Source organism: Panonychus citri, unplaced genomic scaffold (genome assembly GCF_014898815.1).
Source record: "Panonychus citri isolate SS breed McGregor unplaced genomic scaffold, ASM1489881v1 Contig00103, whole genome shotgun sequence".
NCBI classification, from domain to species: domain Eukaryota; kingdom Metazoa; phylum Arthropoda; class Arachnida; order Trombidiformes; family Tetranychidae; genus Panonychus; species Panonychus citri.
Window position 1 is genome coordinate 1 of NW_026515508.1, and position 71662 is coordinate 71662.

General features: G+C 32.1%; 11 protein-coding genes, 1 long non-coding RNA gene and 2 pseudogenes across 13 annotated transcripts; 5 read left to right on the forward strand and 9 right to left on the reverse strand.

The window, feature by feature from the left end:
• Window positions 1-4989: 4989 nt before the first annotated feature.
• Window positions 4990-5988, reverse strand: LOC128388833 (uncharacterized). The gene is made up of 2 exons (XM_053348293.1): window positions 5538-5988; window positions 4990-5226 (listed from the first exon to the last, which is right to left on the reverse strand). Exons 1-2 carry the CDS (start codon window positions 5873-5875, stop codon window positions 5121-5123), a joined length of 444 nt encoding a protein of 147 aa, XP_053204268.1. The 5' UTR covers window positions 5876-5988; the 3' UTR covers window positions 4990-5120.
• Window positions 5989-6658: 670 nt separating this feature from the next.
• Window positions 6659-7707, reverse strand: LOC128388834 (uncharacterized). Its single transcript, XR_008325343.1, has 3 exons — window positions 7573-7707; window positions 7266-7447; window positions 6659-7176 (listed from the first exon to the last, which is right to left on the reverse strand). It is a non-coding gene; the product is annotated as an uncharacterized LOC128388834 (long non-coding RNA).
• A 1478-nt stretch (window positions 7708-9185) lies between these two features.
• Window positions 9186-12713, reverse strand: LOC128388832 (4-galactosyl-N-acetylglucosaminide 3-alpha-L-fucosyltransferase FUT6-like). Its single transcript, XM_053348292.1, has 2 exons — window positions 12024-12713; window positions 9186-11881 (listed from the first exon to the last, which is right to left on the reverse strand). The coding sequence occupies exon 2, from the start codon at window positions 11669-11671 to the stop codon at window positions 10355-10357; it is 1317 nt and encodes a 438-aa protein (XP_053204267.1). The 5' UTR covers window positions 11672-11881; window positions 12024-12713; the 3' UTR covers window positions 9186-10354.
• Window positions 12714-13506: 793 nt separating this feature from the next.
• On the forward strand, window positions 13507-14327 carry LOC128388845 (MPN domain-containing protein-like). Its single transcript, XM_053348303.1, has 2 exons — window positions 13507-13791; window positions 13881-14327. The coding sequence occupies exons 1-2, from the start codon at window positions 13687-13689 to the stop codon at window positions 14103-14105; spliced, it is 330 nt and encodes a 109-aa protein (XP_053204278.1). The 5' UTR covers window positions 13507-13686; the 3' UTR covers window positions 14106-14327.
• A 109-nt stretch (window positions 14328-14436) lies between these two features.
• Window positions 14437-16206, reverse strand: LOC128388844 (glycoprotein 3-alpha-L-fucosyltransferase A-like; annotated as a pseudogene).
• Window positions 16207-17344: 1138 nt separating this feature from the next.
• LOC128388846 (4-galactosyl-N-acetylglucosaminide 3-alpha-L-fucosyltransferase FUT6-like) lies at window positions 17345-19202 on the reverse strand. Its single transcript, XM_053348304.1, has one exon. It carries the CDS (start codon window positions 18985-18987, stop codon window positions 17743-17745), a length of 1245 nt encoding a protein of 414 aa, XP_053204279.1. The 5' UTR covers window positions 18988-19202; the 3' UTR covers window positions 17345-17742.
• A 505-nt stretch (window positions 19203-19707) lies between these two features.
• LOC128388828 (4-galactosyl-N-acetylglucosaminide 3-alpha-L-fucosyltransferase FUT6-like) lies at window positions 19708-21381 on the reverse strand (annotated as a pseudogene).
• Window positions 21382-21785: 404 nt separating this feature from the next.
• Window positions 21786-23302, reverse strand: LOC128388829 (4-galactosyl-N-acetylglucosaminide 3-alpha-L-fucosyltransferase FUT5-like). Its single transcript, XM_053348286.1, is given in 4 exon segments — window positions 21786-22375; window positions 22378-22680; window positions 22683-22894; window positions 22896-23302. Coding segments are annotated over 4 exon segments (1212 nt in total). The 5' UTR covers window positions 23282-23302; the 3' UTR covers window positions 21786-22064.
• Window positions 23303-24775: 1473 nt separating this feature from the next.
• LOC128388838 (putative uncharacterized protein DDB_G0277255) lies at window positions 24776-29866 on the reverse strand. Its single transcript, XM_053348297.1, is given in 3 exon segments — window positions 24776-26012; window positions 27388-28541; window positions 28544-29866. Coding segments are annotated over 3 exon segments (2073 nt in total). The 5' UTR covers window positions 29199-29866; the 3' UTR covers window positions 24776-25748.
• Window positions 29867-30691: 825 nt separating this feature from the next.
• LOC128388836 (glycoprotein 3-alpha-L-fucosyltransferase A-like) lies at window positions 30692-33963 on the forward strand. The gene is given in 3 exon segments (XM_053348296.1): window positions 30692-31426; window positions 31429-33295; window positions 33393-33963. Coding segments are annotated over 2 exon segments (1155 nt in total). The 5' UTR covers window positions 30692-30954; the 3' UTR covers window positions 32112-33295; window positions 33393-33963.
• A 4-nt stretch (window positions 33964-33967) lies between these two features.
• Window positions 33968-37135, reverse strand: LOC128388835 (MPN domain-containing protein-like). Of its 2 annotated transcripts, none has more exons than XM_053348294.1 (4): window positions 36964-37135; window positions 36032-36585; window positions 34561-35943; window positions 33968-34459 (listed from the first exon to the last, which is right to left on the reverse strand). In XM_053348294.1, the coding sequence occupies exons 3-4, from the start codon at window positions 35770-35772 to the stop codon at window positions 34235-34237; spliced, it is 1437 nt and encodes a 478-aa protein (XP_053204269.1). In that variant the 5' UTR covers window positions 35773-35943; window positions 36032-36585; window positions 36964-37135; the 3' UTR covers window positions 33968-34234. The 2 variants fall into 2 exon arrangements, with proteins under 2 accessions (XP_053204269.1, XP_053204270.1); XM_053348295.1 differs by lacking the exon at window positions 36964-37135 and adding an exon at window positions 36734-36849.
• Window positions 37136-40149: 3014 nt separating this feature from the next.
• Window positions 40150-42528, forward strand: LOC128388830 (uncharacterized protein DDB_G0271670-like). Its single transcript, XM_053348287.1, has one exon. The coding sequence runs from the start codon at window positions 40816-40818 to the stop codon at window positions 42301-42303; it is 1488 nt and encodes a 495-aa protein (XP_053204262.1). The 5' UTR covers window positions 40150-40815; the 3' UTR covers window positions 42304-42528.
• Window positions 42529-43529: 1001 nt separating this feature from the next.
• Window positions 43530-44432, forward strand: LOC128388843 (ganglioside GM2 activator-like). The gene is made up of 4 exons (XM_053348302.1): window positions 43530-43541; window positions 43588-43689; window positions 43770-43943; window positions 44024-44432. Exons 1-4 carry the CDS (start codon window positions 43530-43532, stop codon window positions 44363-44365), a joined length of 630 nt encoding a protein of 209 aa, XP_053204277.1. The 3' UTR covers window positions 44366-44432.
• A 15014-nt stretch (window positions 44433-59446) lies between these two features.
• LOC128388826 (uncharacterized) lies at window positions 59447-61313 on the forward strand. Its single transcript, XM_053348285.1, has 2 exons — window positions 59447-61098; window positions 61166-61313. Exon 1 carries the CDS (start codon window positions 59492-59494, stop codon window positions 60929-60931), a length of 1440 nt encoding a protein of 479 aa, XP_053204260.1. The 5' UTR covers window positions 59447-59491; the 3' UTR covers window positions 60932-61098; window positions 61166-61313.
• Window positions 61314-71662: the final 10349 nt, after the last annotated feature.

The window sequence follows — 71662 nt, forward strand, 5'->3', positions numbered from 1 at the left end:
AATTAGTTGAATATATAATTCCAATAAGATTGCTAATCATTGGTGGTAAATGAAAGAAATTAAATCAAATTCATTGATTCATTTGATATTTTTTCCTGATAATACAATGTAAAGTTAATCAATTGGATTTGTAACTTTTTTTTTCAATCCAACATGTAAATCAAATTTACTTGAAAGGTGATAGTCTATATTATACAAAGTTACAATTCCCATTAAAATGAATTAGTATCAATGAAGTGTTGATTATCTTGATGAAATTATCACCTGAATGTAACATGAATCTGGTAAATAACTGAATTGAGTTGAATTCACATTAAGATAAAGTTTAACCATTGGAAACAATTAGCAATCATATTATTGTAATAGTGGTTTTTTTACTTCTATCTTACTCTTTGCTACATTTCATCAGGTAACCTATTCCCCTATTCAGCTGAAAACCATCTCATTATAATGAACGTTAATATAATTACAATGGTTGCTCATTATTAACTGTCTACTACTTTTTTGCTTAATTCTATGAGGAATTGATATGTAACATTAAGTAAGTGGAAACGAAAAAGTGAGAGGAAAAATAACAGTGTGTAGCTGAAACCATTCCTAAGACATTTATTGAATTAGTGTGATGGTGGAGATGATGACCAATGGCTATTGGTGGGTGGATGATTTAAGTGAGAGAAACTATTTGCATCTCTATGATGTAAAGGTAAGGTCTCCATGGCTATCAAGATGCTCAATATTGACTTTAAATGTTATTTTTCACATGAGCCCAGCAATAGGTCAGCTTGATAATCTGTGATTTAATCGGTATTATCTACACTGTACTAGATGAACTGTTTAACTTTTATGAATTGGAATATTAAATATTCGTTCTCATAAATTATCATCGATCTCTCTCTCTCTCTCTTTCTTTCTGTTGAAAAATTAACATGATAAATTCATATGATAAATGAGCTTAACGATTATTATTAATATTAATTAGTTTACTAGATTATTATTATTTCATATCTTACACTATTAGTTTGATTGAGATTGAGATTAAAAGTTGTTATGGTTCAAAGTTAACTCTCGAAAATAGTAATTATGCTGATTAAGATCAATAACCTCTTTGTATCTATTAATATTATGAGTGATTCACAGAAAACGAAACAAATTCTAATTTGCTATTAACATAGATTTTTAATTTAATTTTTATCTTGATCTTGTTTTCTCTATTGAACAAGGACAACGAATACAACGTTTATTCACTGTAAATGAATGCTAAGAAATAATGATGCGACTGTTTAAATACTCATGTTGACGGTGATGATAACTCTATGGTCGGTTGGAAGCTTATACACTATCATTATGTTGATGATCTATTCATAGTGATAACATTAGTACATAGAATAGAACTCGAAATGACCTTTAGGAGACCTTGAAAGTCCGAAGAAGCCTTAATAAGTATTTGTCCTTGAATAATCTTAAAATATGACAATTATGTATCACCCAAACTTCCATAACTCGAATCTGAAGTCTAAATACTTGAAGACAAAAAATCATCCCTAACCGAGTTATCCAAGATAAATGTTGGAACTCTTTCTTTGTTATATAAACCTTTATCAGTTAATTTAATCATCTAGTTCCCTTAAGATTAATAAGTTTAATAAGTTCACCAAGTTTTATAAAAGTGTATCCTGAACATGAGTTTAATCTACGATCCAATTGAGACCCGTGACATATACGCGAATTATAATCTGGACCCTGATCATAAATTATTCATAGAAAACTTCATGAATCGTGTTGCTCGGGCTATCGGTGATCTATAAGACCAAGAAATTGATTCAACTCAACCTTCATTACCACCCTAACCACCACCAACACCATCACCAGCAAGTTTAATGGATGATTTTTTCAGAAAAGATAGAAATTATCATGAGCAAAAAAAATATTATCATAGAACTGAAAAAATTCCATTGTCTTCAGCTTTTCGAACCTTCTTGCGTAAGTTGGCCATTAAAGTGTTGGAAAGTGTAGGTTCGAGGTTTTTGATTGTTTTTTTGGTCCTTTTTATCAATTCTGATTCTGATTTTGCTTTGAAACCACCAGCATAAACTCGCGATTTCAAAATGGCCCAGAACTTTTCGATCGGACGAAGCTGTGGACAGTTGGGTGGGTTTGAAATTCGTGGTACGAATTCAATTTTCAACTTTTTGAGTCGCTCTTGAGTTACTCTAGCATAGTGAGATGTTGAAGTCAGGCCAGAATAAAACCTTATCTTCATGATGATATTTATTGATGAAACTTTTTAAGCGAGGCAAACATTCATTCATATATATATATTAGAATTAACTGCTCCTTTAACTACATGGAAATATGGACGAGATAATCCCTTTGAACTTATTGCTAACCATAACAGAACTTTTTTGGGAATTTCGACATCAATCGGTCGTCATCTCAAACAAATAGGAAAAGTGCGAAAGTTAGACCAATGAATACCTCACAAACTCTCTGAACACAATAAAAAGTGCAGCTTGTATTTCACTGCTCGAAAGGTCCAGGAAAGTTTAAAGAAAATCCTGGAGGGCTCCTATCATTAAAAACATTCATTTTCATATTTAAAACTTTGAAAAAACTCGAATTTCGCGCCAATAAATTTATCTAAGAATTCAAAAAAAAAATTCTACCTAGAAACTTTGATCTGGAGTGTGAGTTTGTGCTGGAAGAGGACATAATATAACTACTGTCATTTGATGACTGTCCATCATGAAATTTAACGCCAAGCTACCAACAAACACGGAGAAGTCAAAGATTTACATTAAACTATTGAATATCGATTTCCTCTGCAGGGCGATTAAGTTAAATTAACAGATTTGTTTTCAGAATTACTTGAGAACGGAGAGTCGTTGACAAGATCAGATCACAGATATGGACTTGAGAGACCATCCGAATTTGTTTGACATCAAGTTCGAAACTGACCTTTCGGTAGGCCAAAAGGGCGTGAATGACTCGGCTCTGGTAAAATTTGGGTGAATTATTTTGCTCTTTTTAAAGCCAGAAAAAATTAAATAAAATTTTCGTTCACAAAGCGAAATTCGGATGGACTTATGGTAGTTTGGGCGATACCCAATTATCATATTAAAATTTTTCAAAAGTTTTTTCAATTCTCATTACTTGATTTTCAATGTGATTGAAAGTCCGATAATCATGTAAACAAAATTTAATCCGGTAAAATATTTCAAGCCTGAAAGTTTGAATATAATTTTGGAGGATATAGAAATCATTAACTTTCATAAAGTATTTGAAAATTTATTCCAATACTGAATCAACATTGTGAATTTAGATTATCATGTTAATCAGATATGAAAAGGACGGTAAGGTAAAAGTGATTTCAAGTTTATCATGAAACTTGACAAGAAAATATTAAGATGGTGAGATAAGATGGTAAACCATACGGAAAAAGAGCATTATTATTACAACTATTATTATTCTAAGAACTTTTTCTTTTGTTCTAACGTTTTGAGTTCGATAAAAATGGGAAGCATAATTTTCAGTTTTCGTCTCTTTTGAACCAACAAGAATGTGAATACACTTGAAATACTTTTCCATATGATGATATAATTATCATGATGAAAGAATATATAATATCAAGGAAAAGAATAGAGAAGGAAGAAGCAAAAAATTTTGAGATTTCGAAAATTTCTATAGGAAAATGAAAGATAAACAATTCCTAAAGAAACAAACGACGAAACCAAGTTGAATACGTCATTACGAAAATATTGAAACTCTCTGAATCTCGATAAATAAAGAGAGCATCCTCTCTTTCCCACCTCTCCCCATGTAGCTCTTAAAGGTCTCAGATCATCATCAGAACTTTTCCCCTTCGACTATTATTACATAAGCCAAAGTTTCAATTCTATATCATATATTCATCTCGTTATAGGTTTTGTTTACAAACGATTCTGACATTCAGAGTCTGAAGTTCATGGTGGCTATTCATAACTTTCACAAGCAACATTTTCTCACCAATTCAATTAACTTTATTCTATTTCTAATATCACATTTACAGTGGTAAAGTTTTTCTTTCGTTCGTCCTAAAAATTACTTGGTCAAGTCCGTCAAAAATTGGCCCATTTACATAAGTCATTCCAGTCCTTGATTCCTGATATTGATTCAGAAATTTTCACGTTCTCTAGTCAATGTCCATCGCTGTAGTTCATCTTCAGCATACCTGTGTGATTGATGAACGCTACATTTGATGTTATCAATCATCAGATTGATGCAATTTTAATTGTATTAAACTTGGATACAGGTGAGAAATCATATTGAGAATGAGTTAAACTATCATCAAGATCAAATTGTTTGTAGTCAACACGATGAACTTTTAAGAAAACAAGAAAGTCTTCAATCAACAATCAATATTGATTGTGAGGAATGAGAAAAAAACATTGGACAGATTTCACTTTGATACCTTTTGAAATGTTGAAAGTGGTCAATGAATGGTTTGTTTTTTGTATCGACGAAAGTTTTTTACCTCGATTTTTAGCAGATTGATCAATTGGAAAGTAAATTGTGATGTATGTTAGTATGTGTGTGTGTATGGACAACATCATGAAAAGGTTATCATGATAAAAAAATTGGAACAAAAAGAAAACATGAAAAAGGTTGTAAGAACAAAGAGAAAGAGAAAAGAAAAAGTAACTTTCCTTTTCCGCTCCAAGTAATTTCACACCTCCATCTATTAAACCCTTCTCATCTCAGTATTTACCTGTTCAATCTCATGATTTTCCATGAATTCTTTTTCCAAAATCAAAGAAAGTTCGATATTCCAACAGAGTCTCTTTTTCTTTTTCTCTCTTATGTTCGACAATTAAACTTGATGATTGAATTAAGAATAGATTTCCTTTCGGTTTTCGACATTTCTTTTCTTTGAGTTCGATAACTTTATCATTTTATATTTCGATTTTATTTCATTTGATCAACCGAATAGAAAGAGATAGACAAATTCGTGTGTTAAGTTTACAATCGAAACAGGGAAAAGATTTTTATTAGTTATTTTTATCAATACAGTGAAATGAAATTTCGCATTTTAATCATAACAGTGATCCAGGATTTGGATAAACTGTTGATTCTTAATTGTGCCGTTAATCTGTGTGATCTAAATATCTTATCATGGGAAATTCATTGAGATTCCTTGATAGCAAATATTCAGACAAAAGAGGCCGAGGTTTGTAAGCACTTCGTCCAAATCTAGAAAGAAAATGATGAGGTAAAAACGAGTTGAAAATATTAGAACTTTTTCGAGTTAAGAATTTTATTAACATTATCGAAACCTGTCAAATCAGAGGAAATTTCATGAAGAAAAAAAACTCAGAGAAAGATAAGAAACTTTTCCTTCTTATATAATCATGATTCTAAGTAACTTTTTCTTCGAGGAGGAAAATTGTTACAGTTTAATAATAATTCGATAATTAATATTATCTTGCTAATCAATCAAAGTTTTCATTAGTAAACTTGTAATTAGTCTCAACTGAATAGAGATTAAGTTTAATGATTCTTACCTTGGTCTCCCTGCAATGGCCACATACCTGTCCAGCTCTTTGAGGAAATGCTGAAGAGCATCGGAAGCTGGTTGAACATCACCTGATCCTGATGAGATATCAGCTGATAAAGATGATGATGATAAGGAAGATGGAGATCGAAATTTCTCTTCCAAAAGGCTTGGGTCCATTTCCTTGTTTTTCGAGTCAATTCGAGCTTCCGATAAAGGTAAACTTATCATGAGAAAACACATGGACATCGAAATGACCATTATCATTGTTGAACATGAGGAAATTGAACAAAACTTTTTTGATGAATTTTTAACAACGAAAACTTTTCCTAATAACCAACTATTCATATTTGATTATCTTAATGTCCACTCACTTTAACTGTAATCAACTTATTAATGGTCAATGTCTAAAATTTAATCTCAATATAAAAGGTTGATGGTTCAAACTGATTCCAATTTCCTTCGAATCAGAATAATTTATAGTCGAGAAAAAAAACGGTTTTTTTATTCGAATTATCAAATTGATCATCTTCATCATGTTGTTTTTAATTTTCTTATACAAAAAGATGAGTATGAGAGAGAAAAGAATATGATTCGACTTTTCTTCTTGTCATTCACAGAAAAGTTAATTCATTATTAGACTCAATTGATGATTTAGAAAAGAAAATCGTTTGGAATAATCTCAGATGAACAACATGATAACATTATCCTCATGTTGTCCATCATGATGATAATATAAAATCTCATTGTTCAATATGAATTCTTGTTTATTATTGTTACATGAACTTTTTTTCTTTAAAATTTGTTTATGTAACAAAAGATAGAATTTTATTTCATGAGAATGAGAGAGAAAGAGAGAGAGAAAGTTTCCTGATGATGATGATGATGAAAGATATCGAAATAAATATGAGGATATTATAAGATGGAAATGATTGGTTAAGGTTAGATCTTAATTCAGTTTTAATTTAATTTCAATTCAATTCAATATCTGGAATCTCATGAAACCTATCATGGAAATATCAACCTTATGATTATCAATCTAAGTTCTGAATGAATAACATGAAATTTAAAAGTTTTTCTTATGTAACCTAATCAATTTGATGGACAAATGTTCACCAGTATATGAATTATTTTTAATATATAAATAATATATAAATTATCATGAAATTTATTATATTTTCTTGCAATAAACACATTTAGGTTACATAACATTACCATGAAAATTAACATGGAAACAATAATTGACTCATTTAGTTTAATTATTGTTCAGTTAATTTGTTATTAAAAAGTTTTTTTTTCTATGAAGTGATGAAAATGATAACGATATTATCTGAGTCGATTAATTTAGAAGATGAAAACTCAGTGTTTTGGGAATTATTTACTAGGAATCCTAATCAAGTCGTGAAATATGAATATCAATCAATCAGATGAGATTCAATTTCTTTTTCAATGAGCTAAGAACGATTAATTTGTGGCATCATCAGGACATGGAACAGATTACTGGGTGAACATGGGGCTGAGCGACAATTTGTGGCATCATGTAGCTTGCATGGTGTTGAACCATAGCGGGTGGAGCTGAAACGGCTACGGCGTGTTCATGGAAGATCATTGAGTTTCGTTTCTTCATCATTAGTTTTTCGGAGGAAAATCTGATTGGATCATTTTCCAAATTAAACAAACAGAGAAAGGGAAGGTCAAAGGTTGAAACGTTGCATCAGAATTTTTGTTCACTACTTACGGAATTGGGATTGGAATTGGAATCGGGATCATTTTCTTCTTGGGTTTCATGAGAAGTGCCAATGCTGCGAGTCCCTTGAGTTTCATCATCTTCCGGCGACCAGCTGATCCAGATTCTGGGGCAACAATCAGTAAGACGATCACCAAAGTTGATAAACAAATGAAAATAGTTGGTGACCTCATCTAATGTCAATAACAATCAAGGAAAGACAAATGATTAGATTAATATCACAACGAGTACACAATTGACAACAATCAAGAAAACACTGAAAAATTGATGTTTACGAAAAAAAAGTCCAACTGATTACCTTTGATTAATTGATTTCTCACAATCAAACAGTTTGATAAAGAAGATAAATTATTTTTTCAAGTCTCTTAGAACTGATGAAAACACTGATTAGTTGATTGTCCAACTAAATCATCGTTTTTTATATATATACCTTTCCAACTGATCAAAAGTCACCTCCTATCAATTAAACTATGGTCCAGTTGATAAACTCCTCCATTGATGAGAAAGTTAATCAGTTAAACTTGTTTAAATTGAATGAATAAAACTTTCACTTCAACAATTAATCAAAAATATTGACCAACAATTAATCAATTAATCGGTTGTGGTCAAACATTTACAAACTTATTTTCATAAGGAAGAAATTATAATCAAAACTAATCAAGATCAATTTAATCAACCATATTGATCTGCATCCATTTATCATAAATTTAATGCTTTCACTAATTGTTAGAACTGTTAATTGATCATCTTATTGATTAGTCACTAATTTAGGTCAAAATTGTTTATTCGTTACATCAATTAACCCGAAACAATTTACTTCTTAAATTTGTTGTATCTCTTTTCTGGTCAACCATTTTGTTGGAGAAAACTTTAGCAAACCAATTGAAATAATTGAAATTTCACCGAAAAAAAAACAAAATAAATCAATTCGGTTAATCAGTTAATTAAAATTTTCACTTTCAATTTCGTTAGTGATTAGATATTAGGATCGATTTTTTCTGGTTCGATTAGTTCGATAGCCGAAAATCGATTTGGAAATAAAGATCGAAGGAAATCGATTAGAATTTTTTTTTCTATTGTTAATTTTTTGGTGTTTGTTTACAAATGTGGTGGTGATATAAGTGTTTACAGTTTTTGATTTCTTTTGCCCTTAAGGTGATTGTTTATTTTGATTGATATTTAGAGATCGAGTCACGATCAAGTTTATGTCTTTTTCGATGTTGTTCAATTTTTTAAGGTCCACAACAAATAAGCAAGGAAACACTTCAAGCGAAAATGTAAACAACGTTAAGAGGTTGAAAAAAGATCCTCTGGAAATGGTCGCTGAGATTGATGGTGAGGCCGATCAACTGGAATCTGAGGTGGAAAAGTTTGACGGAGAATATCAAGGTAAAGAGTATAGATACCTGGATGAAATGCTAACAAGGTGCATGTTGAAATTGGATAATATCGATTCAAATGGACGGGAAGATGTGAGAAGCGCTCGAAAGACAACATTGAATCGGCTTGATAAATGTACACAATCATTGGAAATCAAGGCGACCAGTAAATCAAAACAATCAGGGAACAATAAAGAGGACGAAGACGAAGAAGAAGATGAAGAAGAAAACAAAGAAACCAAAGATTAATTGGAAAATATCCATGACCAATTGATTGTTACAATCAAAATCTCTCCATCTCCTCAATGTATTTCCTATCAGAAAAGCTCGTAACCCCCTGAGGGTTAATTTATTAGCCATTTGCACAGAAAAAAAAAATCCTTCGGACTTTGGTTACTCGAATTGATGGAGAGAATTGATGAAATTTCCTCTACCTTTCATTTTATCATATTCTGTAATATCAAAAGAAAAGAAAAGAAAAAAAATTCTAAAAGAAAAAACGTTTTCTCTCTTTAAAGTCAAACAATTAAGATTGTTACATAGGACAATCAACCAGCCGATTTTATTGACAGTGATTAACTTTTTTTTCTTCTTTATAATCAACAGAAAAAAATAACACATTAAATTGCAAACAATTACAAAGTTTCTAACGCTCAAATACACTAGATTCAATTGGAATTAAATTTTGACAAATTCTTTTTCCAAGTTATCAAGTTGATTCTCCAAAAATTATCATTATTATTTCACGAGCTCTTCAGTTAATTGCTTTAAATTATTGACCAGGTTTAAGTTTAAATTGTAAGTAAATTTGTCAACCAGTTATGTTAATTGTTGATCGTTTCGATGGGAACCAAAGTATTTGGATAATTGCAGTCATTTGATTGGGTTTTTTATCGTCCCATCAGAAAATCGGGTTGTAATTGTTGTTCATTTGGGTTCAACTGATTGTATTGTTTGAAATTTTCTCATCAATATTCAGAATATATACTTCAGAATAATTAGAAAATTAGAAAGAGAGACAGAAAAGGAGTAGATTCAAGGATCACTTTGATTAGTTGATTGTTGGACAGACTTGTTACAAGTTAATTTGTAATAGTTTCGCTGATTATTCAAGGTTTTCATGGTAAATTATTGGATGAAATGTGGGGCGATTTAACCTTTTACCATCTGATTGTTTAGGCTTGACCTTAATCCGATTCATTTTGTCCAATTTTTTTGCGATTCTCGTGTATCTAAAATACACTCATAATCAGTAGATTGACCAGTAATAATAAAATACTATTTTTCTTTTAGTTTCCATATAGATTCTTCCTTGGATTAGAGATTGCAGTTGGATTAAGGGAGATTTAACAACTTTCCGTGATAATCAACAGGCCACGAATTTACTGGAACTTGAAATTGAATTGCTAACTCGTATTATGTCAGCCAATTGGTTCACATGTTTCCAGATTTAATCTAAATTGTTGATCTGACAAGAAACTCTTGATTATGTTGACATATACTTGATATGTATTTGGTAAGTATAATTGGAATGAGTTATACAAAAAATGACCAAATGAGGATGAAGATGCTGCCGGTGACAATGATGAGATAATGGTGGTTATGATCAATTAACTAGAAATAATTTAGATCTTGATTGTTTTCTGAAAACCTTTTCTCTTCTACGTCTTTTTCTTTATGAATTCAAGTTCAATCGCATGACTATGACCAGAATTTGAATCGATTTATCGGAGTCCATGATTTACATGATCCTTCATTGAACCACCAACTAACCAAATCTTTATGTCGACGGTTACATAATACATTTGATCGTCTTAATTGATGGTGATCTTTGGTTGATGATGAAAATGAAAATCCACTTTGGGTTGATTGTTTCAATCTGGAGCATATTTGGCAAAAAAGTGTTCGATAATCGTTATTGTTAATCGTGAAGCGAGATTTCCACTCAAAATATGAATTGTATCTTTTCTCATCGGCAGATAGACTTCGTAATAACATTGCCAAGTATCGAGGTGATTTAAATGAAAGAGCATCGATATACGAATGATTTGGTAAAACTGATGAATAATTGGCTCCACCAAGAACAATAGGAATGACTGTGTAATTAAGAAGATTGATTATCTTCTCGGTATAATAATCGGAACAAATTGAATTCTCGAAAGACAAGTAGTATCGATACTTTTTCTCAATATACTGGTAACAATATGATCCTTTTGAACTTGGACATTTAAATGAACCACAAGCACCATAAATGTCAACATCAATGTAACGAGCTAACTCTTTAGCATATTCATCTCTTCCCGATGAGGCTCCACAATTGGAAACCATCCAGGCCACATTACGACTTTTCTTTGAAAAGGGAATACTAACTGATTTGTGAGATTCATGAGATTGATTCTTTGGTATAATGGTTCCATATGGAGTTGGAAAATCTGAATCAGCTCGGTAACTGGACCAACAATCAATGTAATTAGAGAAAGCGGTTAAACTAGATCGTCTATAAGTGTTCATTGGAGATTCCATATGATGCCAGATCCACGTTTGACCTTCAAATTTATATTTAGGCAAATCTTTGAGATTAGTATTCCGCCAATAGAAAATTACAACTTTCGCTTGAGCCAAGAGACTTCGATTTCGGGTAACAATACAATCACAGTCTAAAGGTGAATTAGTTGCTCCCCACCATGAATCACTATCAAAGGCAGCGGTCCAAAGGAGGATAATCGGTGGAGCGGGAGGATAAATGATTGCTGGAGATGCTGGTGAAAGTGATGATGTTGAATAGGCGGCAAGTTGAGAGGGTGTTTGTTGGTTTAAACCATTGAGAAGAAATTTGTTTGAAACATCCAAGACTCGGACTGATGGATCAGCTGGATTGATGAAAAAATAGGTGAAATAGAGGCAAAAGAGGAGACCAACAATAACCAGAGTCCATTTTTTACGTCTTTGTGATGAATTAAGTGAATTTTGGGTTAACTGGTTAGTTCGTTTATTGTGTAATAATTGAACTTCATCCATTTGCGAGATAGTAAAGCTTTCGATTGGAAAAAGAAACAACCAAGGAGGAGAGAGAGAGAGAGAGATAGACTTTGACTTGGATAGATGATGAAAAAAAATGAAGAGATTAGTTGATAATCTGGTAGATTATGTGGACATGAGAAAAACAGATCAAAACTCGTTGTGATTACCACGATTGTTTAGAAAGTGAATGAGATTCGGATAGTTTATCTAAAGAGAAGGGATAACAAAAAGAGACAATTTGTTAGATATGATACATGAACGAGATTCCAAATTAATTGCAATTCGAATACACAGTTGATCTTGTTGACTATAAATCAAAAAGAATCACATGTTCAGATGTTTTTCTTACTTATTAGAATATAAATAATTGATGATGATTGAATTTTCTTCTTGTATCTCAACTGGTTTAAGTATCGGTGGCTTGTTGTTGATAAAAATCTTGTGTCATTACAGAATAAAAGTAACCATTGATCATTTTCTTCTGACAATTTAATCTAATCACTGTAATCATCGTCAGATTTTACGAATTCAATCAAATAAATGACACACATATAAACGGTTAATTGGAGTTAATTAGAAATTTGTGTTGAGGTAGAATTTTGGATAGAATTAAACAAAAGAAAATGATGAGAGAAATATACACAATGAGAAGGCAATTATACACAATAGAAAATCGGCGACTCAGAAAAGAATAGAATGATTGGTCATTCTGGAGAGAAGAAGAAGAAGAAGAAAATACTGATGATGATAGAAGAAGATGAAAAGAAAGAGGTTGATTAAATCACATTGGTAATTAGAAAATCAATTGATATAAAAACAGAGAAAAAGAGAGATACAGAAAGTGGAATTACAGATCAGCAACTATTGAGAAAAAATGACTTTTTGTTGACAATTTTTTTCTCTTTTTTCTTTTCTCTTCTTTTCAACCAACAGGTCAAAATGGACACACGATGTTGATTAAATTGCGAACAATTAACAAATAATTACAAATAATTACAAAGAAGAAGAAAAATGAAACATATTAAGTAGAGATGAAGATGAAAGAAAATCAAATGTAAACAAAAGGAAAAAGAGAGTAACCAGTTTTTGGAAAATAGAAAAAATGATTTTCTCTTTCTTTTGGTTTTCTTTCTTTCTTTCACTTTCTTCACTTTCTTTTTTCTTCTTTCTTTTTGCTACACAATCAACATTGGGAAACCTTTCGATTACACCAATTAACCAACACACTGATTCGCAACAATTAACTAAATCATTTAGGAGGTTTTACCTTTTCTTTCTGGTTAAAGGTTAATGTCTTGATCTCTTTTTCTGGTTTGATTGTTTTCATTTTGTTCTGATTGACAATTAATCAGAAATCATCTTCTAATTATCTGATTGATTGTTTGGTTATCTTATTTGTGATCTATTCGTGTATCGATTTTAACTGTTTCCTGTCAATTTAATCTTTTATATCAAATGGATTCAGCTAATTGTTGTTCTGGTTGTAAATCATATTCATATTATTAGAAGATATCAATTACTTCCTGATTTAGTTTCAATTGTTTTCCATCAGATAAGTTAATTGTTGTTCATCAATTTTGACACATTATTGATTATTGTTTTTCTCTGTGATTATTTGATTAACTACATTTCTTTTTAATGTTTAATTGTCCAAATATTATAATAGATTAGGTTAATGAACTTGTTGGAAAAGTTGAACTGAATCATTTTGTTTTCATTATATTAATAAATATTATTGTTGTTAATCCGATCGCATTGATTGCTGAGTAGATTAAAAAATTATAATTATAACTTGTAAATAGTGAAACTAGATCTTGATTGATTAGTGAGCTTTTTCAATTCAAGTTCAAATTGAACTGCTCAATGACCAGAATTGATTTATCGGTTTATATTTAACAATAATTATTTTCTTCTTTCAACTTACAACTTACATTCCCTGTATTGGATTAATTTGTTCACCTTACGATGAAGATAATCCAAGATTAACCTCAAGGTATCAAGCTTTTTGGGTTATGCCTCCAAATGAATTTAAACCCCTTGAATATGGGCGACCCATGCAGATGACTTACAGTGTGACCAGAGATTCATTTCTAACACAAGATTTACTATTAGACATGGTTAGTATACTTTGGATAAAAATTTTTAAACAAAAATTATTTTCTTCTAATTATTTTTTTCTTTTATTTATTAACTTTTTCTTGTTCAGCGTCTACTTGCTCATTATTATATTGATGGTCCAGACGCGATTAAATTTTCCGATAATTACTCAACTAAAGAGAAAACTTTTTGGCACAAACTTCAGGCCTCTTTAAAGCCATTTTTACCCCGAGATCTCACCACTACCGTTAATCAAACTCCAGCTCAGACACAAGTCCAACAACAAGCACTTTCCCATTTCTGGGCTTTTCTCAAAGGACTTTTACTCCCTTGAAGTAATTTCCACTTCGCCACAATTAACAAAATCGTCCAATTCCCATGACAAAACAACAATCTCCTTTTATCTCTAACAAGAATACAATTGATATTTATTCATAATTTTCATTAATCGACAAACTCCACACCAAACCAGATTAAAGAGCGATGGATAAAACTTGATCTCAGCAATAATGTCTAACCAATTGACAAAGGGAAATTCTTACATTGTAAAAAGAAAAACAACAAATAGTGAACCAAATTAATAAATAGTAATAACATTTAGCTCTTAAATACGTAATTCACTTCAACTTCAACAGGTAAATCGGATAAACTAGATCGTCTAAAAGTGTTCATTGGAAATGCCAGATAATGCAAGATCCACGTTTGACCTTCAAATTTATATTTAGGTAAATCTGAGAGATTAGTATATCGCCGATAGAAAGTTACTGCAGCAGTAAGATCTTACAAATGATTATAATTAGAAATATTTAATCATCAAAATAGATTAGGCTGCTGGACTTGTTGGAAACGTTTAAATAGATCACTGAGTTTTCCTTAAATTGTTTTTGTTGTTGAGAATACATTTGTACTGATTAATTGGTGGATCAACAAGTTATAATCATAACTTGTAAATTGTGAATCCTTGATTATTTAGTGAAAATTTTTAACTTCGTCAATTCAAACTCAAATTTAACTGTTCAACGGCCGGAATTTGAATCTATTTCGTGGACTCCATGATGTACAACCTTCCTTGAACCACCAACCAACAAAATCTTTATATTGACGGTTACATGATACATTTGATTGTCTTAATTGTAGATCTTTGGTTGATGATGAAAATGAAAATCCACTTTGGGTTGATTGTTTCAATCTGGAGCATATTTGGCAAAGAACTATCCGATAATCGTTATTGTCGATCGTATACCGAGATTTCCACTCAAAATAGGAATTGTATCTTTTCTCATCGTTAGATAGACTTCGTAATAACATTGCAAGTATCGAGGTGATTTAAATGAAAGCGCATCGATGTACGAATGATTTGGTAAAACTGATGAATAATTGGCTCCACCAAGAACAATGGGAATGATTGTGTAATTAAGAAGATTGATTATCTTCTCGGTATAATAATCGGTACAGATTGAATTCTCGAAAGACAAGTAGTATCGATATTTTTCTCAAAATATTCGTAACAATATGATCCCTCGGAACGTGGACATTTGTATGGACCACATTCACCATAAATGTCAACATCAATGTAACGAGCTAACTCTTTGACATATTCATCTCTTCCTGATTCGGCCCTACAACGTGAAACCATCCAGACTACATTACGACTTTTCTGAGAAAAGGTAACATTAGTTTTGTCTGATTCAAAAGATTCATTCTTTGGTAAAATAAATCCATATGGTGTTGGAAAGTCTGAATCAGCTCGATAACTGGACCAACAATCAACGTAATTAGAGAAGCGGTTAATTCAGATAGTCTATGTGTGTTAGCTGGAGACTCTAGATGATGCAAGATCCACGTTTGACCTTCAAATTTATACTTAGGCAAATCTGAGAGATTAGTATGTCGCCAATAGAAAATAACAACTTTCGCCTGTGCAAAGAGACTTCGATTTCGGTGACAATACAATCACAGTCTAAAGGTAAATTGGTTGATTCGTTCCATGAACCACAGTTAAAGGTAACGGTCCATATTAGGATAATCGGTGGTGAAAGAGGATAAATGGTTGTTGAAAATGCAAGTGAGACTCGGATTGATCGAGCAAATGATCGATTGATGAAGAAATAGGTAAAATAAAGGCAGAAGATGAGACCGATAATAACCAGAGTCCATTTCTTACGTCTTTGTGATGAGTGTGAATTTCGGTTTAACCGGTTAATTCGATTATTATATAGTAACTGGACTTCGTCCATTTGCAAGTTCGTAAAGCTTTCGATTGGAAAACGACCAAAGGAGAGAGAGAATAAAAAAGATGACTGTGGATCCAAAAAATGAAGAAATTAGTTAGTAACCTGTTGGATTGGGTGGACTCGAAAAATAGATCAAAACTCTTTGCGATTAGAAGGTGAATGTGAATTAGATTCGAACAATTTAACTTACGAGAAGGGAAAACGAAAAGAGAGACAATTTGTTAGGTTTAATTAAACTAAAGATTTTTAATTACAACTTTTTACCTTTTTTTCTCTTTTTTTCCTCTTCCGTTTTCGTCTACACCTCAATTTACACACCGGTCTCATTATTTGGTTGTTGATTGTACATACACGATACTCATAATTACAGTAAACAATTACTGGTGCATCGATATTAATCCAATGTAATGTATTAATATTTAGCTAATTGTTGTTCATCAATTTTGACACACTATTTGATTATTGTTTGGTTATTGTCTTTGATTATTTGATCAACTATCGGGTGAGCGAAAATGAGTGAGTATCTCAAGAATGGTAGGTTCTAGAATAAAGTTCAAAGCGTCATTGAAAGCGCCATCGATCAAATATTAATGAGTAATTTTTTCAAAACTTTCGAAGTTCAAATACAACTGTGGTTCTTATTTAAAGGCCAAAATCGCGATTTTCTACATGAGAAATTTATAATGGGGAAGTTATCGAGCCGTCAACCGTTCGCTTTTCAGGCCACTCGATTTCTCGAGAACCGTACGTCCTAAGAAAAAAAGCCGAACATTTTTGGACTCAGCGTAAAACTCACTTTCTCAAAATGTACAGAAACGTAGGTCTAAAACCTAAGGTTCGTGAGTTACTCACTCATCTTTGGTCACCCGATATTATTTCTTATCAATGGTTATAATTATAAATGTTTAATCGTCCAAGTAGATTAGATAAATTAACTTGTTGGGAAAGTTTAATAATTTTGTTTTCTTTTAACTGTTGTTAACAATTATTGCGATTTTTATATCAAGATTTAAGAAAAACTATTAATAGTAATCGTACAGAAATGCTAAAAGTATTAGCAGAAAGAACACAAAAATCGTCAACAACACGTCCGAATAGAACCAATGTAAAAGGGGGTCAGGTCAAGAGTCATTAGTTAATGAAGAAGAAAGTTAAATTAAAATAATTAAATTACAAAAAAGCCAGAAAAGACATTCGTTCACATTCATGAATTCAATTTCTCAAAATTTCATAGACAAAGCGATCTTGTTGATCGCATGATTTTCCTTGGATAATAAACTCGATAATTATTTGTCTCAAACTTATATTTCATAGTTTTATAATTTTTATTAATTCCTCGTTAGAAATTTTGAATTTATCTGAACTAGAAGTCGAGTTATAATCAACTGATTATTGTCTTTAAACTTTTGGAGAGGACTGTATGTGAGCTCAGGTGAATCTTTGGAACTATTTTATTTGTTTTTTCTTTTTCCTTGTTCACTTGACCATCTATTTTTAGACGATTGCCGGAATCGATTAATTTGGATTCCTCGATGTCAACCATGAGTTCAGTTTAGTGCTGAAGGTTGGAATAAATCAATTTGGTACTTATAATTTGTAATTATAATTGAGATTAATTACAAACAAAAGCCATGATGGTGGTTATGATCAATTAACTAGAAATAATTTAGATCTTGATTGTTTTCTGAAAGTCGTTTCTATGACTTTTTCCTTGTGAATTCAAGTTCAATCGCATGACTATGACCAGAACTTGAATTGATTTATTGGAGTCCATGATTTACATGAGGTTTCATTATACCACCAACTAAACAAATCTTTATCTGGATGGTTACATAATACATTTGATCGTCTTAATTGATGGTGATCTTTGGTTGATGATGAAAATGAAAATCCACTTTGGGTTGATTGTTTCAATCTGGAGCATATTTGGCAAAAAAGTGTTCGATAATCGTTATTGTTAATCGTGAAGCGAGATTTCCACTCAAAATAGGAATTGTATCTTTTCTCATCGGCAGATAGACTTCGTAATAACATTGCCAAGTATCGAGGTGATTTAAATGAAAGAGCATCGATATACGAATGATTTGGTAAAACTGATGAATAATTGGCTCCACCAAGAACAATCGGAATGATTGTGTAATTAAGAAGATTGATTATCTTCTCGGTATAATAATCGGTACAGATTGAATTCTCGAAAGACAAGTAGTATCGATACTTTTTCTCAAAATATTCGTAACAATGTGATCCCTCGGAACGTGGACATTTGAATGGACCACAATCACCATAAATGTCAACATCGATGTAACGAGCTAACTCTTTGACATATTCATCTCTTCCCGATGGGGCTCCACAATTAGAAACCATCCAGGCCACATTACGACTTTTATTTACAAAGAAAGCATTAGGAGCATTAACTTGGTTCGATTTTTCAGATTTATGAGATTCATTATTTGGTAAAATAAATCCATATGGTGTTGGAAAGTCTGAATCAGTTCGATAACTGGACCAACAATCAACGTAATTAGAGAACGCGGTTAATTCAGATCGTCTATGTGTGTGTATTGGAGATTCCATATGATGCCAGATCCACGTTTGACCTTCAAATTTATATTTAGGCAAATCTGAGAGATCAGTATTCCTCCAATAGAAAAGCACAACTTTCGCTTGAGGTAAGAGACTTCGATTTCGAGTGACAATACAATCACAGTCTAAAGGTAAATTGGTTGATTCGTTCCATGAACCACAGTTAAAGGTAACGGTCCATATTAGGATAATCGGTGGTGACAGAGGATAAATGATAGTTGAAAAAGCAGGTGAGACTTGGATTGAACGAGAAAATAAATTGATAAAAAAATACGTAAAACTGAGGCAAAAGAGTAGACCGATAATAACAAGAATCCATTTTTTACGTCTTTTTGATGAGTATAAATTTCGGGTTAACTGTTTAAATTGATTATTGTATAGTAATTGAACTTCAACCATTTACGTTATACTAAAGACTTCGGTTCGAAAAAGAAATGATAATGGGAGAGAGAAAGAGAATAGACTTGGAGATGATGAGAAAAAAATGAAGAGATTAGTTGATAATCTGGTATATTAAGTGGACTCGAAAATAGATCAAAACTCTTTGCGATTAGAAGGTGAATATTAATGAGATTCGAACAATTTAACTTACGAGAAGGGAAAACGAAAAGAGAGACAATTTGTTAGGTTTAATTAAACTAAAGATCTTTAATTACAACTTTTTACCTTTTTTTCTCTTTTTTTCCTCTTCCGTTTTCGTCTACACCTCAATTTACACACCGGTCTCATTATTTGGTTGTTGATTGTACATACACGATACTCATAATTACAGTAAACAATTACCGGTGCATCGATATTAATCCAATGTAATAAGTGTAAGTTAGTTGTTCATCTATTTTGATTATCTTTGCTTTTGACTTTGATTATTTGATTAACTATTTCTTATTAATGGCTAAAATCATAGATTTTTAATTGTTCAAATAGATTAAGTTAAGATTTTAGTTTAACTAAATCTTTTGTTGATAATCATATCCATTTTATTCAAAGATATCAATGACTTCCTATTTCTATCAGAAAAGTTAATTGTTGTTCATTAATTTTGACACATTATTGATTATTGTTTTTCTCTGTGATTATTTGATTAACTACATTTCTTTTTAATGTTTAATTGTCCAAATATTATAATAGATTAGGTTAATGAACTTGTTGGAAAAGTTAAACTGAATCATGCTGTTTCCATTATAAATATTATTGTTGTTAATCCGATCGCATTGATTGCTCAGTGGATTAAAAAATTATAATTATAACTTGTAAATAGTGAAACTAGATCTTGATTGATTAGTGAGCTTTTTCAATTCAAGTTCAAATTGAACTTCTCAATGACCAGAGCTTGAATTGATTTATCGGAGTCCATGATTTACACGAGGTTTCATTATACCACCAATAAGCCAAATCTTTATCTGGGTGGTTACATAATACATTTGATTGTTTTAATTGTAGATCTTTGGTTGATGGTGAGGACACAAATCCACTTTGTGTTAATTGTTTTAATCTGGAGCATATTTTGCAGGAAAGTGTTCGATAATCGTTAGTTTTGACTGTGAATCGAGATTTCCATTCAAAATAGGAATTGTATCTTTTCTCGTCGTTAGATAGACTCAGTAAAAGCATTGCTAAATCTCGAGGTGATTTAAATGAAAGCGCATCGATATACGAATGATTTGGTAAAACGTATGAATAATTACCTCCACCAAGAACTATGGGAATGATTGTGTAATTAAGAAGATTGATTATCTTCTCGGTATAATAATCGGTACAAATTGAATTCTCGAAAGATAAGTAGTATCGATACTTTTTCTCAATATACTGGTAACAATATGATCCCTTGGAACGTGGACATTTGTATGGACCACAATCACCATAAATGTCAACATCAATGTAACGAGCTAACTCTTTGACATATTCATCTCTTCCCGATGGGGCTCCGCAATTAGAAACCATCCAGGCCACGTTACGACTTTTATTTACAAAGAAAGCATTAGGAGCATTAACTTGGTTCGATTTTTCAGATTTATGAGATTCATTATTTGGTAAAATAAATCCATATGGTGTTGGAAAGTCTGAATCAGCTCGATAACTGGACCAACAATCAACGTAATTAGAGAAAGCGGTTAATTCAGATCGTCTATGTGTGTATTGGAGATTCCATATGATGCCAGATCCACGTTTGACCTTTAAATTTATATTTAGGTAAATCTGTGATATTAGTGTTTCGCCAATAGAAAAGCACAACTTTCGCTTGAGGTAAGAGACTTCGATTTCGAGTGACAATACAATCACAGTCTAAAGGTAAATTGGTTGATTCGTTCCATGAACCACAGTTAAAGGTAACGGTCCATATTAAGATAATCGGTGATGAAAAAGGATAAATGGTTGTTGGTGAGACTCTGATTGAACGAGAAGATAGATTGATAACAAAATAGGTAAAACTGAGGCAAAAGAGTAGACCGATAATAAACAGAGTCCATTTTTTACGTCTTTTTGATGAATTAAGTGAATTTCGGTTTAGCTGATTAGTTCGTTTATTGTGTAATAATTGAACCTCATCCATTTGCGAGATAGTAAAGCTTTCGATCGGAAAAAGTAATGGCCAGGGGAGAGAGAGAGAGAATAGACTTTGACTTGGAGATGATGAAAAAAAGATGATCTTCGATCCAAAGAATGAAAAATTAGTTGATAATCTGGTGGTGGTAATATTATGTGGACATGAGAAAAACAGATCAGTTGCAATTATCACGATTGTTTAGAGAGGGAATATGAATAAGACTTGGATAATTAGAGATAGAAAAATAGATAATTCTTTAGGTTTAATTAAACTAAAGATCTTCCATTACAGCTTTCTCTCTCTCTCTCTTTCTTTCCTCTTCCTTTTTCGTTGTCATCACAGTTTACACACCGGTCTCATGATTGGCGAGATTCCTAATTACAGTAAACAGCCACTGGTGAATCGATTGAAATCTAAAAAAAGGTATTCGGCTAATTATTGTTCTCGACGTTAATCATATTCATATCATTGTTTATTAGTAGAGATCAATTTCTTCCTGAATCAGACATTGCAACGTTTCCGATTTTATTTATTGTAAAAAAGATCAATTGAAAATTCGATTGAAAAACAACCTTTTTTTTCAATGGGTCATTTCATTAACTGAATTTATCGATCGATCTGAGAGCTGATTCACAAGAACAAAAAATTTCATGACGATAATACTGTTTAATAACAAAAATTTTTACAACTTCAGAATACATGATAATCGAATTCAAGACAATGGATCCATTTGGAGATGGAAGCGATTAGATTTTGATTTGAAACCACTTTTACATGTAATTGTCTTCTTAATGAGAAAGTTACTGACTTGTGAGAAAATCTGTAACAATTATACTGTTGAAATAGTGGAACTAGATCTTGATTGTTTAGTGAAAATCTTTGCTTAATGTTTTGCCAGTTCAAGTCGAAATTGAACTGTTCAGTTACTTGACTATAACCAGAATTTGAATCGATTCCATGGACTCCATGACTTACACCATCCTTCATTGTACCACCAATTATCCAAGTCTTTATGTCGACGATTACATAATACATTTGATGATAAAAATTCATTTTGAGTTAACTGTTTCAATTTGGGACATATTTGGCAAGAAAGTGTTCGGTAATCGTTATTGTTGACTGTGAATCGAGATTTCCACTCAAAATATGAATTATATCTTCTCTCATCTGCAGATAAACTCAGTAATAACATCGCCAAGTCTCGAGGTGATTTAAATGAAAGCGCATCAATATACGAATGATTGGTAAAACGTATGAATAATTACCTCCACCAAGAACAATCGGAATGATTGTGTAATTAAGAAGATTGAGTAGTTTCTCTGTAAAATAATCGTTACAAATTGAATTCTCGAAAGACAAGTAGTATCGATACTTTTTCTCAAAATATTCGTAACAATGTGATCCCTCGGAACGTGGACATTTGAATGGACCACATTCACCATAAATGTCAACATCAATGTAACGAGCTAACTCTTCAACATATTCATGCCTTCCCGAAGGAGCATGACAATGTGAAACCATCCAGACCACATTACGACTTTTCTTTGAAAAGGAACACTAACTTCATCTGATTGATGAGATTCATTTTTTGGTGAAAAAAAACCATATGGAGTTGGAAAATCAGAATTAGCTCGATAACTGGACCAACAATCAACGTAATCAGAGAAAACAGGTAATTCAGAGCGTCTACGTGTGTGTATCGGTGATTCCATAGTATGCCAGATCCACGTTTGACCTTCAAATTTATATTCAGGCAAATCTGAGATTAGTATTACGCCAATAGAAAATAACAACTTTCGCTTGAGGTAAGAGACTTCGATTTCGAGTGACAATACAATCACAGTCTAAAGGCACATCCGTTGTTCCTATCCATGAATCGAAAGGAGGAGTCCATAGGATGATAATCGGTGGAGAAGGAGGATAAACGAGCGGAGGAAATGCAGTTGGAATTGACACTCGGACTAATGGATGAGCTGATCCATGCGATTTATTTCCTGGATTGACGAGAAAATAGCCCAAATAGAGGCAAAAAAGGAGACCAACAATGAACAAAATCCACTTTTTACGTCTTTGTAATGAGAATGAATGACAAGAATTTCGAGTCAACTTATTAATTCGTTTATTGTGTAATAATTGAACTTCATCCATTTGCGACCTACTAAATATTTAGTTTGTAAAAAGAAATGACCAGAGAGAGAGAGAGAGAGAGAGAGAGAGAGAGAGAGAGAGAGAGAGAGAATAGACTTGGAGTTGATGAGAAAAAAATGAATAAATTGATAGCCGTTAGATTAAGTGGACTCGAACAAGAGCAAAACTCGTTGCGATTAGAAGGTGAATATGAGATGAGATTCAGATAATTCATTCAAAGAAAAGGGAAAATGAAAAGAGACAATTCGTTTGGTTTAATTAAACTAAAGATCTTTAATTAAAACTTTCTCTTTCTTTTTCTCTTTCCTCTTCCTTTTCTGTTGTCATCACAATTTACACACCGGTCTCATTATTTGGTTGTTGACTGTACATAAACGATACTCCAAATTACAGTAAACAATTACTGGTGCATCGATGTTAATCCAATGTAATGTATTTAGCTAATTGTTGTTCTCATTGATAATCATATTCATTTTGTTAAAAGATATCAATGACTTCCTTATTTAGTTTCTATCAGATAAGTTAATTGTTGTTCATCCATTTTGATTATCTTTGTTTTTGTTTTTGTCTTTGATTATTTGATTAACTACATTTCTTATTAGTGGTTAGAATTATAGATTTTTAATTGTTCAAATAGATTAAGTTAGGATTTTAGTTTAACTTAATCATTTGTTTCCATTTAATTGTTGTTAATCCGATCGTATTGATTTGTCAGCTGATTAACAGTAACTAATCAATGGATTTAAAAATTATCAATAGTCTTAATCAGTTTCGATATTGATTGTTGACAAAGAAAATATTCAATTACTTGAATGTAAACAATCAGTTGATCAACTAATTAACTTAATTGATTCAATTTGTTGGCTACGAATTAATTTCTATCCTTTAATTGTCATGTTTCCTCATCACAATCAACTAATTTGTATCAACCATGTATCATTATTATTATTGTTGCTTTTATTATCATTACATTGTAACAATTAAATCAATCATGACCAATTAATGTAATTAAAGTTAACACATGATTGATAAATAATAATTGTAATCATTATATTGCCTTTGAATTTAAACAGTTAACAATTAACTAGTCAATTCTTGATTCACCAATGTCAATGTCTTATCCCAACGATTCAAGGTTAGATTACAATTAATCAGTCATTAATTAATAAAATCAACACACAGAGAGAGATTATCTAACAATTAAAATACTCACAGTTAAGATAATTGTAATTACTACAGATGGGTAATCCTTTTAATTACCTTGATTATCATCAAGTTGATTAACTAAATTAAAGATTTGAGAAAACAAACTTTTTTTTTCAACAAATTAGTCTTAATTGTAATTAAGTATAATAAACATTAACTAATTAATTACATTAATCATTTCTTTTTTTCGTTAATTGTTTAATCAAACGGAGGAAGAGGGAAAAAATTAAATGAGTAAACACATTGAAGACCTTTAGAGGTTAATAAAAAAACCAATTACAATCATAATTAAGTGGTAACAATTAATATCGTAATAATTTACTAGTCAAATATGTATACACACAAACATATGTATATACAGTTTTAGTAGTGTAATTAACTAAATTGTCTAATCAATTTTGATCATTGTTATAACTATTATAATAACTAAATTAGATGTTCGATTGTAACTCTGATCAGCTTTGTTGTTAATTGTTACAATTGATTCCTCGTGTATTCTGAATGTTGACAATCAATTTGTATCTTTTGATTTCATATCTTCCTTTGGCTTTGTTTTTGTATAGTAAATGAAGTGGGAAAATTTTCAATGATAAATTATCATGAAAATGAATGAAAACAATCAGTTAATTGTAGTTATCTCTGTGTCATTGGAATTGATTTAGTTCGATGTATCTTTATGATCACTACCATCGATATATATATAATAGATTAATATGTGTGTTTGGAAAGTTCCGTTAGAATTATTTTCCCCTCCGGTGAGTTGATGTTGTGTCACTAAATTGTGGCTGTTGATGTTTATCCTCTTAATTGTGGTTCATTCTAGTATCCAAGATGATGAAAGTGGAAGTGACGATGAGAATGGTGACAATAATGATGACAATAATCGAGGAATATTATATATATATATATTATTGAGAGGATCGGGAGGAAGAGCATTTTCTAAATGGACTCAGGTCTCGTTTTTTACCAATCAAAGTTCAGTAATCCCGCCTGGCGGATGTTGATTATTTACAAATGCATTTAAGAGACGAAGGATGAGAGAGAAGGAGGTGGAAGAGGAAGTGGAAGAAAAATAAATGTCAGAAATGGATATAAATAAATGGATAGATAATGAATGAGGTTGGTGAACGTAAATGAAAATTAAATTGATAATAACAAGATAAAGATATTAATCAGGATGATTGAACTATGTTCATTAGGTTTGTCTATTTCATGTGTAGATTTGGTGTTGGATGATGTTGATGATAATGATGATGATGATTTACAGATTAACAACACCGAATCCATCTTCCTCTTCATTGGGATCACCATCGTCTAAGTACTTGCAGGATGAACCACAACAACAGTTACAACAAAGGATACATGGTGATGCGATTAGGAATAAGGGTGAGGCCAAAAGTAATAGTAAACCAAATCCAGCGAAAATAGCGATAACTTGAGTTCGATGCCAAATTACCGAAGGTCGGGAATGACCTAGCTTATTTTTACAAGGTCCTTTATCATAATGACGAAGTAAAAAATCATCCTGTAGATAAATGATAGAGAAAAATGAAAACAAAGATATTAATAAACTACGTCAGTAAGTTATTACTATTATGATAATAATTATCGTTATAAATTAACAAGGTTATGGATGATGAATAAAAAAAAACATCAACTACTCATTATTCAGTTGATTATCATGATCACCCTTTTCAAATGAATACTAATTCACTCTTTGGAAACTGTTAATAAAAGGAAAACTAATTCTCGGTTGATAGTTATGATTAAACTAATTGTCACACAGTTGAAGGAATAGCAAAAAGAAAATAATTTCAATCATGTAGATATAACTTTCTATTAATAGATTCGTCACCATTAGTAACGGATTTCCGGAGATTCATCATGATTGACCATTGATATTATCTATTGATGTCTTTTTTTGTGATATAATCATAATGTTTAAGGTTAATTGATTACAATTATAACTGTGATCATAATTGGAATTAATTAGTTTTTAAGTAAAAAAAAGGAGCTTAAATTTTTTAATGCAACTTAATTGTTATATCGGTGATGATTTTCTGATACAATTCATCTGATTGTTTCAAAATTTTGAATTTTCATCATCTTAATCAATCAAATTTTATCTTTTTCTTTATATCGATAATATAACCTACGATATCTATCATATGAATGAAATTTTCTCTCATTTGATTTTATGTAATAATAAGATTGGCCTGAAGACTCAATGGGATATCCACTTGAAGAGAAGGAAAAAAAAAGATTATTGATTGGAATCGACTGATAATGATGATGGAAGAGGAGAATAGACAGTTAGGTGGAAAAACAATTGTTTCGTGAGAAGAAAAAAATACTCAGTACATGATGAAAGGAAGAGAGAGAGAGAGAGAGAGAGAGAGAGAGAGAGAGAGAGAGAGTAAGGGTAAATTATCAATTTTCTAAATATAAAACAATGACTTTTTTATGGTTAATGGAGTTTTTTTTACTTCCTTTTTAATATTCAAAATTAGCTTTTGATCAACGAATCTAATTGCTGTTGATTAAAAGAGGCGAGAAAAGAAAATGTTGAAAAAATATCCAGATTGAAGATTGAGGTGATAATCTTATCATACTAATGATGATGATGAATGATGTAACATCATCAACAACGTTAATCATCAATGAGTCCAGTAGTTAAAATAGTTAATGGGTTAATCTGATGTTTCAATGTTGTGATGATGATGTTTTTCACAAGTAGAAAAACAATAGAGTTATTTGTTTCCACTTGGAGATGATTATCGATTTGATGTGAAAATTAATCATTTTAGTAACGCACATAGACATTCACATATGATTGGGATAATTTAGTTGATTGTTTTGTGAGAGAGGGAAGCAAAAAGTGACAAAAATAAAACACTAACCTCGAGTGATTGAAGGCAAAACCAGCAGAAAACGTGTTTACATTTACGGCACATCATTTGAGCGCATCCATCGTCTCTCTCAATCCAAACGGAGCATCGAGGGCAGCGTTTAATGTTATTGAGACGGTTTGGTGAGCCACTTTGATTGTTCAATAAAAGGGCAAGGTCATCATCTTCTCCTGAAGGCCAACATGAGGTTCCAGGGTGAAAGGGTTTTCGGCATAGGTTACAATAGGTTTCATTGCACTTTTGACAATAAAATGAGGCCTTGTCCAGTTCCGGTGAAACGTTTAGCGACATCTTTGTGGACTGAGTTGACTTTGATGAGGTAAATGATGATGATGAGGGCAGAGAAACAGTTTGACATTTTGTTATGGTGCAAATGTTAACACAGTTTGGCTTTGGACACCAGGTTCGATTGGGATCTTCATCTACTTCCTGGTATAATTTGTACTTTTTGTACAGATTAAATGTCTCCTCTGGTACCAATAATTGTATCTCTTGGGGAGTGAAACGATTTGGAGACATTGTTTTTATGAGAGATGTCATTAAACGATGATGATGATTAGGACCAGATGATGAGGAAATGTTATTATTACTAGCAGATGATGATAATGTTGAGGATGGATGTTGTTTCAATAATTTGATTATCTCTGGACAATTTGAATCAGGGCAAGTTAAATTACAAACATTATTGTTTTCCTTTATATTTATTGTCAGGTAAGTTTGTAGGCAATTGATACAGAAACGACATCCACAGGACCAAATTGTGTGCATCAATTGAGGTGATATCTCATTAAGACAGAGAGAGCATCGTTCAATTGAATCTAATTCACGATTTCTCAGGGTACCAATTGATGATTCATGACGATAATGATAACCAGATCGACGAGTTGAGGGAAGGTGAGATATTGAAGCTGATGAAGATGAAGTTAATTTACCACTTTTAGGAAAGAGACATTTACTTGATGATGAAATTGAATTATGATGAGAAGTGTTGACATTTGAATGATTCCTATGGTGATGGAGATGATTGTGAGGATGAGGATGATGATGGTGATTATGAGGGTGATTTAAGGATGAATGGTCATCGTTAATGTCAGGATTTAATGGTTCTTTTTCACCATTGTCCAGGTAAGACCATTTTGAAAATCGTCAATATCACCGAAACTGTAGGAAAGTTTCATTCGAAGGGTTGATTTTAAAGTTGATTCGGTTTCGGTGAGACGAGAGATAAATGGTTGGGTCACAGAACAAATTTTACTCGTTGGTTTAGCTGTACCTGGAATACTTTGACAGTCTAACCGTGAACCAGCTGATCGACTATTAGATCGAGATCCATCGAGTCCATTTCCATTTGAAGAAATTGTACCAACAGAATTTGATCCGTGATGTTGATTACTTTGATTATCTGAGGCTTCAGGGAAAATGGATGAAGATGATTTCTTTAAGAAAGGAACAGCTCGTTTCTTGAATAACCATTTGAAGGTGAAAAAATCAATTGCAGTTGAAGGTGTTGATGGTGATGATTGTTTCTTGGGGACACTAATTGATCCCAATTCAGTTGTGGTTGTTGTTGATTTACCTTTAGTACCAACGGTTAACGAGGGCATTGTTGTTGTTGATTGTTGAGACTGGAATATATTTGTATTGGTGTCAAAAGATTGTTGTTGTTGTTGTTGTTGTTGTGATGATTGTTGTGATTGTTGTATTGAAGGTGAAGTTGATAGTTCAATTGGAAGAGTTAGTAAATTGTCAAGCAGTTTACTAGTTACACTAGAACAATTAATGTTCTCACTTTGATCACTCATACTCTAATGATGGTAAAGATACTTAAATTATTCTTATTATCTGACTATCCTCTCCTTCACAATTATCACATACAATTAACTACTAATAAGTATAGTTGATAAAAGATAAAAATTGTCTCTCTCTCTCTCTCTCTTTTACCTGGTAAATATAATAATAATATTGTTCCTTAATGAGTGTTTGTATTATATAAACGTATTTATATAATACCTTATAACAAGATAAGGTTCAATTTTACAAACATCATTTGGTTGACAAATATATTAATTGTTTTGTTGTTGTTGTTGAATGTTCAGATGACTTTGCCTGGATATAATATTATTACTACGAGATGAGAGATATGAGATGATGACGATGAAAAGAGAAGATAATGAAAATGTTCACTATTTAAATGGAAAATAATAATCAATAGTAAACATTATCATTATAATTGTCCATTTAATCTTCATCTATAGTCAGTTGACCTACACCTTTTAGACCAAGAATCAATATGGATCCCATTTGATGGATGAACAACAAATTGAAAACAATTGCAGTAGAATAAAAGAAAATTTCCTGGAAACAGAGTTAACTTGATGATTAACAATTTAGACTCTATGGGAAGGAGAAAAAAAAACCAAAACAATTAAAGAGTATCCATTGTATGAACCACAAAAGTGATCGAGTTTAAAGTGAAAAGAAAACAAAAAATCAAAACAAATCCAACATTCGATTTATTTTGACGATAGATGTCACTAGTTGATCGATGTTCTCACAAGTAGACAAGTGAAAATTTGTAACTTGTCAATTAATGGAAATTACTAAATTGTAACCATTAATTAACTAAATCAATGTTTATAACCTGTTCCTAAGACAACAAAGAGACTCTAGAAAATACCAAACCAAAGGTAAGAGATTCAATAATAATGATAAAAGCGACAAAAACAAAAACAAAAACAAAACCATACATAACATTACATGGAAAAACTGAAAACAAATCTCCGTCGTGAATTAATAACGAAAATGGATCTCGTTGAGCAATTAGAAAAACTACCTCTTTGTGACATTATCAAAATGGGTCGTACATCTTTAATAGCTCATTTCAATTGACCGGATGTCGACGAAATTCTGGCGAAAACAAGCAGAAGAACAGATAATATTGAGACACGATTCATGGCTACGCAAAGGCGAGGACATTTGGTACAAAAATCTACACGAGACAAAAAATGAAAAATTGACTAATAACAATGGATTCATCGGATCAACATCATATTGGAAAATAATCAAATTATGGTCAAAAAATAATATCAGATCTACAAACAATTAACCAACTATTCAATCAACATATAAAAATCCAATCGAATTCCTTCTGAACTTATTTCTAACTCGATCAAAGATTCGGAAGAAATACTAAAAACTAGTAAAACAATCAAAGTAACGATCTAAAGAAGAACAATTAAACGAAAAGAATCGCGTTAATCATCTCCAAGTCGAAGTCTATTCTCTCGTTCTCTCTCTTCCTTGGTTGTTTCTTTTACCAATCGAAAGCTTTACTATCTCGCAAACGGATAAAGTTCAATTATTACACAATAAACGAACTAACCAGTTAACCCAAAATTCACTTAATTCATCATCACAAAGACGTAAAAATGAGCTCTGGTTATTGTTGACCAGGGGGCACTTATTACCTTTCATATGTTAATGTAAATGTAACAACAATACAACATTGAGGAGACAACGGGCATTTCTTTACTATTTGGTTTATATTCAATTAATTGAATGTTTTTCTTTGTCAACAATACATATCGACACTGGACTCTGGTCATTGCTGGTCTCCTCTTTTGCCTCTATTTTATCATCAAACCAGCTGATACACCAGTCCGAGTCTCACTCTCACCAGAATCTCCAGCATTCAGTCCTGCCGTCCAACCGATTATCCTCCTGTGGACACCTGCCTTCGATAGTGATTCATGGTGGGGAGCTACGAGTTTACCGTTAGGTTGTGATTGTGTTGTCACTCGGAATCGAAGTTTCTTGGCTCAAGCGAAAGTTGTAATTTTCTACTGGCGGAACACTAATCTCAAAGATTTGCCTAAATATAAATTTGAAGGTCAAACGTGGATCTGGCATCATATGGAATCTCCAATGAACACTTATAGACGATCTAGTTTAACCGCTTTCTCTAATTACATTGATTGTTGGTCCAGTTATCGAGCTGATTCAGATTTTCCAACTCCATATGGAACCATTATACCAAAAATCAATCTCATGAATCTCACAAATCAGTTAGTGTTCCCTTTTCAAAGAAAAGTCGTAATGTGGCCTGGATGGTTTCCAATTGTGGAGCTTCATCGGGAAGAGATGAATATGCTAAAGAGTTAGCTCGTTACATTGATGTTGACATTTATGGTGCTTGTGGTTCATTTAAATGTCCAAGTTCAAAAGGATCATATTGTTACGAATATTTTGAGAAAAAGTATCGATACTATCTGTCTTTCGAGAATTCAATTTGTTCCGATTATTATACCGAGAAGATAATCAATCTTCTTAATTACACAGTCATTCCCATTGTTCTCGGTGGAGCCAATTATTCATCAGTTTTACCAAATCATTCGTATATCGATGCTCTTTCATTTAAATCACCTCGATACTTGGCGATGTTATTACTGAGTTTATCTGCCGACGAGAAAAGATACAATTCATATTTCGAGTGGAAATCTCGCTATACGATCGACAATAACGATTATCGGATAGTTCTTTGCCAAATATGCTCCAGATTGAAACAATCAACCCAAAGTGGATTTTCATTTTCATCATCAACCAAAGATCACCATCAATTAAGACGATCAAATGTATTATGTAACCGTCGACATAAAGATCTGGTTAGTTGGTGGTTCAATGAAGGATCATGTAAATCATGGACTCCGATAAATTGATTCAAATTCTGGTCATAGTCATGCGATTGAACTTGAATTCACAAAGAAAAAGATTTTCAGAAAACAGGGAGTTACGAGCTTTTCTGATAGGAAATACATCGAGGAGATTTAGATTGTAACAATCAATTGGTCATGGATATTTTTCAATTAATCTTTGGTTTCTTCTTCATCTTCGTCCTCTTTATTGTTCCCTGACTGTTTTGATTTACCGGTCGCCTTGATTTCCAATGATTGTGTACATTTATCAAGCCGATTCAATGTTGTCTTTCGAGCGCTTCTCACATCTTCCCGTCCATTTGAATCGATATTATCCAATTTCAACATGCACCTTGTTAGCATTTCATCCAGGTATCTATACTCTTTACCTTGATATTCTCCGTCAAACTTTTCCACCTCAGATTCCAGTTGATCGGCCTCACCATCAATCTCAGCGACCATTTCCAGAGGATCTTTTTTCAACCTCTTAACGTTGTTTACATTTAAAGGAAGAGGAAAAGAAAGAAAAACTTGTAATTAAAGATCTTTAGTTTTGTTAATTGTCTTTTTGTTTAATAATAAATTATAATAATGCATTAATTTTGCTTTTCCCTTATCTTAAGAAAAATTAACCGAATCTCAAATATTAATCGAATATTCGCCTTCTAATCGCCGAGAGTTTTGATCTGTTTTCTCGAGTCCACTTAATCTATAAGATTATCAAGTAATCTCTTCATTTTTTGGACCCATAATAAAGTCGAAGTCTATTCTCTCTCTCTCTCTCTACTTTGTTTGTTTCTTTTTCCAGTCGAAAGCTTTACTATCTCGCAAATGGATGAAGTTCAATTATTACACAATAAACGAACTAACCAGTTAACCCAAAATTCACTTAATTCATCACAAAGACGTAAAAAATGGTTTAAACCAACAAACACCCTCTCAACTTGCCGCCTATTCAACATCATTACTTTCACCTGCAATTACAACCCGAAATGTTGAATCAATCGGCTGATAGAAAGTCAACTCATCGAAAACAATCGATCTTTTCTGGGAAAGATCGATTTTTTGTTCTATCGAATGATAATCGAAATGTTTTCATCTGTTTCTCTATAGAAAAGAAAATTTTTGAAAATTCAACCTTTAGATTGGTGTTTATTTTTTCCTAATTAATTAGTTGATTGATTTCTAGTTAATTTAATTATCCTCTGGTAAGTATTCAATCTTTTCTCTTGTCTACTTGTCGGTTCTATGGTTCATAATTTCTCTAATCATCTTTTGTATGTTCTTTTTTTTCATCTGGTGAAGGTCATTTGGATTTCTTATTGGAGGTTATTGTGAACCCGATTCTTCATTAATCTTTCACAAGTTTGTGCTCTCATTTTTTGGTGAATATTTTCATTTAATTCTATCATCATGGTTAAAATCACTGGTCCCATTGTTGATACACCATCGGTTGTATTTAATGGAAAAGTTTACAAGAAGCAACTTGTTAATTACAACAAGTTTAGTTTCCTTGATTTTGATTGGAGAGGCTTAGCCAGATCTAATTGGTATATGCGTTATGTTTTCATCTCTACGGTCTTTGTTGGACTTCCCTTGCAATATTATTTCCATCGATTAGTGAACTCACCCGAAAATAAGGCTTATTGGGTCGCTAAACGTAAAGCCGATCATGAGAAAGAGCAGAAAAAAGAATGGGATGTCTAATTTTGTTCACTTCTCAAGAGACATTTATCCGATTTACCTGTTAACCAGATTTATCCCCATTGTTCATCATCAAGGAAGAAAATTGTAATTCAAACTAATGAATTTTTAGATCGTCTTGAGAAAATTTAGATTAAAACAACTATAAAGTTGAAGTGAATTACGTATTTAAGAGCTAAATGTTATTACTATTTATTAATTTGGTTCACTATTTGTTGTTGTTGTTTTTTACAATGTAAGAATTTCCCTTTGTCAATTGGTTAGACATTATTGCTGAGATCAAGTTTTATCCATCGCTCTTTAATCAGGTTTGGTGTGGAGTTTGTCGATTAATGAAAATTATGAATAAATATCAATTGTATTCTTGTTAGAGATAAAAGGGGATTGTTGTTTTGTCATGGGAATTGGACGATTTTGTTAATTGTGGCGAAGTGGAAATTACTTCAAGGGAGTAAAAGTCCTTTGAGAAAAGCCCAGAAATGGGAAAGTGCTTGTTGTTGGACTTGTGTCTGAGCTGGAGTTTGATTAACGGTAGTGGTGAGATCTCGGGGTAAAAATGGCTTTAAAGAGGCCTGAAGTTTGTGCCAAAAAGTTTTCTCTTTAGTTGAGTAATTATCGGAAAATTTAATCGCGTCTGGACCATCAATATAATAATGAGCAAGTAAACGCTGAACAAGAAAAAGTTAATAAATGGAAAGAAAAAAATAATTAGAAGAAAATAATTATTGTGATATTTTTGTTTAAAAATTTTCATCTAAAGTATACTAACCATGTCTAATAGTAAATCTTGTGTTAGAAATGAATCTCTGGTCACACTGTAAGTCATCTGCATGGGTCGCCCATATTCAAGGGGTTTAAATTCATTTGGAGGCATAACCCAAAAAGCTTGATACCTTGAGGTTAATCTTGGATTATCTTCATCGTAAGGTGAACAAATTAATCCAATACAGGGAATGTAAGTTGCATCAGTATCACCTTTCATTGCGATCTGATAATCCATTTGAGATTCAATGTCTCGTATGGTGGGTTGAGGGGCTGCTTTCGGGTGACTATGATACCAGCCAACGATGGTCAATTTTTTCTGATCCATATTTTGTCTAATCTCTTCTTCAACTTTTCGAGATCTTTCTTTATCACCAAGTCGAGTTTTACAAGGGAATGCTTGTAGAATTGACAAATTATGAGTTGTAATATCCCAAGAACCGCCAAGATAACCGACAACTTCACCGGTTGTTAAATGACAATGGAAATCAATTGTTAAAAGAGCATTTGTTGAAATTGTTAAGGTAAAAGGCTGAATCCTTTCCAGGGCACTGAATGGAATACATTTAACCATGGTATTGGTATCCTGTTGGATAAGTTTACTGGCAAGAGTATGATGTTCAACAACATTTTTCTCTTTCATTGGATAATTGTCAGGTAAAAAAGTTAATGGGACAGGGGAAGAATCAGATGAAACACTTTGGGAATGGGTTAAATAGTCTGAGGCTGCCTTGGAATAAACCATTGCTGAATCGTACATGTTGGCCGAGGTGACAATCTTTCTTTGCTTTCGATACCATCTTAATTTATATGAATCGAGTCGCTTTCGTCGATACCTGATTGTAGACCAAGCTGAACCAGGTTTACTGTTACTACTCTCTGGATTGACAAGTTTCTTACAGTGATTAAACCAGGCACTGGGTGTAGTAAATATTTGCTTTGATTGAGCCCATCTTATATTACCATTGGGTAATAAGTCAGCATCAAATTTAGTACCATAATAGTCCATGGTAAGTACATTGTTTCCAGGGTCGACAATTTGATCATCGATTAAAGTTTTTAAGGAGCAAATTTGTCCTGACAAAGATTTACGTCCAACTTGACTTTTATGAGAAGTTGATGGAAGAGAGTCTTCGGTAACAGTATCACCATCTGATGAATCGTTTCTGTCTAAATCTGTTCGCTCTTCAACATCACCGTCACTTGTGTTATTATCCATGATTATGGTGAATTATTGTGTAACTTTGTTTAATTCTAAACAGGTTGGTTGTGTTCTTTGTCTTGAATGGCGTGAGTAGAAAAATTAAACTCCAACAAAGCAATAGTATAAAATATGAATTATACTGAAAGTCTTTGAAGGCTAAGTAGAAAATAAAATTGAGAGTATTATCTGTGAAAATGAAAAGAAAAATTAAATTAAAATTACCATTCAAATATAATTTCATTGGAAGAAAAATAAAATCAAAAACGCTAATTACCTTTCTTTTTAAGTAGATAGCCGATGGAAGATTTTAATATTTAGTCTAATGAGATTAGGTCCACTTGTATTCAAGACAATTTTTGATATCAGTGAGTATTAATTACCAATCAATTTTTCATTATCATCTAATGATAAGAATGGAAGTAGTAAATTTTGACAAAAGTAGTTCGAAAACACAGTTCAACATATCTTTTTGTATACACAGGAAGTGTTACCGGTCCAGCGACAATATTATTACAAACAGCTCTTTTCAGGTATCCTGATCATAATTCACCTCGGCCAAACATGAAGAATTTAAAGATAACCCATAATTAAACCTTTAACCGAATAAAACAATTAAAGAATAAGTAGAAAAAAAGGCGAGAAGATGAAATGGTCGAAAGAGAACAAATGAGTTTGACCAGATGGAATAATCCAAAATCCAAAAAAAAATTCTCTTTCAACAATGGTTGGTTTATATTCTCCTTTAGGTGTTTTGATTTTCCAGTTAAAATTGAGGATTCTTAATATAATTCGATAGAAAAACCAAGTTAAAGAAGCAGGGAAAAAAATCTAAGAGAAAGTAAAAGAAAGAGAAAAAAGAAAGAAGAAAAGATGAGATGAAGATAGGAGACAAAAGAACAAAAAATCAGAATTAAAACAGAAATCACAACTGATCTATCTTTTGATTTTCCACCAAAAAAAAAGAAAACACATTTACAATCAAAACACCAAATAAACCATCAATTAAATGAAAACTGAGCAACAAAATTGAATAAAATAAAAACCCATCGACAATTGAAACTGTGAATTATTAATAAAAAAAGAATTCAATCAAAACCAATAAGTAGATAATATTAATGACAATTGGTTCTAACACAATGCAAAAAAGAAAAAGAAATTGCATCAACATTTGACAAGAGAAAATCCATTTGAAATCGATTAGCTTACCTGGTATTCCAATAAACAATCACTGTTCACAATCAGTTAAACAACTAAGGTAAACAAATCAATCAACTAAATTGATTAACAATTTAACAAATTAAAGCGAAAATAAATTGTTCCAAAATCAAAAGGAACAATTAATCAAGATGAATTTAAATTTTGTAACCAAAGTGAAAAAAAAACCAAAAAAGAATTAGAGGGAAAAAGGGAACGTATTCTAATAACAAACAGTAAATTCTATTCTCCAGAAAAAGTAGAAATTCGAGCCAACAGATGTCACTACTTTTGCCTCTTTCTTTTCTCTTTTCGGCTGAGCTGTTAAAATAGACATTCGATTGGCTATTTTAACCGACGAGAATTAAATTTAAATATTAATTGTTGAGAAAATGGAATCGAAAAGATTTTTTAAAATAATTTCCAAAAAGAATCGTCTATTAATCACTGCGCGAATAATTAAATCAATGATAATTAAAACGTGGAAAAAGTTACAGAGAAAAGAAATGATTAGATTGTAACAATTAACTAATTAATTGGAAAAAGAAGAAAAAATTTTCCATTAAATTTGCTTGATGAAAATTTTCAAACGATTAACAATTTGTTTTCTTACAATTAAATGATAATCTCTCTCTCTAAATAATTAACCTTGATTAAGAGATAATAACAGCAACAACAATAAAAATGAAAGAAAATAATTAAATAGTTAATAGTTAATTGTTGAAACAGGAAAGAAATCGAATCGTTTAAAAAAAGTTAACCGATCATCACTAATCAAACTAATCATCAACCTGATCATTATTATATTAGTTTGATAGTTGATTGTCTCATTTTATTTGTATAATTAGATTCAATTATCTGTACGTGTAAATTTTATTCAAATTGTTTCGCAGATGATTAAGATTATCCATTAATTAAGTGTTAATTGTTTAGGAAGGTGAAGAAGAAGAAGAAGAAAAAAAAAAGTAAACAAAAGTTTTTCGTTTAAATCAATGATCCATGTAACCACATTATGGTTAAACAATCAGCAGCAATTAAGTGAAACAAATATACTGTTCACAACAATTAAAGAGTAAATAAATTTAGTTAACCAATTAGAGGAAGAAGAAAAAAAAATCTTAACCAAATGATAGACAATTAAAAGTTTAACCATTGACTTGAAGGAATTGAAGTAACAACAACAACATCAACAACTCGAACAACAATTAATCAACAAGTTGATCATGTTCATATTTAGAGTTTAAGAGAGAGAGAGAATTAAGTTTCAGATTAACCATGATAATCATTCATGATGAATAATATTCTGAAAGAGTAGAAAACCTTGATTCAGGAAAGAAGGAAAAACTCAAAGAAGATTTTTTTTTCTCTTCTCTCTTTTTCTCTTACAACAACAAACGGGTGGGTTGTTGTTGTGAGTGGGGTGGAAAGTGGGTAGAGAAAGAGACAGGTAAAGAAAAGAAGTTGTTGTTGATGATGATGATGATGATGGTGAGGTGGAGGAAGAAGATGATGAGGGAAGAGGGAGGGAAGGTTTTTAAGGAGGAAAAAAGGTAAAGGTAAAATATATTAGTTTAGAGAAGGAAAAAGAAGAGAGAGAAAAGTTAACAACGAACAAGAAGAAAAGTGGGAGAGAGAGAGAAAAAGATGAAAAGAAGAGAGTGGGCTTGGTGGTAATAGAAGATGATGGTGGTGTGAGAGAGAAAATTATGGAATCTCTCTTTCTCTCTCTTTCTATCATCATCATCGTTTCTACCTCTACTTATACTCATTTGATTTAGGCTTGGTTCCTATTCTGTTGATAAAAGACAAACACATCTCATTACATTATTATCATTGAAGATATGAAATGTTGTTGGGTGGAAGATGAAAAATCTCATCATCATCAACCCCTTTTTGTTTTTTGGCTCATCTTCATCTTATCTTCCTTTCTCTCTCTCTCTCTTATTATCTCTTCCTCTTTCTCTTCCCTCTGTCTATTAGCGATAAAGTTTCCTTTCCTTTTTCGTCTTAATTCCCTCTCCGCCCTCCTTACCACCCTTTCTCAATCTCTTTCTTCTTCTCTTTCTTTTACATTTTTCCATCTCTCATGATGATCATCACCATCACCATCATCATCATCAACATCATCATATTGCCCTCCACCCACTTTTTTCCTCATCATCATCATTTCCAAAAACTTTCTGTGTGTTGGATCAACTTTTTTTCCTCTCTCTCTCTCTCTCTCTCTCTGCTATTTTCTTTCCTTTCCCTCCCTTTCCCTGTACTTTTACCACTCTCTTCCCTTCTCCACCCACTCCTCCACCTCCTCTTCATTCTCTTTGCTATTCCATCATCATCATCATTTACTCCTCTCTCCCTTCCACCCATGTTCTACCTCCCACTCCTTCTTGTCTCGATCTTCTTCTTTTTCCTCTTCATCCCTAGAATCGAGATTCGAGAAAATTACTTTCATCTTCTTCTTCCTTTCCCATCATCAAAATCTTTATCCATCTCATCTCCTTTTTTTCCTTCATCATCATCTCATCTCATTTTCTCTTCCTCCTCTTCTATCATCCTCCTCTTTTATCTTCCTCCTCTTTCCACATAATCATTTCCCGTCCAGGCTTCTCTTTCTTTTCTTCTCTCTCTTTTTCTCATCTCTATCATAACTTTTTTCCCTTTTCAATCATTCACATTTCGTTTCTCTCTTTCTTTCCACTTTCCTCCTTTTCTTTTTTCCTCTTTTTTTTTCCTTTTTTTCTCTCTCAGTATCCATTTTCTCTCCCCCCACCTCCACCTCCTCCTTTCTCTTCCTCCTACTCTTCTTGATCATCTTCTTCCTCTTTCATTTTCCTCTCCCCCTCCGCCTCCTCCTTCTCTTCCTCCTCCTCCTCCTTCTTTTCCATTCTCTCATCTTCCTCCCACTTTTTTCCTTTTCCATCATCATCCAACATTCACCAAAGTAACAACAAAATCATCATCATCCTCATCATCCTCATGTCATACTCAGCATTCACGAAAACACACACAACCACCAACATCAAACTCTAACTACGAAAACAAAAAGTTCACCCGAACTCTAACTCTCTCTTTCTTTTCCTCTTAGATAGAATCTCTCTCTCTCTCTCTCTCTCTCTCTCTCTCTCACTATCTCTCAATGCAACCAACTATCTCTTACAATTTTTCATCATCATTTTTATCTTCTTCTTCCTTATCATTATCATTTCCACCCACTTATCATCTTCCTCCTCTGCCTTCACCATGTTAATAATATACACATATATTTATATCCTCTCTCCCCTCTTACTCTCTCTCTCTCTCTCTTCCCTCAATAGCCTCTATCATCTCTTTTTCATCTGATTTTCCCTTGACTCGCCTTACACCCTTCATCATCTTCTTCATCATCATCATCATCCTCCTTCTTTTCCTCCTCCTCCTCCTTTTTTCTTCTTCCTTCATTATCTCATCTTTTTCCCTGTTAGTCAAAAGTCTCCCACTTTTTTTTCCTTTTTCATCTTCTCTCTTTTTCTCTCTCACTTTTCTCTCTCTCTCTCAATCTCTCACTTATCTTCCGCCCTCTTTTTTTCTCTTCTCTGATCTTCATCTTCATCATCATTGCTGCTTTAGCTTTTTATCCAAGTTTTTCTTTCTTACAAACTCTCGTCTTTCCATCTCCTTCTTCAAACTAATTGTGAGTTTATCTTATTTGGAACTTTTTGTTTTTCTTTGATATTTTTTTTTTCTCTTTAGAAAAAACAAATTCTCCAACTTTTCCTAGTCCCAAATACCATAGGGATATTTACCACCCATTGGATATATTCAAAGTGCTGGAATTTACATATAAAAACAATTCTAACTGTTAACAATTAACAGTAACGCAAGAAAATGATTTCAGAAAGTGATTTCTACAATCAAACTAATCATCATCACCTTCACTCTGTAAACAAACAACAACAACAACATAGTCTTAATAATAACAACAAACTGTTTGGTGTTGGTCAGAAAAAAAGATACTCATGTGACCAATGTTCATATTCAACTGACCGCCGTGACCTTTACCGAAGACATGAAAACATCCATAGGGACGAGAAACCATTTCGTTGTTACGTTTGTAATAAGATGTTCAATCGAGCTGATCATGTAAAGAAACATTTCCTTCGGATTCACAAAGGACTCGAATATAATGTTAAACTAATTAAGAGGTTAAATGGTGTTGATTATTCATCATCTTCATCATTATCACCAACATCGACAACAACATCCTCATCATCAACAACAACAACAACAGTTGACAGCAATCAAAATGGAGGTTCCTGTTTAAATGGTTACCTAACTGATGGAATTGGTCATTTAATTACATCGAGTAACGTTATTGACAATTTACCATCACAATTAACAACAACCACAACCATAACAACACCAACAACACAATCATCTATCAATGGATTCAATTGTTTAACTAATTTAACAAGTAAATCAAATCATCGATCATTATTTAATTCCTATGGTTCTCAAGCTGTTTTTCCTAAATTTAAATCTATTAATCCACCTACACAATCTAACCAACGATCATTGTTAACACCTGTAAAATCACAATTAACTCAACAATCAAATCAACAGCAATCAACAACATCATCATCATCATTACGATCATTACAATTACAATCATCAACACCATCACCACCAATGGGACAACCTAATCAACGATCGTTGTTAACTATGGTACAATCATCACAAACAAAATCTAAATGTAAATCTCAATTATCACCATCACCTAAACCATTATCAACACAATCAATTTCCCCAATGATAATACAACAACAATCAACACAATTACCACCACAAACACAACCACAACCTCAAAGATCATTACTAAATTTGGTACAACATCAACATCAACCTTCAAACTCACCAACACCACCACCACCCCAATCAACATCATCCTCGCCCTCACCACCATCACCATCCCAACAACCACCCTCATCGTCATCAACATCATCACTATTATCATCATTATCATCTTTATCATCATTATCTTCATTATCCTCTCTGTCTTCCTCATCACCATCAACCTACAATACAAATATTGATAGTGATGATGATACCACTATCACCACAATCAACAATAACAATCAAATAATAATAGTAATTTGTGGTAAACGAAATTCAAATCAGAAATCGATAATTAATCACATGTTAAATCACAATGGCCTTAAACGATCCCGTAAATATCCCTCCCAATGCTTGACCCGATCTTCGTCCTCCTCATCGATATCATCGTCCTCGAATATAACCCGAAAGGACCGAAGGAAACAAAGTAAACCCAAACGGGCTTCAATTGACCCCAACGAAGTTGAACTTTGTGTCTCCTAAACAATTAAATTTGAAAGGGAAACAAATTCTAAATTAACTCACTCATCATGATCATCATAATTAATTAACTAATATCCTTAATTGCCAAATTGTTTCTAATCTATTAGCTCTAATCACCACTCATATTTATATGTAATAATTAAAACCAAGTGTAATTAAGTGTGGGTGTTAATGTTAAATATTATATTATATTGATAAAATAAAATAGTATCGTTGGAAAATCAATTTAATTGTCATTCATGATTTAATATTAATCGATATTAATTCAACTCAATTATCTAGACAACGTCGCCATCTATTGAAATGATTTACTTTCATTTTCAATCATTTGATTGTCAACAATCAGTTTAACAACATTTTCTTAACATAATTGTTAACAATTAAGATTATAATTAAGACATTGAGCTACTGATTGTCAAGGTGATTATTGTTTTCTTATTCAAATAATTGCTCTTTATCTTGATGACCATTGGTCAAGGTTTTTTAATCTGTGTTATTGTGGTTGCGATTAAAGTTCAAATTGGTAATCACAATTAACTTTGAAACCTTTTTTTTTTGTGTTTAATTATCTTTAATTGTGTTTCTCATTGATTGTCGGTGTTTAAACAGTTAATTAAAATCCCATCAAGTGGCTAGAAATCAGTAAATTGTTTGTTGATCCTCTTTCATTTTTGAGTCAAGTAGTCAAATCAAATAGTTAAACTGGGAAACTCTAATCAAAGGCTAATTGTTGTAAATCCCAAGGAAAATTTTAAACCTTTTACCAATTTACAATTTAAATCATTGTTAAGATTAAATTACTTTTCAATTAATCTGAAAACGAAATTTTGCTGAAAAGTGTCGCCATCTATTGGAATAGTTAACAACTAGGAACCAGTGATTAAATTGATTGTTGATTAATCTGTTGTTACTTATTAATTTACCTTTCGTTTTTTTTTGTTGATATCACTAAATGATGATCGGTAAAAAAATCGTCTCGAACTGGAAAAAAAATGTTCAGAATTTTCTATTCGATCTGTTTTTTTGTCGTTCTTATGGATTGACTTGAAGATGATTTTGATTATGAAAATGAAGATGATTGAAGATCTGTCATCCACTTGATCTCAATTGTAATCAGCATGATATTTTTTTGTCAACACTCTTAATCATGATAAGTTAATCACTTGTTGCATTTGCAATTTGATTATAACCACATAGACACTTACATCAGTTACCTTAAATTATTTATGATCAATATTGTTTTTACATCAACTAAATTAACAGTCCAATCAAAATAATGAGTAGTTAATCATTACTTTTATAACCTTAATTTTGTTAACATTTGATGATCATTTGGTTAGCTCAGCATCATCAGTGGTTAATGTTGACAAAAATGAAATTGAACAAGTATGTTTAATATAAATTGCTATGAAATTGTAAGCAATTAACTTCTAATTGTTAAAATCTAATTGTAATACTGTAAACAGAATTTCAATTTTACCGGATTACTTTTCAAGGATTTTTCTTGGTCTCAATGTGGAAACACCGATGTGATTAAATTCAGTCGACTTGAACTCGATCCCGATCCAATGGTCATTCCTGGAATACTTTCCCTTGGACTTGATGTTTTACTGAAAGCAAATTTAACAGCCCCACTTCCGGTAAGTGACCAATAATCACCCGAAGTATCAAATGTTGATCGAATTTGTTTACTCTTCTCTTCCCTTCGTCGATTTTCAAGTTCACATTGAGAATGAAGAAAAAAGTGTTCGGTGTTTGGGTGAATATTCCTTGCGAAAGCGGTTTTGGTTCCTGTGATTATCCCGATTTCTGCCTATTGTGGCCTTACCCTAAACCTTGTTCGGAAGTTTATACTCGCTACAATGTCCCTTGTTCGTGCCCATTCACCGCGGGAAGATACAACTTCCCGGAAAGTGTCGTCGGAAATGCAACCCTACCCTTTACAGATATTCCCAAGTGGCTCGAGAATGGACATTACTCAATCGAAGCTCGTCTATTGGATCCAAGTGGCACTGAACAGTTTTGTATGCAAATTCTCATGCAAATGAAGATTGCCAATTAAATTTGATTCCCTTTACCGGCCCTGTAATCAATTAATTACAGTAAAGTCATTGAACACACTCACAGTACCAATCAAGTGGATACATGATGATTATCAACAAATCCAAGTTTCCGTGATCCTCTTAAAGTCAATCTTTTATCATCATGCTGATGATGAGGATAATTAATCAATCTAATCAGGGGCACTTAATCATCAAAACAATTTGACTACAATTTGATTCATTTTCTCTTGTAACAATTGGGATGATTAGATGATAATTGAAAACTCGATGTGATTTTGAAAGCTCAGAGTATAAGGTGATGGTAATTCAGAATAATTAAATATGCGCCCAGTGGGAGAGGGTTAATAGTGAATCATTATAACTCTAATGATGAGAAGGAAATTATTTCGAACATTTCATCTTCTCTTCCTCTCTCCCTCTCTTTGTCTCTTTCTTTTTTTTCTGTCAAAAAATCCATCACTCAGTTAACTCATCCTCAATTTCATTCACATCACCATGATGATGATCCTTTTTGTCTTCTTCTTCTTTCAAATCATATTGAATCTCTCAAGAGATAAGATGATAAAGTGAAGACGAAGAAGACAAAGAATCTTATTGGTAGAGAGTCTTTCGTTTTTCTCTTTCCTTTTCTCATCATCTTAATCTCATATTCGATAGTTTTTCAGTTCCATCTTCATCTTCAGCATTCCCATGATTAGACTCTTAAACTATTCCAATAACTGATTCGCTATTATGTTGAAGCTGAAAAAACTTTTTACTCCAAATTTGAGATTTTGTCTGAAATCATTTGAACTCGAAAACGGAAAGAACAGAAACTAATTCCAATTTCTACCTCTTTTCCACTCACAATTCTTGACCTATCACCGATATTCATGAGTTCTGATAGGAAAATCTTAGAAGGATGAACAGAGGAATCGAAAGTCAGAAAGAAAACTTAAACCAGCGAGTAAAAGTCATTCATCTTTCGAAGAAACAATTTTTGTCTCGAACAAAATAAAAAAAAAAGTTCTAATTCCATGGAAACTTTTACAACAAATGATTCATCTTTTTTGAGCCAAGATCATGATAAAATCTCTAATCATCATGATGATCATCATTTATCCCGTTCTAATGGTTTCCTTTGTAAATCTAGTTCGATAATTATGTTTTTCTCACAGAATCAATGAGATGAATAATGATCTAAGATAAACTATTAACACCTTCCAAATGAAACTGTATCATGATTAGAGATACAATTAATTATCGATACACTTTTTGTGATCAAGAAAATTTTTATACATTAACAGGGAGAAAACAATTGAATCTCTTTTCCATGATAAATTCAGACTCACAATATTTCATTGAACAAAACTCAACCAACAAAAAGGGTTAATGATTGATGTTGATCATTAAACTCAATCATTTCAAAGGTAAATTCATGAGCTGAAGAATAAGAATTGGAACTGAGCTGATTTCGAAAAGAAAGAAAATTCTCAATTTATATAAGTTTCTATTCATATTCTATACCCAAAAGGTATTAAAGAAAGATTTAAAATTTATTGACAGAATTCAGGGTAACAATAATTCTGATTTAATGATTTAGAATCAGATTTTCTATTCCATTATTACCATTCATTGATTCAAATACTTTTCATCGCAAGTTTCATGAGATTCATCATGATATATACGATACATTTGGTCTCATTCAAGTTATTATTCTTGATCGTTGTTCTCATCCTGAATGTTATTCAGTGTATTGGTTATCCAATCAATTAACCAATCGATGATCACCATTGGTGAGATTCCGAGCCAAATGCCGATGGCACTTTGAGTGTATACAATTAGATCGTCGATATCATAATAAGGTACAACTATGTTGGATAATGTCGGCGTTGATGGCATCCGAATCACCATCATTGATTGATTGTTACTACGACGATAGATGATCCGGTTCTGGGTTGGTTTTAACATTGTATCGTCGCAATCGGGATATGGGGCCAAATTTTACATTGAGCTTCAAAGGACGAGAAAAGATTGTGATAGTAAAATTTGGTCTCATTTTCGGGGGTCAGATATTCAAGGTAAATCTGAAAAAGGCCAGTTTTACTTTCCGATTGTTCTTGTTGGTCCAAGGGTTGAAGAACACCATTAAATGGACAGTCCAGTTTTTCTCGAGTTAAATTACTTAAACATTGGGAAATTTTATCGATCTTATTAAGAAAACCTTGAGCTTTATAATCGGTACACTGATCGAAAAAGTCACTTTGTGAATAAGATGTTTTCAACCTTTTAAAGGAAAAGATCATTTCGAACGGAATATTGGCCTTAGAATAGAAGTCGAAAAAAAGTGAATTCTCCGATTTATGGTTGACAATCTTTTCCAAGGTACAATCATTACCGAAACGGAGGTTGAAAAGTTGGCCAGGTAAGGGTCAAACTTGACCATCATCATTTGACCTGAAGCTTCACCTCGCTCAACGATATTTCGATCATAACTTATTGCTGAACCATTTTTACTACACGAAATTGTGACACAAAGTAAGGTACCGATTAGATTATTGGTCTTGGTACAATCGCTTGAGGTCACTTGATTCTGGTAAATGTCATCAATGGCCGGGGCTGGATGGATGGATGAGATTATCCGATTTGGATCTTTAATACTTTTCATCAGCTCATTAACTTTCATTTCACTGAGTAGTTTCAACGCTGTCGGGTCAATGGCGAACCTTTTTTGACCTGGTCGATAAATGGACACTGTTGGATACTTGGACTGAAAATAAGTGACATTGATCAGGTCATAAATTGAAAAGCAAAGGTAAATATCAGGTAAATAAAACTTTGCCGAATTGGAAATTTTCAATCGAGTTCGAGTCTCACCTCGAATAATATAATTCAACATGAAAGCGATCTGATAGATACACAAGGCCAACGCTGCCGTGTCAATGGTCAACCTTAAATATTGACGTGAATCTTTGATCATCATTTTCGTTTAATTAAAACAATCAACTGACCACTGATCGAAAAGACAAAGATCATTATAAAATCAACAATACCAACTGATTGACCAGAATAAAAGTAAAAAGTTAGCCAACAATTAACATCCACACCGAATAACCAACCAATAATCAATTGATTGTCGTTCATTAAATATCTTAACAATCAATTAACAGTTGAAAGAAAAATAGTTAATCATTTCCACGAAAATATCATTTGATTGTTACAATGTTTTTTTTTCTGCCTTCTAAATGATTAAAGTTAATCACTGAACTGGTATAATGATTAACCTTAACTCCATCATTGTGATTGACTTAATTGTCAAGTAATAAGTGAAACCCTATGGTCATTAAATGTTCATGTTTTTTACCTCGAATTTGATACTTACAATTATTGCTTCGAACCAGAAAAGTTCAATGATGATAAACATCTTCATTTGATATCGATTGATCATGTACCATGTTAATCACCATCTTCTTAATGATTTTCTGCTGATCAAGTTGATTTGGATTCTTATTGATAGATAAACCAAAATGTTTTCCAATGGATCAATATGATAACATTGGATTAGAGAGTGAGAGAGAGAGCAAGATAGAGAGAGAAACTCATTGGAACAAAAAATTATCCCAAATCAATAAGAAAACATTTTCGAAACGATTATTTTTTCTCTCTCACAATTGATTCAATTTCTAAGCTGGAAAGCAGTTCTAATTGATTTGAATCAGTTAATCAATATGTAAAAAAAGCACAAGAATGAGACTTAATTTGATTGATCAATTTTGTGACTTCAAGTGTTGACTGTTAACAATTAGCATCCAAGATGAAGTTGACCGGATAATATTGACCATTGGAAAATAATTGATTCTTTGCTTATCTTGAATCTATCATTTTTATGGCAATAGGAAAGTTGATTAAGTATAATAATCAACTAGATGAAGGAGGAAGTTAAGTAATCAATGATGAGAATGATGATGATGACGATGATGATGATGTTATAAAAGTGATTAAGCCTCCCGGGTCATCATCATCATCATCTTAACTGACCATCAACTCTTATATTTAACTGATACTAACTAACGATTCCCAGGTTGATCCTTTTTTTAGACACTAAGTGTATATATAACTGACCAGTCCGATCGGTTTCATGGTGATCATGATAAGTAATCATTTTGAAAAGATATAATCATGATAATGATTCTGGTCAATATATATGAGTTTTTAAATGACCATTGGAATTGATTGTTTCTTTTTTTCATCCCAGTCAATTTTTCCCCATGAATTGTGACCCAAGATAATAAATATCGATAGTTTCATGTGAAAGTTAAAGTAACATGAAGGATTAACAGAATACTTGGAATTGAATTGTATTCAGTTGTTGTTATCTCATTATTATCTTAAGGAGTGTAGGTAGTTATCAGAATTCTAGAAAGGTTGAAAGTTACTCTTTCCACCCTGAGACTAAAAGGTAACCATGAAAAATAAATAATCTCATCTCGTCAAAGGGGATCAGCGAAAAAAAAGTTCTTGAAATTTTCGAATGAAACTTTTTTTTTCCTTACTTATCTTTCTCAATGGGAATCATGTATTACTCTGAATTTATCCATGCAACTGAAAATCAAATGAATAAATTACTAAGTATTATAATCAAATGAACATTTGAATAGCATCAACCTATTAAATTCTGGTTCAGTAAATCAAAGTCAATTATTAGGCATTATTATCATGTCATTCAATATGAAAACCTTTTTTTTTCATGGGATTTAATTTTCAGCATGAAAACAATTTTCATGGAGAAATAAATTGCTCATCTAATTTTGAAATGCTTATTGGTAATTCAATCACATTAAGAGTTGAATTAAGATGATGATTATGAAAGGTATCAGATTTTGTTGTTTCCATTAGGATAAATTTTTTTGTCTCTTCTGATATTATTTTGATATCTGAACTTTTGGTGTGAGGAAAAAGAGTTGAAAAAGCTTCCGGGTTGAAGAGGGTTCCAGTCAGTGGGAAAGTTTATCTACTGTTTCCGGTGGGTACATGAGTCTAAAGGTTTAGATACAATGGAAGGTGGAAAATGAGGAGGAGGAGAGTGGGTGAAATTCCCATGGAAACGATTCTCCATCATTTCCATTTTCTCCTGAGGATATTCTGAGACAAGGGAGTAACTTGGTGATGGAAAAGAAACTCAAAGTAATGGATTAGAAGATGAAGAGAGAGAGAGAGAGAAGGAGGAAGAGAAGATGAGGATGAAGAACAGTTTGGGCGAAATAGACTAAAGGTAATCTTTCATTCTCATGTTATTCAGGTAATTTTGATGAAGAAAAAGGGATGAGATGAAAAAGTAGAATAAAAAAGAGAAACTTACTTGTTAGAACTTTGAGAATTTTTTTTCTCTCCATTCTAATATACGACTACAAGATCGATATCGAAATCTGTACATTCAAAGTTACTATTCTTTCTGAACTTTTTCCTTGTATTCGAAATCTTGACATGAAGAGAAAATTTATTTTTCTCTTTTCTTTCCATTTTCTTTTTACCACTTTTGTCGTAGTCTTGACCATTATTGAAGAGTAACTGGTCAAGGTGAACATGATAGTGAAGACAACCAAAGATAAGCAAGATTTACCTTCTTACCTTGACCATCAACATCTTCATCACTGTTGTGAATCACAGTGATGACAATAAAATTACAATTCAGTTTATTACCTTTGTAATCATGATGATTGGATATCAAGAAAAAAAAGAGAGAAGGAAGTGAAAAAAAAGTTCTGATTCAATTTAAGAAAAAGAATCTGATTTTTATTCTTGGGACATTTAGAGAAAGTGATGAAGATGATCATCATGAACACTGATGAAAATGAAGTCATGATGAAAAAGAATCAAAATAAAGAAACAGATTAATTCAGAACAAGAATCAAATTCCAATAACCTAATTTACCATTACAACTTTTATCTTCACCTTTTCCACCATCAAACATATTATCTTTTCACCTTCATCATCTTCTCATCCAACACCACCTCATGATCATCATGGTTCCCATGTTTCAAAATGTTTATCTCTCTCTCTCTCTCCTGAATGAAATAATAACGATAATTTAATCATCCAAAGCTCAATTTTATCCTCAAATCGAAGGTAAAAAAATCATCATTCCCTGATTCTTGGTGATGACCACTCACTTGATTATCTCCATCATCACTATCTTACTGGTCAGTATTGAAAAACTTACATTCTGTTTTCTTTGACATTATTTATTAGCATTAATTTGATCACCATTAACCTTATCTGAAAGATGAGGAGGAGGATGATGATGAGGATAATATAAATGGACCAGAATCTCAGATTAAATTGGAAATTGTGAACAAGAATAACATTCTCACCGTTATATTGATTCATTATGCTCATGTAAAAGCTATAAGAATATTTTATCACAATTTTCTCTGGAAATGAAGAAGAAGAAGGAGAAAAAAAGTTCCATCGAAAAGAAAAATTTGACCACAAACTTTTTCTTCTTCTTGACCAATTCAATTATCATCAGGAAACGTAGTAACTTTATCACCATCTTCCCCTGAATAATATAAGATTGGCTCTTAATTCATGGATTCACAATCGATTTACATAAACTGAACTTTATTTTCATAACCTACTATTCAATTTACATAAAGATTCAATGTTAACATATAAACTTATTATTTAAATGAAATTTTCACTTTCACCCCTACTCGAATTCACCATGATAATATTATCATCTTCATCCTCCTCCTGAATTATCATCATGCTTCATTATCATCACTCTCTTTTGGCTAACATTCACATTTTCGAGTTCCATCTTAAATCTATTTGAAAAGTTCTAACGGAAAAAGAACTCCAACTTTTTTCTTCTCTCTTTTTATTCTTAAACATCAGTTCTGATTCAGAACTTTTCTCTTCGGAACATTTTTGCCAGGTTTCCATTTCAATGGTTTCTCTGATTGTTGTAATGATTTCAACCTCGAATCTGATTCTATTTCGAGTGAGTGAGAGTGAAAAGTTTTTTCTACTTTTTTCGAAACAATCTTTTCTTAAATTCTATTCAACTCATTTGATTCCATTTCATCATGAGAATTCGTATTAATAGAATCAGAATGAATTTCTTTTCTCAAAAAAAAAGTGTATCAAATTTGAATTTGGATGTAGAAAAAAAACTGAAATTCTGATCAGATATTAAACAGAAAGAAAAAAGTTCTTAACAAAAATATTTTTCAATTCGGCTCATGGTATTCATCATGATGATATCATGCAAATAGTGATTAGTATCATGAAATAACATGAATCAATGTGTCTTGTGTTTCTGGACAGGTTTTGGAATCACATTTTCATGGGTTTAATGAGCCGCATGTAAACCAGAATCAGAACTTTTGTTTTTATTCCTCCTTCTCTTTCAATCAGAACTATCGTTTTCTCATGAATTTACATGGAGTAAAAACTTGGAATCATGGAAAGTTATTTATTTTCATTGAAAAATAGCACACGATGAGAAAATCTTTAAGAAAATGGTTCATTTTCATGATGATTATAATGTTGATTCTGATAGATCATGATAGAAACAGAATTTGATTAATATATAACAATAATATTTGTCACATGAGATATTCATGGTTATCATTTATTATCATGTTTCACATTTTGTGGAGCAAATTGTCAAACAGATTCTGTAACAAACTATTCATCTGTTATCCGGTTATTTATCATGGCTTTTTCATGATGATTCTGATGATCATGGTGAACATCATGAAGATGATATTATTATTATATCAACTATAAGGAGAAAGGGGAACTTTTTTCTTTCTCTCTTCTATTCTAATCTTCAATTTGTTCGGGAAAATTATCGTTATCCTCAGTTGATTACATCATGAATTTCAGTTTGTTTACCTTGGAACAAAGTTTTCTTATATCTTTGAGTGATAAAAGTTTCTCTTTCAGATTTTGTTTCCATTCCAATGTTTCCATGATAATATGATTCTGAGTAAGGTGTTGATGCTGATTATCATTGTATCTTCATGGTGATGATAATGATGATATCATGATTGTCTCTGGTTCTCTCTCAGTGAGTGATGAGCATTTCTCCCTTGAGGAAATATGATTCTTGATATTCTGTCTCTCTCATGCTCTTTCTTTCTGATTGTTATCATTTTTATTCTGATGTTGAAAATGAAGTTGATATTGAGTAGATAACTCGAAAGAATAATATTATTAGAACTTTTTTCTCTTCTTTTTTAAGGTGAAAATAAGAGAGAGAGAGAAAATAATACAAAGTTTCAGAATTTTAAGAATTTTTTTCTTAAAAGTTCATTTTCACTGAATTCTTATTATTATATACACTCCCTGTCATTCATTTTCTGCTTTTTAGATATTACATTCTAGACCATGCTCAAGTTTCATGAGACTCATGGATTCATCTGGTATAACAAAATATCATTCTGATTATTATTAGTTCAATTTCATCATGAAAATCATAAACTTTTATGATTGACTGAACTTTTGAATGAGAAAAAAAGTTTTATATTGAAATGTTGATAACCTTTCGTTGTGATAATTTAATTTTGTTCAGACTTGATTAACAATCTTGATTGACAGTATTGAGAATCTGAATTAATTGTGGTCACCTTTTTTTGTTTCTGTCATGTAATCATCTCAAAGGTAACATATTGTTATCCAGTTGGTCAGTTTACTTTTATCTCTGGTTTGATTTGACCAGTGGGGGAGAAAGAAAGAAAGAGAGAGAGAGAGAGAGAGAGAGAGAGAGTAAGCCCAATCAACAGTTTTGAATCAAACTTGTTTCAAAAAGGTTTCAAAAAAGTGCGTTTTTATTCAATGATGATTCAAACAATTTTGAAGCGTTTTGAAGTAAAATTGAGTCAGTTTTGAGTAAAATTTGAGTCAATTTTTACTTATTTTGAATCAATATTGAAAATCATTCAAGCATATTCAATTAGATACAGAAAGATGTGAAATTTATTCTCATTAGCAAATAAACGAATTCTAAAGTTATAATTCTGATTTTCGTGCTGATATAAGAACCACTGAATTCAAACTCGGAAATATATTCTTGTGATATTGGAATCTATTCTAACTAACGAATCATCTTTCAATAAATCAGAATTCCAATGATTTTGAATCAAGTGTTTGAAAAAAATCTATGACAGCGAAAACTCAAAGATTCAATGAATTTATTTTAATCTTGATTATTTTCAATTATTCTAGTTTATTCAAAATTTTTTTCCCAAAGACTATTTTCATCGTCATCCTCCATCATATCGAATGGTGATATTGAATCATTTTTTATTGATTCAAATGAATTATCTTCTATTTCAGTTTGATCCACTTCTTGCTCATCCTCTTCAACCCGTGTAGAATCTGATCTTTTTTGTTGATTTTTATTCTTGGAGCTCATTTCTTTACCAATTCGATTCCTGAGCATATTTTCTTGTTTTTCATCATATTGAGAATATCCAGCTTTTCTGAATGAATGATCTATGAAAAGATTCTTTGATTTAATAAGTGATTAAATAGAAAAAGAATCATTACCTATTAAAGCTCTGATACGAGTTTGACCACGAATATAATCAAAATTTCCTTTGAAGGCTCATTCAAAGGATCATTGAATCGAGGACAAATACAAGAGAATCTTTCTGTTGATTCTTTGTATTGCTCTTTGTATTTTTCAATCTCACTTTCATCATAGAACTTTTCCTAAAGTAACATTCTTGAAAAAGATTGGGAAAAGCTATATGAATTATTTGATAACCAAAGAATATGGATTTTTGATTTGGAACGAATCATTGCAATCTGATATTTATCAAGGGCAATGGAGCTCTCCTTCTATGAATATCTGATTCTGAAAAACAAAGAAAAATTATTAATGTGAATCAGTTTATTGTTTGATATTAATTAAGAATATTACCTTTTTCTTATTTTATAAGTTGGGTCACGAATCGGTATCTGAAATAATAATTTATCATCTCGCTGATCTTTTGTTAACGTTGAAAAGAGAAAATTAACAACTTCAAGCGTATTTTTAACCATGTAAGCTAAAGGATCATTATCAGATAACCAGATTTTTTTCTCATTCAGAATTTCTAAACGTTGTTTGATTGCGTCTTGATCTTTTTCAGGAAGTTTTGAAGCCCCATCATCACTCGAAATTTTATTATTTCTGACTTGGTTCCCACTTTCAGTAGGATTTTCAACCTCTTCTTTGTCTGCAGAGTTATTTTCCGTTGAATCATTTCAGTTTCTTGAATCTCATTTCTCGTACTTTCTTTGAAATGTTGAATTACTTCTTTGAATTTTTATCACTGAAAACGTGCTTAACAGGTGATTCACCTATTTCCAATGGCTGGTGTTCTAGTGACAAAACTAATCGAGAATTTCCAACAACCCTTTCATGATTTTCCAAGTTTCATTACAATCAACATTTATTCTCAAGTTCTTTTTCAAATCAACGGAGTTATCTGTAATGGAAAAAAATCAATTGCAAATCAAATAAAATGATTAATATAAATTAGTTTAAACTCACCTGAAGTTGCTATTATTTGAGCTGAAAGCATTTGGCCTTGCACATTGAAGATGAAATTATTCATTCTTGGATCAAATATATCATCGAAAGGTAATTTAAAACCAAACTCAAGTAATTGATTTTCACTGATTTTCACTAAGAAAGGTTGTTTCCTCATCACAAAGTCTTCTGAGTAAATGTGGGGTAACAAAATAGCATAACAGAAACCTTTTTCACATTTTCCTTGGCCATTTTTATTATTCGTTGAATTGTTTCCAATTGAATTTTTAGTCGCACTAGTTTGTCCAGAATCATAACTTCCGGTTTTCCTCGTGTTATCAGACGAATGAGGTAAATTATTTGTTAGATTTCTATTTAGAGACTGTTCCAGACTAGTTCTAGGCTGTGATGAAAATGTTCTTATTTCACTATTTAAAGAAATTGATTTTTGTCGAGACTTTTGTGACATTTCGGAACAATTGAAATATCAATGGATGAGATTTAACAAAGAAAATGATGACAAGATTAAGAGGAAAAAATGATACTAAAAACTGGTTTATGCTGATGATTTTATTGAAGAAGAATTTTTCAAAAAGTTAAATGGACATAAGGGAAGAAAGTTTTCTTTTACCCTTGTAATCAACAAAAAAGTTAAATTTGAAATATTTCTGATACTTAACACAAAGTGTGAAATGTATGAACTTTTAACAAGTAACAATAATAGGAAAATAAATATGTCATTAAATTCTATTGAATTTTAACGATTGAATTGATTAATTGAGAAAAATACGAAATATGAGAAGGAAATTTGTACCTTTGATTGGATAATAATTTGATTTGTAATTGAATAAATTCTGACCTTGAATTCAGTTGAAATTATTTTGGCATATGAGAAGCGATGAGATTAGCCAGAAAAGCCGGATTTGAAGCGAGTAAAGCTTTGACAGCTTCAATTTGATCATTGTTCAGAGCAGTTTGTGGTTGAACTGATTTCTGAGAATCATCAACGACAGTCGAAACTGAAGATTCATTTGTTGTAGATAGATTACTCGAATCAGTTTCATCGTCTGAGATACGTGAAGAGCGCAGTTTCTTCACTATCTTTTTTTCGTCGGAATCCAAAGATCTTTTCCTAGTTGAGGAATAATTTCCACTGGGTCCAGCAATAGATTCTTCAGAAACAACTCCAGAATCAGCTGATATCTGATTTGAATATTCCTCATCACGGTAAAGCTTCGGTGTAGAAATTCTGTACTGTGATGAAGGAAAATCTGTACCAAAATTTGAAGCATTATCAATATCACTTGAATCTTTTGCAGATCGTGAGATTGAAAGATCTAATTCCTGTTGAATAGATTCATTTTCAGCGTTGGTTATCTGTTCATCATCATTAACAGCCTGTTGATTCATAACGATATTTTCTTCATCTGTTGGGGGAATTTTATCATCTTCAGTCGGTTTAGTTGAATCATTTTCATTTGCATCAGCATTATCTGGTAATCTTTCAATGGATGTTGAAAGTTTGGATTTGACGGTTGGGCTGTTTCTCATAGCGTCAAATGCTGAAACAGAAGTTGATTTATCCTTTTCATCAGAACTAGTTTCTCCGTCTTGATTATCACTTCCAAAGTCTGAGAAATTGAAATCATTTGAAGATTCTTTTTGAATCTTTTCTGAAGCTGCTGACTCTTCTTCGTCGTCTGATATTTTTTCTTGCTTGATGAATGGTTGTGTTTATCATTGAAGCCAAACGAATATCTTCATCTCCTTCACTTGTATTGGAATTTTCGTCCATAGGACTTTGATCCCTGCGATGAGATGTTGATGGAGCAATTTTGTTCCGCTTATTATTCATCGCTTTGGACATATTAGTAACAAGGGTTTGCTCGTGACTGCGATCATATGATGTTCTTTTTGATTTTCTTATAACATGATCTATTGGAGCAGAAAAAATCAAATTAAAATTAGAAAAAATACCAATTTCATAGAAATTCTGATAAACTCACCGAATAATGCCCGAATTCTCCTTTCTCCTAAGCCATCTTCATAAGCTCCTTGACATGGATACTTGAGAGGATCAGAATAATTCCAAATAGCTGCTAATCCTGTGTTACCACCTGTTCCTTTGAGAGTAACACCAACAAGCCAATGTTTGGGAAACGAGAATCTTATGATATTTGTCAAAATCGTTGAAGGTTGGATACCACGACCGTGACCAGCACCCATTGCTTGTTTGTAATGAGAAGTTGCAATGGGAAGAATTCCTTCAATGAATGTTAGTGTTCCCGCTTCATGGGTTAGATCCTTTTCAGGAATATATCTAATTCCTTGTATATCAAAACCAATGTTAGTGGAAAGGTTTGGTTTGACAAGCTCTTTGTACTCTTTAAGGTGAACAATTGATTCCAAGACTTTTAGAATCTCATCGAAAGCTTGTTTGATTTTTTTTGGATCCATTTGATCTGAAATCAAATCTTTGATTTTTTTCAAATGAGAGTTGATTGATGATAACTTAGCAGAATCAGAATCTTTTCTCTCTGTTTTAGATTCTGATGAGCAATCATCACAAGAAATATCAACGGTAACAACTGAAGGTGAAGATTTTGTTTTTGTTTTTTGTTGATTGTTGGAAATTTCGTCGGTTTTCTTGATTATTTTCTCGAAATCAAGATCACTTGTGACTGGCAATCCTTTCGATTGAAATTTCGAAATCTTTATTCCTTCCATACTGAGCCAGTCGTTTATCTTTGTTTCTAAGTTCTTTATATCTTTCTTTTTTGCTTCATTGATGAAAAGACCATAATTCTCAAAGAGTTGAATAGAATCGTCTAAAAGAAAGATATATTAGAATCAGATGAATTAGATGAAATTCAGACTTACCTCCTACTGATACAATCATTGCTTGGATTGGATTGCAGTCAGGAACTTGAATTGTTATCAAATTTTACAATGAATTTGACGCTCTTTCAATTCTTCCGAATTTGTTCCTTTTCCACTTTAAAACATATCGGAACCATTTTGTCTTTTGAGATTCATTTCCTTATTTTTTGGGATAAACGAACAACAGCAATTACAGATTTTGATTCTCCATGAGTTTTAAGAAAGATCCTACTAAAGTTGATTGATCTCTAATGATATTTGAACAGAACTTCGGTGTTCTTGGCGTAATACGCTTGAACTGATTCAATTTTCTTTTGAACGTGTTTCCATCCACTCAATTGTAAAAACAAGTTGATTTTAAGACTCACTGAAAACTTTCTCAATGAAAATAATACTAAAAGTTGTTGTTTCAGAATTTAAAATGAAAATAACAATTAAAATGAATTAAAACGTGTGAATGTTTATCTTTTACGGAAGGAAATCACATGTGATAAAAGAACATTTAAAAAAAGAACTTTTTTTTTCGAAAGCTTGTGATTGGTCAATTTCTTGTCACGTGATTGTTGCTAAGCAACAATCGAATAAAAAATATTCTTTTCTAAAGATAAGATAAAGAAACACATTGATGTTTACTTTTAACATTAAGAATTAATTTTGTTTGTGTTAATAATTAATTTATATTAATTATTCATTTATTTGTGTTAAAATTTAATTAATTTTGGTGAAAACAATTACTTTGTATCTCTTTATAATGTATCGACGAGAAAACAAGGAAAAATTCACAAGCTAAATCAACAAATTTATCTTCAAAATCTACCAAATCTTGACTCAGATTTTGACTCAGATCAATCATCTTTCATTTGCTCAGTAAATAGTGGAAATAATTCTGTTTGTGAAAGTGATGCAAATAGTTCATTAGACGGAAGTGAATCATCAATGTTTTCGAAAGAAAATTCTGTCGCTCAACCATTAGAAATAATTCCGTCTAAAGAAGAATTTATTGAAGCGACTCTCCTTGCTATTCTATCCCATGCTGGTTGTAATTTAAATTCAACAAATATTGTTGTGAATCTTTTCAATTGTGTAAACCAGCGTTTTCTTTCAACGGGAATAACTTTTCCGAGTGTTCGTCATTTTGGGAAAAGAACCAAAGATAACCCAATACATGTGTATCTGCTTTGCGACAAAAATCATTCACACGGTCCGTATACTGGTGAGCCTAGAAAATTCGCTGACTACATTTGTGATGGTGAAAGTTTTCCTGTTTCTCTTGGTAATGGAAATTATTTCATACATATTCTGCTCCGAAAACAGTTGGAAAAATATCTTCCTCTAATTAAAAAAGACTTTTGGCAATTGGACGATGAAGAAAACAATTCTATGCGAGATATATCTAATTCAGACCTGGCCAGAGAAATTAAAAGCTCTTCTTCAGAATTGATTCAAAAACTCACACTTACATTACACGCTGACGAAGTTTCTTGTTCTAAAAGCTCATCAACAAAAATTTTCCCAGTTTTCATTTCTTTGAATGAGCTAAAATCTCACCATCGCAAAAAATTTTTCTTTCTCGTTGGCTTACATGTTGGAAGAAATAAACCGAATGTTGGTTCATTTCTTGGACCTATTGTGGAAGAAATTAATTTACTTTCATCTAATCCAGTTGATTGTTCTATCGAGGGTATGAAAAAGAAAAAATTCACTTTCCACTTGATATGTTTGATTGCCGATGCTCCGATGCGCGCATACCTTAGACAAGTTAGACAATATAATCACAGATATGGCTGTGATTGGTGCCTAATTGAGGCTGGTGGTGCCATGGCTCGTGAATTTCATAATCATTCACAACAAGAAATTAATCGATTACTTAGAAAGAAAAAAGATTTCATGGATTTCAAAGATTATTTCGAAAATAATGAAAATCATCTTCCTCCTTCCAACAATCGCTTCAATGGTATAAATGGAATCTCTCCCTTGCTGTGTTTACATGATTTTGACATTGTAAGAGGCATTTCAGTTGAACCAATGCACAGCATAAGCCTTGGGGTTTTTCGGAAACTTTTGAATGGAATCATTAATACTGATGCCGTAAACATTTTCGCGAAAAATATCACAAGAACAATTTTCATCAAAGAGATGAGCCAGCGTTTGATTCAGATCAAAGGTCTTACAGAAATGCCAAGAACCCCGAGACATTTAGACCAGCTTAAATTTTGGAAATCTTGTGAATTTGATACATTTCTGAGTTACTATTTCTACCCAACAAGTTATGGATTATTGAAATTACCAGTCATTCGACATGTATCAACTTTAGCAAGAATTTATTATCTGGCCCACATTGGACCCGTTGGTCAGTCTGTTTTGAGCGAAATCAACAATTTAGTTGAAGAATTTCAACAAGGTACATCAACTCTTTTTGGATCCAAATATTTATCTTATAATCTTCATATTCTCTCACACATCAGTGAATCACTCAAATTTCTCGGTCCTAATTCAAATGTCTCCTCCTATCCATTGGAAGATTACATGGGGCAATTGAAATCTAAAGTTAGACGATATTCACACGCTGGACCCGCTCTCATTCGAGTTTTCATGAATGATTTTCGATTCAAAGAATATGTTGAAACAAAAATCAAGAAATGGAATCTTGTCGAGAAAGAGAAAAAATTCTTCGGTCTAGATGAAAAAGATTCTAAAACAACAAAACTTGTCCAAGAAAAGATTCCAGATAAAATGATTAATATCATTATTGAAGTTTTAAATGATAAATATGAAGTTCAAGTTAATCCGATTGATTTGAAAATTTTCAAAACAATCAGATTTCGAGGAATAAGATATTCAACGCGTAACTATTGCGAGAAAAAGCTAAGAAACGATGCTTTTATACGCTCAGACGAAAAATTTTATTCAGTGGAAGCTATTTGTGAATTTAAAGCCAAAGTTCTATTTATTTGTCGACAACTTGAGACAAAAGTCACTTCACTTTCTTTCAACGGATTCACTGGTTTTTTTTCATTCAAGTTGGACAACACGTTTGCGATTATAAAAGAATCAACAAATTATCATTGTGTTGAAATCGAAAGTGTATCTACAAAGTGTATTCATATCAACAGTATCTCTTTTCACTGGACAAATAAGACAAATTTTGTTATCGTTCCTTTTCTCCAAAACAAATAACATTTCATCAACTGAAAAATATCCAATTCATTCGCCAAGTGTAAAATCAACATTTTCATAAATTCTAATGCAAACAAGTTCGTGTGAAAAAAATCAAACAATGGATTCAATTTCAATCAAATCAGCAGCTTCATTATCAACAAAAATAGAAAACAAAACATCAATCGGTGAGTAGAATCTTTTTTCCAATGGTGAACAAAATATTGATTTATTTTCTTTTTCAAATCTATTTAGAGGAGATTATTATTCTGGAAACGAAAATTGAAATATGTGTTTCCTTGGACAATCGTGTCATTTCCGAACAAGATTCAATTCATCATGAAAATATTCTGGAAGGAGAAAATTCGACTGGAAAGAAAATATTCAAAACAATGATCTTGGAGAGGAGCAATGGATTTCTCTCAGGAAATCAAAGAAATGGAAATTAATTAATTTTCCAATAATTGAATTTCTTGTTTCCTTCTCGATGATCTCACACAAATTCAGTTTAATTTCCTTCAAATTCAAAGTTTCTTACTAAATCTATTTTCTATTCTTTTCTAGCAATTTAATACTTTCAACTTTTCAGATTCTTTAAGAAAAATTCAAATTCCAAACTACTATTATCTCGTTCAATATTCATATGGAATCTTATTGTTAATCTTCCTTATTAATCAAATTCTGAATAATTTCCAATGTCAAAATAAAACAATTTTCTAAAGAGTTTTCTAAGGCCGGTTCCACTTTCTTCGCTAAGATTCTGATCACAATCATGATTGAGATTCGATTCTTTAGATTATTCTAAAGAAAATAATCTAAAAATCAGTAGAATAGTTTCTGATTCTGTAAAATTGTGATTTGAAAAATTAATTTGGATTCAAAAGCTAAAGCGATAGATGAATCAATTATAATTCATTTCTTGCTTTTTGAAGCTTCTTCTCATTTCTCTTCATGACTTTGATTCAATGTTGAATCAAAAAATTTCAAAGCGCTTCAAAAAAAATTGACTGTTGATTGGGAGGTTAACTATTGTGATACAATGTTTCTCAAACTGACCAATGGTCATAATAGATTCCAACCCCATTCCAGCTAATAGTCATTACTTAAGAGTTAATTCAATCTAATAAATGATAATATTTGTTATCAGTTCAATGGTCATTTGTCTTCATTGTCATTCCCATGATGGTCAAGTAAAAATCAAAAGGAGGTCCAGTATGAAGTCAAGGTGGGAAATACATTCAAAGGTATTCAGTTTATCCAGAAAGTTTCATCAATCTGATCAATATCTTGTAAATGTTTACTTTCAATCAATTGTGATCATTAAGAAAATGATCAAACAAGATTAATTAATTGTGAAATTCTGATGGTTATCAATTAACTGCAATATTAGATTCCAAACAATTTATGAATTTAAATTACATCTACAATGCTCATTGTAATCAAATCTATTGATAATTTCACTACGAGTAGTTAGACATTTAATTATCCTTGAAATTCAATTTCATTATAATGATTATCAATGTGAAGGTTAATCGTAATGATAATTGTTTTCATTATTAGCAACAATCAATTTCCAATGTTGAAGTATGAATCAAATAATCACAATAGGATTGAACCAACAACATTAACCAATTTAACTTTAATTGTAAAACCAAATGAGTTTTGTATTACTAAAGGAGCTTAAAGAAGACATAACAATTTAACTAATTGTGATATAATTTAAGAAAATTGTTTAATCAATATGATTGCATGGTAAACATTAATTTATAAACATGTATCTTAATCATGTTAATCATTTGTGATTTAATAATCTAAATAAAAGTTAAGCTTAAGGATTTAACCTCTTATTATGTTGACAATTATAAGAGGGTTAATTAATTTTGGATTTGTGTGATACATGAATTAACCTGATTGTAAAAGTGTTAATTAAGTTTACCAGGTTAATTTAGATTCCAAGACTGAATATAGCAGATAAATTCAACATCTTATTCAAATGGAATCTGAAATTTTATCATGATTAACCTACCATGTAATCAGAGGTTTACTGAAGATGGAAATGAATAATCATCATCAAGTATTAATCAAAAAAAAGTGGGACAGTGTTGATGGTGGGGTGGGAAATAACCAAGCCCACCACACACACACATTATCATCAAATCCCTGAGTGTGTGTGTGTTTATATCAATATTTATATTGAATTGGTTATAAAAAAGTAAAGTTGTTATTAGTTTAGTAAACATATTACATGGGGATTCATGATGATGGTTCTGATAAGTTGAAGGTGAAGTGAAAATCAACAAGAAAATTGAGAGTTACTTTAATGGGGGAGAGAGAGTTTTTTTCCACTGCCTTAAATTTACCCTGAGGGTAGATTGAAATGAAAAATTTACAAGAAATAAGATTCTGGGTGATGATAAAACTATCCCTTTGGAAGATAATATTATTATCATCGTTATCACTATTGCACATGAATAGTTTACAAGGGTTAACGTTATTATCATCATAGGAGGTGAAAGAGTGAAAGTGGGAATGAAAAATAAGAAAATAGTGCATATAAATATACAGAGAGAGAGAGAGAGAGAGAGAGAGAGAGAGAGCAATCAAACAATCATAATGATAATGATAATGTTAGTTTAACGGTAGAAGGAAAAAAATAGTTACAATGATGAGATACATTGATATAACACTTTCATCCTCATCATCATTTGAGTTATGCTCTGTCAAGCAAAGGACATTTTCATCATCATGATAACTTTGAACATGTTTGAGTATTTATATTTGAACAGATAAACATGATCATCATTGAAACTTAGTTGCAAGATGAAAATGAAGACAAGAAAATCATGATACAAATCATTGTATTCATATAAAAGTAATATGATTAGAGCCATTTTAGTTTCAACAATTTACTTTATTCAGATCATTTTCCATGAACAAAGTGATGATGATCAGTCTATTCACAGATTCATGGCTGTTATTCAATCAAAATTGAATGAAAAGTTTATGGTTAATTGTTCAAGAAAAACAATATAATCAGAATCAAATGAATATAAAGGATGGTGATGATGAGACATAATAGGAAGAGAGAGAGAGAGAGAGTATGAAATAAGAATAGATTAAGATTAATATCAACCGATGCCAATGTAACCATTTAATTAAGATAATCCATTGGTTGATGGTTCATCAAGAAATGATGATGAAGATAAACATAATGATGATGATACAATAAGAAACAATTTGGACAATCAAAAAAGGGAAAGAGAGAGAGAGAGAGAGAGAGTTGATGATGAAAGATGAGGATAAATGAGATTTATGTTTGTATTTCTTTTATTTTTTCATCTTCGTCCTTATTTGATGATTGGGAGAGAGAGAGAGCAAAACTAACTCATCCTCATCCTTTTGTCTGGTGATGATGATAATCAGTTCTCACTTTGCCACTGAAAATGGATTAGTCTTATTATCTTGGTTTTCAGGTTTTAGATTTAGATTAACAGATTAATATGATTAATTGTTGAGAGTGTCTATTGATTGCTGATCAAATGTTTGTCTCTCTCAAGTTATAATTATCGGCGACTGATTAATCAGTAATTGTGATCAGAGATAATGATGATGGTAACAATTGATAATTTCTTTTGTAAGTTTAATCTTTATCTCTCTCTCTTTTTTATATATTTTCTGTTTCTGGTTCCGGTTTAATTTCCGTTTCTTTTGATTGAATTGAAAAGGTCCAATTGTGTCCAATTTAGTGTTGAATAGATGAAAAAATCAACCGGAACCGGATCAAGATGGCGAAAATTATGAGGAAAAAAAAAGTTTATTACCTTTTCAGTTGATTAAGGTGATGATTGTAAGTAATTAATGAGTCATCATAATGAAAATTACAATAAAATGCCCTCAGGGCATGTAAATTGTTTGGCAACTTTTTTTTTGTTTGCCTGATTGAAGTTAATTTAACTTTTGTAGTCAATGTTTGATTATCATCACTTAATTAATGTAAATTGTTATCAAAACAAAATCATCATGTTGCTGTTATTAAGACAATTACCAGTAAATGAGTTGATTGTTTACCATTTTATCATATTGATTGTGTTTGTGTGTGTTTGTTAATATCAATTGGTTGTTGATTGTTGATTAATTTGATTGTGATCGTGTCTTGATGGTGATTAAGATTCAAGATTTACTCATTTCAATTGTTAACCTTTATTGTGCCAGGAAACTTGATGAGAAAGTAATCAATTGTTGATTAGATTTAGATATTCATTGGAATTTTTTTCTTCTTCTTCGTCATCCTTTTCATCATTATAAGATCCAAGGGGTAAAGGATGAGGAAGATGAAGAAAGAAAATTCTGGTTTCCATGGTTACTCAAAATCTCGAGGTTCTTGACTTGTGTGTTGATTATAACTATCGATTGATGTTCAGAACTTTTTTCTTCTTCTTCTTTATCTTTGCCCTTTTCTGATGATGATGATGATGATGATGATAAAGATGATAACAATAATGATGATAATGGCGATTTGAAAAGATGCTGTGACCTGTGTTAATCAAAAACAACGAGAGTTAATCATTAAGATGAAAATACAAACCAAATTGAATCAATGTAACAATGAATGATTATTAGCACCATGTAATCAGAAATAGGAAACTATTTACCATGAAAATGTGGATTCGATGAAATTTAGAACAAAAAAAAGAGAGAATAGTTCTAATTAGGATTTTTAGGAATTTTCTCTTTTGACAAAATATTAATTGTTGTAGAATTTTTTGTTCATCATGTGTATCACAATTGGATTTATTTTCATTGTTATTGTTCATGATGATGATCAGTTTTCATGATGACAAAACTAGTGTAAGGATGAAAATGTTCAGGATAAAGATTATGATGAAGATGAAATAAAATCTCATTGGTTTCAAGTCCAATGAATTCGGGTTATTCTGATTTTTTGGCTCTCTCTCTCTCTCTCTCTCTCTCTCTCTCTCTCTCTCTCTCATTTCCATGCAACTCCCATGTATTTATCTTCCTCTTTCCCTTTATTTGCTTCATCATCAAACTCATAATTCTCAATAAAAAAGGTTCTAATGGTTTCTTTATTCTTGATAGAGAAGAAGAAAAAAATAACTATGAAGATTCTAAGACAAATCGAAAATCATCTCATGGCCAGAATATTATTCTAATCATTAATTCATGATGATAAACATGAATCTGAATCTTAGGATGATCAGAATACTCAACCTGGGGCATAAGCATGATTACTCTTCACTTGGTAATGGGTGAAAAAAAATCAATGAAAATGCTTCCGACTGGAAACATTATCATTCATTATTTATCACCATGATAATAATATTTACTATATATTATTACCTTTATCATTGGAAAAGTTGAGCTGCAAAAATACAACAATTTTTATAAATTCTTGTAAAATTTTCCATTTGTTTATTCATGATGTTTCCATGATGTTTTCACATCTGATTAATCTCCATGTTTACAGTACGTGTACATAAATCTCTGTTTATGGTTGAAATCATGAGTAAAAACAGGGAATGAATAAAGAAACTTTGAAATTCAATCTGCGAACAATTTGTTATTCTGGTTTTGCAAACTCTTTTTGAATATGGTCAGTAAGAAATGACCAATATCACAACTCAGGCTCCAGGGAAAATTTTCAGAGAGAGAGAGAGAGAGAGAGAGAAAATCCTTCATCTCAGAACTTTTTTCTACACCAAAATTCATCAATGAAAATACTCAAATTTCATACGAATCTGAGATTGGAATAAATCATATTCTTTCAAATTAACGAACAATTTATCAAATTGTTTCAATCTCATATTCTAATTGTTAATTATAATCATTATCATTATAATACTTCGATACTAAATTTCAAGGAGAAATACAATCATTTCTTTCAACAATTAATTCTAATTGTTACACTTAATCATAATAAATGTACACAGAAAAAGAGAGAAAGAGGCGAAAAAAAAGAACACATAGAAAAAGAACTATTATTCTATTCTTTTCACAAGAGATTCTAAAATAATCTATTGTTTAAAGAGAATTCAATTAATTTCCATGATTAGAATAATTAAATTGATTGTTATTCGAAAAGTAAAAAAAAAGATTAACTCATTCAGCGAACTGAAGGTTAACTAAAGAACCAAAAGGTGTCGCTTGAATCGAAGGAAAAATTGAGTCGATGTGTTTTGGTGAATGTTGAATTTTTGATTCTCCTGAATAAATTGTGATTAAAATATTGAAACTTAATTTTTAGTGATTAAATTTACGTTCTTTGTGTCCCCCAGAGGAAGAGCTTCTTGACGATATAAGGTAAGAAAATATTACTCCGGTTTAAATGATAAAAATAACCCTTTTCATAGTAGGGTGAGGCGAACAGAATAAAATGGAGAACAATGTATAGGCTAACATCGAGTGTAAACTTCCGCCCGTTAACTCACAAACGGAAGTTACTAATCTTATATCAAGAGATAAAATTATCACTAATATAACCTTTTCATTACATTTTCTCATTTTCAAATAAACCAGGTAATTTTCAAATCAATCATGGAGAAAAGCGATTTGGATAAATTCATCAAACGGGTTAATACGAAAATACCAACAAGAAAAGACTGGATGGCCGAAATAGCCACCATTCCGCTGAAGGATCTAATTGACATGACAGATAAAATCACGTTGATATCAAAGGATTTGAAAGAAGGAAAAATAGTGTTAAGAAAAGTATTCATTTCGAAAATCTCTCATATAATCTCGTACATGAAAGACAACCCAGCCTTGGTTCATTTGACGTCAGAGGAAAAAGAAAAGATTAAAAATTTGGCTTCAGACCTTTCGATCATCACACCTCCAGTAGCTATAAGCGAAGGTCGACAGACTAGAGCTTATTCTGGAGCTTCAAGTGACAGATCATCGGTAACAAGCAGATTAAATAAATCAAGGGAAAAAGCAAATACTTCGAACCGAGGAGAAAATCCGGGAAACGACACTTTATCGACAAACTCGATAGACTTTATGAACACAGGTGCTCTGCAAATACCGGCAGAATTGCAAAACCCTCAACAAATCGAGATGGGGGAGCCAATAGGCTCTTCAACCCCTAGAGAAGGTGAAGCAAATGCCCAAAACACAGTAATTGAGGTAACTAAAGTAGTTGGTCAACCGGAAGAAAGAGCTCAGGAGATTGTTATTGAGCCAATACCGTCAACATCGAAGGTGACAACTGAAGTAAAAAGGATAGACATGGAATCAACCAAAGGTTCAGAAATCTCAGACACTTCGATCGAAGATGATATTCCGAGTATTGAAGGTCTGGAAATGGTAGAAAAAGTTATGGACTCGCCACCGAGAAATCCACTTAAGAGAAAATTTGGCTCGATTGATCTTCACAGAGAGACGATTAAAGTCAGACTGGATAAGACAAGGAAGATTAAAAAAGTTTTCCACAGAGTTGAAGAGAAACCGATTCCGAACTCTTGGAAACCGTGGTCATCAACACTCATGGACCCATTAATCTTGGTCACCCATAGTTCAATTCCTCCGATAAAACTAATGTCGGAAATTTCCCAGGCTCTAAAATCAAAAGCTCTTGAAGCTTTTCCGGCAAAGATAATAAAAGGAAGGGACGCTATTAGGGTTGTATGCTCTGATCTCCAGGACATACAACTAGCAAAGTCTTCCTTACTGGCCTGGAATTGTGATCTTGATATTAGAAATCCGAGCTGCTTTGATCCGAAAGTCAAACTTTCAAAAATCCCTTTCAACATAGAAACGGACGAGCAAGCAACGGCTTTAGTAGACAGACTAATGATTCAAAATGGTGCTGGTGGTAAAGGAAATTGGTCCTTTTCCATGCGCTTCGCTTCCAAACAGCAAAATCGAACTGATATTGTCATAAACGTCTCACCTCGTATACGTGATTTCATCCAGGAGAGAAGAGGAAAGTTCTTCTTCGATTTTAAAGAGATTATGGTTGTAGACTATTTTCACGTGAGCCTTTGCTATCGATGCTTTTCATATGACCACTCGGGTCGAACTTGTAAGAATCAAATCTGCTGCAGATATTGCTCAGGCTCTCACGATGGTAAAACTTGCGGCGTTAAATTCAACCAAAACGCTTACAGATGCGATGTATGCAAAAGAAAAGGGAGAGAAGAAAACCACACACCGTTCGACTGGGATTGCCCAGAGTATCAACGTCGTTTGAAACATGCAATTCAACTCATTAATTACGATTATCAATGGATAATAAGAGAGTAAAAAAAAAAAAGAGAGAATAATAACAAGTTCTAAACCCACTGAACGGTCCTCTCCATGTTCTGAATAATTCATTATACACCGTTCTACATGATCTTTTACCCCTTCGCATTAACAAAAATAATGACGAAAACATCACTGCCTCCCCCCTTTTTACAATACTGATTAATCACTCATACTGAGTCTCCAGAGCCCTCAGTCAATTGCGTCCCTACTTTTGTACCTTTTTAAACATTGTCTTCATACCTTTTTAAAACTCCCGCAAGTAAATAAAAATCAAAAGATCTGAACCAACGACCAGAGCGCTCTCATCAGCGTGAACTTGTTATTTGTTTTCTATCATCACATTTGAAAGTAAAATAAATTGAAAATGTTTTTAAATTTCATTCATTGGAATATTCATAAATCATGGTCAAAAATGGACCTAATCATTAACTCCTTTACATCATCCGATACAATAGTGTCGGTAAATGAAGTATCAGCCAAATGGATTGCATTCCAAATAAATGATTTAACCGATCGGATCGAATCAGGTCAGAGTATAAACTCTAAACTAAAAGTGAAAGACCAGTTTGTAGTCATCAACGGTGAAACGTGTCTGGTAATTCCGGAGAAGACAAAATGGACAAATATGAACATCCAGATTCCAGACACCGTAGGAGTTAAGATTTTTATACGGAATAAGCAATATGTGATCATCTCAGCGTACAGACGCCACTCGGATAGACTCTACCTGTTGAAACTGGACTCATATTTGAAAGAGATCAGATCTCCGGTCATTCTCTGTGGAGACTTAAACATGGAAAATCATCTCTGGTCCCCAAGGGAAGAAAAATACAATCAATTAGGAGAACAAATTTTCGGTGACAACTTTAAATCGGCTCACTTTCCTTTGATAGAAAACTTCACCTACCAAAGTGGTGACATCAGATCGTTCATAGATTGCCAAATCATGACAAAGGAATGGATCATAGCCGATTCTAAAGTAATTGACACGAAATCCGATCACAACATCTTAAAAATGAAAGTGTTGCCGGTAAATGGATCGAGCATTCAGTCGAGATGGTTTCTCAAGTTTAAAATAAAGGAAATCGAGCTGGAAAAAACGAGACAGGATGTACCTATCAGCGGGGAATCATCTTTGGTCAAAGACATTAAGAAGGTCATAAACTTCCCGAGGAGAAATGGAAAGTGGCTGAATCTGACAGAATCTGTAATTTCCAAGAGTCTCCGACGGCTTATGAGAAAAACGAATGACAGAGGAAAAATTAAATTGTCGAGATCGAAGAAGAGTGATTTCAACCCGAAAAACGGTAAACAAGCCAACATTTGGAAGTTAATAAAAAACCTGAGATCCGAGACGAAACAAATGGTTATACAAGATGTAGACCTTAAAGGCAAATACTCACAGTCAATAGCAGCTTACCTGGAAAAATTCTCGACGAATAAACCGAAAATGTCTGAAAGTATCACCGAATACCATCGAGGAAAAATGGAGGAGGAAGAATGGATTCAGTTATGTAAAGACATGAAGCTTTTTAAATCATCCCTACAGTCGGATGGATTCACCGCAAAGCAGTGGTCAAGATTTTTCGAGATGAACATGGCAAATATAAAAAATATTCTAAGCAGGATTTTCGATGTTTCCCACGTTCCCGAAGCTCTGCGAGTGATGGGTGGAGGATTTGTTCCGAAGGCGAACTCAGAGAAGGTTCGGATGATTAAATCGCCAAATTTTCTATTTAAATGTGTAGATAAGATCATCAGCTATCGTCTTATTTCATTATGTGACCATTACCTGCTCCAAGATTCGCAATTTGCCTTCACTAGTGACTCGAACAGAGAGAAATTGGTACTGAAAATGACCTTTCAGGTAAACTGGTCCACCACTCGAATATTAACCTTAGACGTGAAAGCGGCTTTTGACACAGTCGACCTGTCAACATTGGTAGAAAACCTGGAGAGGAAAGACAAATCGCTGGCAGGATTAGTGAAATCATTCAGTGGAAGACGTTGGATCAAAATAGTAAACGAGAAAAAAGAAAAATTCGCTTCAGAGGAAATAGGAACTCCGCAAGGGTCGGCATCGGGTCCACTCTTATATATTCTAGCTCTGGACAGTGCCCTGAGGAAACTCAGACAGAGGAAGGTGGAGATAAAAGCCTACGCCGATGATGTGGTAATCTTCATGTCTTTGGTGGAAGAAGAACGGTCAACAGTCAAGGAGATCAGCCATCACTTCAAGGAGATTGGGCTGGAATTAAATGAGGAGAAGACAACGAGCCATTCGAGAGATTTTAATAAGCTGATATTCGTCGGTTACAAATTTTTCATACCTTTCAGGTACACGAAGGTTAGAGACTTCGTGGATAAGCTGTTCTTCGACCAACTGGCTAGATTCAAATGCTCGCGGAGAACCCTCTCATTTCTACCTCGTAAGATAAAAAGAATGATGATGACAAATGTAATCTACCCAAACCTGAGAAAAAT

Bases quoted from the DNA above. Each gene is read 5' to 3' on its own strand.
- LOC128388832 (XM_053348292.1), bottom strand. From the start codon at position 11,671: ATGGATGAAGTTCAATTATTACACAATAAACGAACTAACCAGTTAACC.
- LOC128388846 (XM_053348304.1), bottom strand. From the start codon at position 18,987: ATGGTTGAAGTTCAATTACTATACAATAATCAATTTAAACAGTTAACC.
- LOC128388835 (XM_053348294.1), bottom strand. From the start codon at position 35,772: ATGGATAATAACACAAGTGACGGTGATGTTGAAGAGCGAACAGATTTA. The intron at 34,460-34,560 runs GTTAGTATACTT...TTTCTTGTTCAG, and splicing joins AAGATTTACTATTAGACATG to CGTTTACTTGCTCATTATTA.
- LOC128388826 (XM_053348285.1), top strand. From the start codon at position 59,492: ATGCGCGCATACCTTAGACAAGTTAGACAATATAATCACAGATATGGC.
- LOC128388830 (XM_053348287.1), top strand. From the start codon at position 40,816: ATGATTTCAGAAAGTGATTTCTACAATCAAACTAATCATCATCACCTT.
- LOC128388845 (XM_053348303.1), top strand. From the start codon at position 13,687: ATGCCTCCAAATGAATTTAAACCCCTTGAATATGGGCGACCCATGCAG. The intron at 13,792-13,880 runs GTTAGTATACTT...TTTCTTGTTCAG, and splicing joins AAGATTTACTATTAGACATG to CGTCTACTTGCTCATTATTA.
- LOC128388833 (XM_053348293.1), bottom strand. From the start codon at position 5,875: ATGAATAGTTGGTTATTAGGAAAAGTTTTCGTTGTTAAAAATTCATCA. The intron at 5,227-5,537 runs GTAAGAATCATT...TTTTCTTTCTAG, and splicing joins GCCATTGCAGGGAGACCAAG to ATTTGGACGAAGTGCTTACA.
- LOC128388843 (XM_053348302.1), top strand. The intron at 43,690-43,769 runs GTATGTTTAATA...TACTGTAAACAG, and splicing joins ACAAAAATGAAATTGAACAA to AATTTCAATTTTACCGGATT. The intron at 43,944-44,023 runs GTAAGTGACCAA...TCGATTTTCAAG, and splicing joins ATTTAACAGCCCCACTTCCG to TTCACATTGAGAATGAAGAA.